We start from the raw sequence: 72,089 nt of genomic DNA on the forward strand, positions 1-72,089 counted from the left end.
TTATAAATACACATTTTTGTTTTGATATCTCAAACCTGTAAACTGGTGCAGCAACTGTTCGTACAAATTAGCAGTTTAAGAGCGTGTTCATACTTCACATGTTTGGTTCGATTAAAATGAACTCTGGTGCGATTGCTCGGTTGGGGCGGTTCATTTAAGTAATTGTGAATGCTGGCACCCGAACTCTGCTGCGCACTAAACAAACGAACCGAGACTGGTGGATCTCGGTTTGTTTCCAAACAAACTGTGGTGCGGTTCGACTGATATGTGAATGCACTCGGACCAGAGACGAGGTAACAGACCAAAACCAGGATGTGATATCACTAGACGGGACTGATTTTACGGCGTAATGAGCAGTGTATGCAAAAACAAAATGAGCAGAGGGCAAACATGGAGCAATAGAGAGGTAAAGAGCCTCATTAACATGGTCCATCGAGCATACACTCAAAAAAAGGCCTCATCAGTTCAACGTATTAATTGCATGGCCAATTTTTACGTAACACGTTTTTACGTTACATTGATCCAATGTGATTTTCTAAATATGACTTTATTACATTGACCGATTGTCATTTTTATTAAAATGACAAGTATGAACACACCCTACCATGGTGTTTAAATTATTACAATTTTTAAATAAGATACACTGGCTTTATTTTATGTTCGAAACCTTTCCTATAAACAATTTTCATAAATATTAGTTGTTGTTGGGATGTAAGGACAATTGAAAAAGTGTCCAACAATTTGGATGTTCTCAAAGAGGTAGTACAACCGCAATCATGGGCCCAGGGGCGCTGCTAAGGATTTTGGGCCCCATGAAAAGAATCTTGACAGGGCCCCCAACACAGCTGAGACTTTTTCCTATAAATTTACATAAAATCATGCGCTCTTATGTTATTTTGACTATCATTCTCATATATTTAGGTCAATCAGACAATTGAACTCCATCCCATGTCCACACCCGTAATTAAAATTTTAAATATTTATTGTGTGAATTAAAACAGAAATATAATAATTTCTATCTATAACGTCCACAGGCACTCATTTTGTGCTGTTTAAATTGAGTTTGCTGAGTCGGTCTGGATCAAATAATGTGAAAGTATTATGTGAAGATGTTTGGCAGAGATGAATCATGCTGTATTTGACAATATAGGGGACATTGTAGTAATACAACTCCACATCATCTTCAAGAGATGCACTGAAATTTTACAAACAGCTGATAGTAGTTTGTACAGTAGCTGGCAAAGCTGGTATTTTCTTGTCCGTCAAGTTGATATTCTGCTGGCGCTATAAGTGAAGTCAAGCTGTTTGTGTTACCTGGATACAATTTGGGCGGACTGAACCATTTTATGATAATCTAGAGGGGGAGGGGGCCCACGGACGTTTGCGTTTCCTAAACAAATATTTTTTTTGACACAAGGAAACAGCAAATAGAATAATTTTTACTATCAAATATTTCTTTTAGCACCACAATTTTAGTCATGGGCCCCGAGAATCGTCATCGTTTACCCCCCCCTTTACAGCGCCCCTGCATGGGCCTTTTATTAAGAAGTATAAACAGTAAACACACTCTAAAAAATGTTGGTTTGTTTTTAACCCAGGGCTAGGTCACTACTGGACAGAACACATTTCTGGGTTAAAATGTCCCAAACAATGGGTTGTTTTTACCCAACTGCTAGGTTTTTTTAATCAGTCATGTTGGAACAACCCAGCAGTTGGGTTAAAACAACCCATTATTTGGGTTATTTTAACCCAGATATGTGGTCTGTCCAATAGTGACCAAGCCCTGGCTTAAAAACAACCCAACATTTTTTAGAGTGATATCACATCATCCAGTGAACCCTATTGGTCTTTATGGCTGAATAAAAGTTTGTAGATTTCTCTAAAAAAACTAAAAAGGAGCTACTTTAATGTAATGTCTGGTTCACTTTTTTCTGTCAGGTGTGGTACAACCATTATAAAACTAGTAAAAAATACTGTTACCGGTATATCAAACACATTTTAATTGTATTTAAAAAGTATATTTATGAATTTAATTTTACAGGCAAAAGCTACAAACATCCAAGTTAAAGTTTGTTAAATGTTTATTCATTGCAGAGATCATGTGGTGCAACCTAAAAGTCAAAGGGTGCAGATTTTTACCTACTACTCTTGAATTTGTATAAACAAACACAAATTGCATGGGAGGTAGCACAATTACAATGCTGTGCAAGACTTTCAGGAAGATTTAAAAGGGAACTGAAATGTGAAACTGGTTAATTTTCCAGTTGGTGATGTGTTTAGCGTTGGGATTCTTTTTCCAGGCTGATGAAGTTAAATGGTCAATGTAAATCATGTGTATTGAGTTGGCTCCATCTAAACAGTGCATTACAAATACTTCCTTAAAGAAATCTTTGTGCATGTTATGCAGATGTTACGGGGCAAACAGTTTTATGCTGGCATGATGTTTTTGGAGGGTTAAAAGTTTAAGGTAGTGTGTAATTTACACTGTACAGTATAGTGTGTGTGCGTGTGTGCGTGCGTGCGTGTGTGTGAAATTTTTATTAAGATTATGAATGCACTGATATTTCATCCAATAATTGGTATCTGCAGATAAAAACATTTACTTTTATCAGACATCGGCTGATTGTTCACAAACTGCCAATGAACAGGGCAGATTATACACATATATACACTTCAAAACTCAAGATGTGTTATTATTTTAAACGCACAGTTCAATGCATTTAAAGGGGACATTTCACAAGACTTTTTTTAAGATGTCAAATAAATCTTTGGTGTCCCCAAAGTACATATGTGAAGTTCTAGCTCAAAATACCATATGGATAATTTATTATAGCATGTTAAATATTGCCACTTTGTAGTGTTGAGCATAAATGTGCCCTGGGTGTGTCCTTTAAAATGCAAATCATCTGATCTCTGCACTAAATTGCAGTGCTGTAGTTGGATTTGTCAGATTAAGGGGCGGTATTATCCCCTTCTGACATCACAAGGGGAGCCAAATTTCAATGACCTATTTTTTCACATGCTTGCAAAGACACTGGGTTGACTTTTTCACATTTTCTAGGTTGATAGAAGCACTGGGGTCCCAATTATAGCACTTGAAATGTCAGATTTTCATGATATGTCCCCTTTAACAGACAGTTATTTCAGTTTGCCAGTCAGTATGTTAACCTGTCAACACATATTCTGTACATTTTATATTTGGTTGTCTACATAACATACATGCTATGGTTCAGATGTTTTTCTGGGTCAGTTCTGGTCCCACTGGTAAGACCCCCCCCCCCTCATTTCTCCATGAGATCCACTCCCTGTCTGCCCCAGGTGCCCCTGGCATGGTCTTTACTCTGTTTTGTCCGTTAAGTACAACTTAAAATATTGATGAGTCTGTGTAGGTCAGGAGGTGGTGCATGCATGAGTTACTGTTGACCAGTGAGGTTTAACCACACCTCTGAAACTGCTCATCTACTGTACAGCGTGTCCGGCTTTAAAAACCTCAGAGGACGCTAAGGCTACTTTAAAGATAATGTATGTAAAAAAATGCTTTAACAGTAACCATAAGCTGGGCTCGCCTAATAGGAGAGTTGCTGCACTACACTTTCTCTGTAGTTCACTCAAAAATGAAAATTATGTTATCATTTACTCATCCTCGTGTTGTTTAAAACCTGTATGACTTTCTTTGAACAGAAGAAAAACTAATACTGTTGAAGTCAATGGGTACCATCAACTGTGTGCTTACCATTTTCATTTTTGGGTGAACTATACCTTTAATTCCTTTTAATACTTTAAAACTTAAAGTAGATATGCTACAGTCAAATAATGTGTTTTAAACGTCACAATCTTTTGGCATTCACCCCAGTGACATTGGGATATAGGTGGGGTATTAGTACTGCTTTTTTGGGTAATTGTATGTTTTTTATAAAATTCACATAATTCATATGAAATTACCACTGCACAAAACTGGTAAGTTTCCACATAAGATCAGATTGATTTTTAAGGTATTACTATCATATGCTATAACTTATGAGTGTTTTGAAATAAATAATGGTTACTTGAACAGGTAAATTTACACCAAAAACTATTAAATATATAATTTATACACATAAAATTACGCTGTAAAAATTTCTTGTTGCACCTAAATTTTTAAGTTTAATCAATTTGAAGTGACAGTTTATTTCAACTTTCTTGACTAGTGAGGCATTGCTATAAATTATAAAAATGAAGTAGAAATAACTTAAGATGATTCAACTTTATTTGTTTATAATTTATAGCAACTCAAGTCAAGAAAGTAAATGATTAAGCTTAAAAAATGTAAGTGCAACAAGTCATTTTTAACAGTCTGTGTAGATGTCAAATGGTGAATTGAATCATTGTTTTCATTTATGCGAGCCATCATATATTTTGTTTTATTATGGATGTATGGCTATCACTTAAAATTTAGATTTTTGAGATTTTTAAGGTTAGAACAATTTCAATTTAGGTTTCAAAGACTTTATAGTTTTATTTATGTGTTACACTACCTAAAAATCAGCTAGTAATGTCACGACTAGTTCAATACCGATCGCAAATAAAAACATTAACAGAGCGGGAATCAGTTACATTTTTAATTCATATTAACATATTTTTATGATATATTTTTGCTATACACTGTAAAAAAATTCAGTAGAAATTACAATGTTATTGCAGCTGGGTTGCGGGTAATTTATCATAGATTTAAATTTATGTTATTTACTAGCAATAGTTTGTTCAAAGTTAAATACATTTTAAATATTAACAAGTCTTTATCTTTACAGAATAAAACTATACAATAACAACCTCATGCAAAGCATTCTGGAAACCAGAAATCATCATCAACCTTTTTCTGTTTTTTACTTCAGATTTTGTTTCCCAGAATGTTTTGCTTGATGCTGTTTTTATAGTTTTACTCTATAAAGACAAAGACTTGTAAATGTTTAATGTTCATTTAACGTTGAACAAAATGTTGCCGGTAAATAACACAAATTTTAATCTACGGTAAGTTACCGGCAACCCAGCTGCAATAACACTGTAATTTATACGGATTTTTTTTACAGTGTATGTTTAGTATTGGTTTTTAAAGTTTAAATAGCATCTTCAGTTTATTTCAAGCACTCTTTATGGTGGTAAACCTATGTTGAAATTATATTTTAAAGATAGTGTGTAAACAAAACCTTTCTTGTATCCAAGTTCAACTTTTTAAAATACTGAAGTTTGTCAATTTAAAGGGATAGTTCACCCAAAAATTTTAATTCTGTCATTATGTACTCAGCCTCATGTTGTTACAAACCTGTATAAGTTTCTTTGTTCTGATGAACACAAATGAAGATATTTGTAATAAAGCAGAAAACAGAAGCACCATTGACTTCCATACTGTTTATAAAATTTTTGTCAAAATGTATTATGTTTATGTTTATGTATTATGTTTATTATGTTATCATGTTATTATTTTGTTTTATGGTGCTACTTAGTTGTATTTTTTAAGTTATGAAGGTTTAAATCAAAATAAACCAACTGCAAATGAATTTATATTAATTGGAATGAAAAAAAAAACGAGTTATCTTGTTTTGCAACAAGTTTGTGTTCAGCAGAACCAGGAAATATATAGAGGTTTGTAACAACATGAGTAAACAATGACAGTATTTTTCCCTTTCCAGAAGCTAAACGTTTAGCATATTTTTTTTTATCTTTCAACAGATCTACAACAGATGATTTATCTATTAGCTGTTGTAGGGTTTGGAGATAAAGATCTGTTTCTGTCACTAAAAAGGGAGCGGTTACTGTGGTTAAGTGTTATGCCTGAGGTTAACACATTTACACAGTTAGCAAAACAACATAACTTTAACTGTTTTCCTGCACCGATCCCAGTGTGGCAAAAGTGAGAGGCTGTGGGGGAAGAAACTGCACATATCTGATCTTGCACGCGTGTTTGTGTTTAAAATTCAGAACCGTGCTGATTGACAGCCTATTAAAGAGGGTTCGAGCGGACACCCGATGGAGTGTGAAATTACACCTGTTCGCGTGCTCTTTCCTATCTGCATGAGCCTGAAATCACCATCAAAATTATATTCAGATTTCTCAGTGAGAACCAGTGACATGTGAAGGTCATGATGGCGAGATGTTTGTTTGGAGGATCGGTTGTCACTTAAGTAGAGTTTCTCTTTTTGTTTATATTGTATGTTAATATTGTTTTGTTTATATTGTGTTAGTATACATCAGTGTGAGGTAATATAAACAAAATAATCGTTGTAATTGTAATTGGTCACGAAATGAACAAAACAAACCAAACCAAGTGAGCAAATCAAATGTAATTACAATATTTGTACAGCTAAACAAATGTTCGACCTCTATGTAATAACTTCAAAAAGCTGTTATCAAAAAGCTTTGATTTGATTTATGAAAATAAAAAATTAATTTAACCTTTCTTACATTTATAGTACATTTACATTTATGCATTTAGCAGATGCTTTTATCTAAAGCAACTTACTGTGCATTACAAGGTATATATTTTTTTATCAGCAATGCACTGAGCTATACAGCATGAATGCATATTTTCGAATCCATATTTGATCATTTATAAGTGCTCACGCATTTCTTGTCACCAATTTCATTACATGTCACTATGTTATCCAGACCATCTGTGTGGTGCTCTGTTTTCTCCTCGCAGCTGAGGAGCTGTGGACGTGTCCGGGTGCTCGACTCTCGCATGTTTTTACTTTAATTTGTCTGTGCTGTTTGTTGAGCGGTCCAGTGGTGCGCATGGTGACAGATGATGTAAATTATTAATTTGCAGTCTTCCTGTAGCGGAGTGTAGCGGACCTTGTTGTTCTTCTCTTTCCACCCATCAGCATCTCTCCTCCAGCATCGCTCCGCTCCACCTGCCCTCTGTTCACTCATCACCTCCAGGCTGAGCACTCGGAGGTTCAGAGAGAGATAAAGATAGATGTTCAGTCCTTTTCACCAAATAAAGTCCTTTTACATTCAACTCGCTTCTCTGCAGCCACTACCACAGAGTTGTATATATGTAACTAGTTGGACTAGTAGATACACCTGAAACTTTTAAAGGGCACCTATGGTCCAATTCACGATTTTACATTTCCTTTGGTGTGTAAGTGTGTGTAAGTTGTGTCAAAGGCCTCACAAAAAAGTTTTAAGATATGATTCGAATCAAGACTTTGCAATTAAAGTATATTCAGATTCTGATGCTAATAAGGCATCTACTGCGGAGGGTAAAGGTACACTGTTAGATGTCGCTGTAGATTTAGCAGTACATTACTGTAAAAATCCACAGTACTATACTGTATGTGTACATTACAGTACAGTACAGTACTGCAGTTCATAATGCATTCTGGGTAAATTTGTTTGAGCGGGAACATTTTACAGTATCTTTTGGTCTTGATGTAACCTTGCTGTAGCCATTGCTGTAATGTGCCAGGTGTACTTGCAATAATCAGAGAAAGTGTGCCAACGTCAAATCACACAGAGGGAGAGAGAGCACAACTCCTGGCTGCAGCTGAAGGAGGACGATTGATTTCTGGCAGTTCGGTAAGTTAAAAATATTTCTGTTTCATGAAAACTTAATTTTTAGTTTAAGAATGTTGTCAATAGTTTGTCACAATATTGTTTTAAACGTGCAATGAGAGAGAAAAACGGTCGCCAACAAAGTTTCAATCTCCCTCAGAAAGTAAGCTAACGTTACACACAGATGTCTACCGCTGCTTTTACTCGCTTTACACCTTTATTAATGAATATATGGTTGTTTTAACTAAATTATGAGGGTTTTGGTGAGTTTATATTGTGTTGAAAGTGTGGTGACATTGACCACGTTTACATGCACACCAAAAATGCGATTATTTCCAATAATGCGAGTAAGGTCTTAATCGCAGTAAGATGTTTACATGACTGGAGCTAACCAGTGGCGGCGTTTCACGAAAACCTAGGGTATGGCAAAAATTCTTCGTACAAGGCGGCCATTCAAATAACGAATCTATGAAACCACATTATACCCATATGTTTACATACTCCACCAACCTGTATAAAATCATACTATGATTGCACGGATGTACACTTACTGACAACAATACGGAAGCAATACAAATGAAAAACAAAAACAGAAATCATGGTTGTTTAAAATGCTTTTCAAATGTTGTCATTCTTAACTAAGTGGAACTCCAGCAACAGATAAAACTAAATCAAGATAATATCAAAACATACTGTAACATCCCTTCACAAATCTTGTCATGACAGCCGGCAATAAACACTTATAAAACACAATAAAGACTTTTAATATGTGAGATAGAGCACACGTAGTTAACCCAGCCAGCTAACCAACTAAGACTAAAACACTAAATAAAACTCTTAGTAAAACAGGGCTAAATGCAAAAACAAGTCTTACCTTTTGTCGTCGTGCAGTTTTTATTCCACAAGTCGCCATATTCAAAAACGCGCGCAAATAATTAATACAATTCACTTCGACTGCGCTACAATTTCCCAGTGTAAGAGAACATGTTTATTTATCCACAGAGAACAAATCGAATTGAAATTGCATTGAAATTGAATTGAACAAATAATTTTACTTCTGGAATAATGTATGCAATATGCATTGCGCGAGTGTGGGGGAGAGTCTGTTTGAATGTTAAAACAAAAAAGGAGTTTACTTGCGAAAATAAAGATTATAACAACAGCGGTCATCATGAAACCACCTGCACAATTCAATCTGCGCTGCAAGAACGACAGGGTGATGACATCAAAGTACCGCGAGGGTGAGGCGAGAAATAATAGGAAGAGTTTGCTTTCAAACCGCTCTCGCGGCACGTTGATGTCATCCACATGTCGGTTCCTGTATTATAGCATGAAGTCGAGCACACGCCTAAATTATCCATATTAGTGATGTACCAATGTTCAGATATGTTCTACTTAAATATTTAACATTATTTTTAATTAGCTTCATTATAGCCTGTTGATTTCTGGTGTTTGGTCTGAATGCTAGGGTATGGCAACTGCCATACCCTGCCATACGCAAACGCCGCCCCTGGAGCTAACCTCTTCACTCCGGTTTACATGCAGTTTTTATTTTCGGATTATTCACACAAAGTTCAATGCAGAGCACAAATGATGAACTCACATATATGGTCCACTGTTTTAATTTACTTACGTTAAATGACAAACACGTTGTTATAGATGTATTTCATTATCCGGTGCCGTGATGAAGATATAAATATGACAGTGCCTGTAAAGGGCGTTCACATGATATAAAAATATAGTTTTAAAAATCGTTTTATATTAAAGATAATAGCAGAGCTCACACAACAACTATAACGATAGCGATTTTGGCACATGATGAACGATAAACCATTGACAGCCAATCAAATCTATTTGAACTTGAAGTGCACGCGCACTTAAAATGCAGCAGAAAGCTCATTCATTGCTGAGGTTTATAACATAAAATTACCTCAGGTATCCAGCGCTGATGCTGTGACATTTTTCTACCACACTGACTACGCCAAAAGGTATGATATTATTACACAAACTACTACATTCATTCAGTTGAGGACATCTGCTGGTTTCCCGCTGTGTAAATGCAACAAGAACAGCATATGTACATATTCAGTGACATGTAAACAATTGCAAAAAAAGTTTTTATTACAAGAAATATCCAATATTAGGTAATGCCGCGCTCGTTTTATCGAATTAGCATGAAGTTATCATTACCCAGCGGGCATATGACCGACCTTCAACGTTGAAATGTGGTTGAAATTAGGTCAGTTGTTTGTTCAACGTTGAAACAACGTTGAAACAACGGTGAATGGTAAACGGTTGAAAAAGGTTAATAAAATGCTTAAAAATCAACGTTGAAATTTGGTTGAAATAACATCAGTTGTTTGTTCAACGTTGATTCAACGTTGAAACAACGTTGAAACAACAGTGAAGTAAATGGTTGCAGAGAGACAATAAAATAATGTTTTATAATATGTGAATCATTCAGAAAAAAAATGTAAAAACTCATTTTATAAAATTGATGACATTATTAAAAAAAAATGTAACAAATAATTCAATATACAGGTAGCGACGTAATCTCGCGAGATTACACGAGATTGGACTGTTTTAACGGCTGTCTTCGAGATCTTGCGTATCACACGAGAAAATGCTTCAGAGAAAGAAGAGGTAAGGAAATATAAGTCAATGTAAACGCATAAAGTTATTTTATTCATATATACAAAGTGGTATGACAAAAAAGCACGATGCCAAATCGTTTTTTTTTCTGTTAGTTGCGAATGTATTCGTTATAGTAGTTAATTTGCTAGTCCACGGGATGTTCCCGCCGAAATTGGACTTCGTTATTATGAATATTAATAAATTAATATGAGGTGTGTTTTTATCAACTTAACCACTTGCTTGTTTTTGTGTCAGAAAAGCAACTAGTTATAAATGTAAGGGTTTTTTTGGACAACTTCGGTGAAAAAGTGTTGATTTCGTAGTTCAGTCAGCGTAACTTATATCCGAGAGGTCTTACAGGCGCCACAGACACCTATCAGCCTTTTGAAAGGAGGAGCAGCTCGAGTGCGGTGCAGTGTTGCCAAGTCCGCTTATTATAAGCGACTTTGGGCTTGCTTTTCTGTAAAGTCGCTTACAAATATTGGTAGTCGCGGGTCGCGTTATTTTGGGCTTGTTTCTAAAGTGTAGTTGCTTTTTTGGGCTTGATCCCAGCTCCATAATAACTTGTCAATCAGATATTTTCTATATGTTATTTAAACGTAGGAGTTTGTCTAGCCTGTTCTCTCCGTCTCTCCCCTTTCCTTGGATACACACAGGAGACAGCAGTTTTTTCCCACCCACACCTGTTTCTAATTGGCTCTGACCCAGATGGCAACGAGTACCAGCCAATCAGAGGCAGAGCAGGGCAATCTGTTTTTTTTTCTGGCTAGGAAAACGTAGTCAGTGAGTGATGTAAACTTTAAATTAATGCGCGCGAGAGTTGCGACTGATGTTGACTGACTGGACTGTAGGAGAGTTTTTTGGAGGAACAAATGCCTGGGACAAAGTGGGAAAAGACTGGGAGAAAGAGAAAGGAGTAAAAGAATGGATTCAACCTGTCGTGTGGGACGACTCAAAGCACTGTGCAGAGTATCAGTTAAGTGTGAAATACGTGCACACCATGCGGACCTCGTACAACATGATAGCAGATAGAAACATAAAAAATGCAGCCCCGTTCTCCTCAATGGTCTCGTACACACTGCAAACTTTCGGGAATGACAACCGTATGTAAATGCTGGAGTGAATCCCCTAAATGTTCGTTTCATGTCTGTACGAAACAAGACTCACTCCCGAAAATGTGATTATGATTGACACTGAAATAACCATAGCAACCTTCTGCCATCTCGCGTGCTTATCACTCACAGCTTTGACCAAAAAAATTTGAGGCTTGGAGGGGGGTTTAGGGGCGCGTTGAAAAGTCGCTTGTTTTGGGCTTGTTTTCACAGGCCTGGTTGCTTATTTGTCTCGCGAGATCTGGCAACACTGGTGCGGTGCGGTCAGTGTAAGCTGCTTAGTTTCAGTGTTGCCAACTTGGCGACTTTGTCGCTAGATTTAGCGACTTTTCAGACCCCTTTAGCGACTAAATTTCAAAAAAGCGACTAGCGACAAATCTAGCGACTTCTTCTGGCGTTGTTGGAGACTTTTGGAGACTTTTTACGTGACACTCAATCTTCTCAATGAGCAGCTACCGCTGCTTCCGTGGGCTCCACCCCCATCCCAAAGCATTCACAGGCAGTCTAGTCCTCGCGCAGCAGAGCAGAGTCTCTCCCAGCTGCAGTCAGGGCAGGAGAAGTGGTTATCTATCCGCGTCCAGACGGCATAATCATGCACGCGGGAAGCCGGAGCAGGCGGATCCCGCGATGGCTTACATTAATGGCGAGATGTAAATGTAAAATGGTCTTTGAATAAAATGAATCACTGTACATAAAATAAATGTACTTGAGGGAGCTGAGCAGCAGCACATTTAGAACAGACAAAACTGTACGGAGCTGACGCGTTAATGGGCTATTTACCTACAAAACAACGTTTCCCATCATTTATCAGTGTATGTTTTGAAACTGGACTGTTTGGCCATAAAAATGAACATACACACATTTCGTTTTATGAGAACATAAGCAGATAAACAAACAAGAAAACATTTTCAGGCATTCATGTGTATTAAAATAACATTTTTGACAGTTCAGAGAGAAAGAGAAACCTGAAAACAGCCAATGTAGTAAGAATGCAAATGCGATGTGATGACGTCACTGTTATGCAAATGACGCAATGACGTAATCTAGCGACATTTAGCGACTTTCCAAGCAAGCTTTAGCTACTTTCCATTGAAAATAGTTGGCAACACTGCTTAGTTTCTCAAATTCATATTACTGATAAAGTAATGAGATGTTGGTGTTTTATGGCTCACGAATTCGCAATAACAGATACGTATAGCAGTTCGTGTTAATGACATTAATCCAAACTTATTGATGACGTGATAACATGGGCGTCGAATCCAATATTAATCATGCTGAGGTTTTCTCGACGGGGTAATGTGTATAAATGCAGTTATAAAATTAAAAGGAACAAGATAGTCGACGTGACCCTCATGTTTCCATGGCAATCAGTCAATCACATGCTACGCTTATGATCGCACCTGCGGTCATTCGCGCAGTATCCATGATTTTAAGCGGCATGAAACACTTAAGTTAACTCCTTTGTACGAAAATATCATGTCGTGTAAGTTGGCATGTTCTATTCGAATTGAAATACATTGTAACGGTGTAATTTTGCTTACTTGTTGAATAGTTAGCAAGTTTTAATGGAAATAGAAAATATTGGTTATCTAGACAAATATGGTCTTGTTTTTAGTATATTTTTATAACTCTTTTGTAATGTCTTCGTTATCAGAGCCCTTCAAATTAGAATAGTGATGATGATCTTGTCAATGCTGAGATTTTCATGCATCAGCAGCCACTACATCTGGATCAGGTAATGTTGTGTTAACCCTGCTATTCTACAGTATTTACTTAAATGCAGTATGCAAGTGTATGTATTCATGTTCTGATAAAGTCATTATAGAATTCTCTTCCAATATTGCACTAATTTTACTTTTTTATATTTTGTCAAGATTGAACAAGAAACAGACAGCAAGGGTTGTCAGATCAGAAACAGAATGACACACAAACACAAGAAACTTCACAGGTGAGAATTGAGACTGGCTTTTTAAAAACACCTGCTACTTGTTTCTCAAGACTGGTTTATCATTGTCATTAGGAAAATATAAGAAACTAATTTAGGATACAATGGTTACTTTTCAGCACAGCAATTAATTTCTTTTCTATGCCACTATTCCTTCTACAGTATGTAGGCCTACATATTTCAAACACTTTGTTTTCAGTAGACAGAGACAAAAGTTAATCCAGTTTTCAGAGTGGATGGTGATGCAAGTTTATAGAGGATTCATATAGACAGAAAAATGGGTCTTTGTGGTGGTGAATTTGACATCATTTATTTGTTCTTATCTTTATGTATTTTGGGTTTAATCATAATTTTTTTAATTGTCAATGAGCTGCCACCTACCCTGGTAATGCACCACCAAGATACCATGTTGTAATAGAAATCCGTAATTTACCATTTCTTTTTTGTGAAGCGTCTCCCCTAAAACCCTACAATGCATTTAATATTTGTTTTGTAACCAAATCAAATTCTACTAATCCTAATAATTAAGATGCAGTGTTTTGTATTTCACAATTTATGTTTTCTTTTTAAAAGGGGCTATGACTTGTTTTTATTTTATTATGTGTTTTAAATTGTAGGCAGATCAACATGCAATTTGAAGACGTGTGATAAAATACAGAGAGGTGAAGTAGTGTGTCTTTCCAGATCCCCAAATCATTCCCCCTTAAAAGGTAATGAATAGTGTTATGACAAAAAATTTAAACATTCTTAATTTCTTTAAAAGTTGTACTTGGGCCACAGTTTTCTGTATTTCTTACTACAAGATTACATTTATATTTCTATACTAATGAAATATGTTTTTCTTTTTCCAAACTTTATCAAATGCAATGATCGCTAAGATGAGCCTGAAGAGGAGATTTGGGAAGATGTTGTTTCATAAGTCGCTTTGCCAGATCACCTGTGGTAAGTTTGTAAAACATATATTAAAAATAGGATTAGAACATCTCCTAATCAAAAGTTTTTGATCAGGTCGGGATGTCTGCTAACAAGATGCCTTGCTGGTCTGAGCGAGTTTAAAGTCTTACACAGACAGTCCAGAAGTTCTGAAGTCCATCTTCGATTTCATTGGTAAGGGACTACACAAAAGGCTGTTTGACCCACACGTAAAGCAACCTGTCAGTGTTTGCTTTGTTAAGCATCTCATTTAGGCGTGTTGAAAATATAAAGTTAATATCACTTAAGCATTCAGTATTGGATTCATTTGTAACCAAATCGATCAGAAGCACCATTCACTACCATAGTATTCTTTTATCCTACTATGTAAGTCAATGGTGCTTCTGGTCAGTTTGGTTGCAGACATTCCTTAAAAAATCTTTGTGTTCATCAGGACGCTTTAAGGTGTAGAAACATCTCAGCAACCTCAAGAGAAATTGGAGGCAACTGAGCTAAATTGCAGATGTTGTTGCAAAGGGTCTGAATATGTATAATGTAAATATGATATGTTTTCTTTTTTCATACATTTGCAAAAGTTTCTAAAATTCTGTTTTTACTTTGTAAAAATATCTAAACAATTACAGTATCATGCAACAACATAAAATTGAAAGTGAAAGGTGTATGATTTCTGAATGCACTGTAGATGATCTTAATTGAACCTCATTGTCATCTTCGTAAACACAACAGCTTTGTTCTTTCATCAGATGGCTATGCAATGTTTCAAGTCAGACTATCAAAGAAAACGCATCTTTCCCAGATGTGCAATAACAAGATTTTTTTGTACATGGGCTAAAATGCAGCATTTTTTGAAAATTAAATATCTTGTTTTTTTCCCCCTCTTTAGATGCTGTCATCGTATTAAGTACAGCATGAGCCAGAATAGATGGGTGGTGGTGGCCATAAGAAGACTGTCAACTAAACCAACAACAAAATTCATATCTGCAGTTTTTCTTGAATAAAGTTTTTCTATTCAGATTAATAAAATGACTTTTAAACATGATTTTGTTTCATATTTTATGATTTTATTCTATATTTAGAAAATTCCACTTCTGCACTACTAAATGGAAACCTAACTGTTTGAAAGAATGTGTTTTTATCCATAAAAAATATTTTTAACAGCTGCTTTCATGTTTATTTGGAAAGGGTAGGCACCTGCTATCTTATTTGTCCACATTTAAACTTTACCTTCCTTAAGTGTTTAGTTTTATGAATGGGGTTGTACTGTAAGTTATGCGTAGCAAGTTGCATTCATATGATAATTGCATTAAAAATGACGCGTTTACAGTAAATCATTTCGTGAGTATTGCAGTGTAAAGTAAAAATCTATATTTAGTGTTAAAAACAACAAGGAAATAGAAGGTTGAAATTGCGTCATGATATCAACCATAATTCACCTATGTTGAAAGTGTGATGTTGAAACAACGTCGTGATTTCAACGTTGAAATTTTTTGTAAATCCGAAAGGTAATCCAACGTTGATTCAACGTTGGTACCTGACGTTGATTCAACGTTGAATCAACGTTGAAATGCCGACTGGGTATGATGTGGTCACTAATATATTTATCGTTATAATTATCGTTATAATGTCATTTAAAGGTTTTATACACTGCTGTCGTGTTATTTGAGCTGTTTCTGAATGAAGGCAGACTGCTGACAGCGAGTCGTGTTGGCAGAGTTCATGTAAAACTTCCTAATGTCAAGATTAAAACGAATTTGTGCTTAAGGTGCGTGACTAAAACACACGTGCACTTAATTAGTGCGGTATAAATGCGATTAAAGCGTTTACATGGACGCATACTGCGATTATAAACGGCGTACGCCACCTCTTTTAATGCGACTTTACTTATTGCGATTATGAGCTTAATCGCATTATTTTTATCGAATTATTGCGTTTACATGAGGTAAAGTATAATCGCAGTATTGACAAAATCCCATTATAATCGCATTATTAGGGTGCATGTAAACGCGGTCAATGAAACTATTTTTAACGAAATGGACAAAGACAACCCGCCAGCGCGGTCTTGCGGTCCCAGCATAACGGTCGTTTATCTCGGCGTTTCATCCGTTCAGTTAGCGTCAGAGAAAAGTATTAAGTTCGACTGTTTGGCAAGGCTGACTCGTGGTTGTAAACAGATAGGACTTGACACCCCGTACACAGCATAGTACCGAACTACTCCACCGAAGTGAAAACAAGAAACCTCATATTTAACTGGATATATGCATCGAACTCATTGCAGCTTTAACTTCGACCAAATATCATTCAGACCTGGGCTCATCTTAATATCAGATGAACGAAAGGGATTGCCACGCTTATTGTTGTTGTTATTATATTACGGTATATCCGCAAAAGCAGAGAATATCTTCTCTTAAGCGTTTTACACGCCCAGTAAGTTGTCCAATACATTTTTATGGCATATTGTTTCCACCACTTCAGATGCATTACATGCAGTATATATAAGTTTCCAAAACGCATCAAATCAATGCACGAAAAGAGAATGGGCTCCGCATTTACGTACCTTTGTCTTCTCGTCTCTGTCATCTGATCCTTCATCTCTGGATGTAAAATAGTCCAATATAACATCGTGTAGGAAACTGGCATCACCAGGATTGCTCAGATTTAGGCGATCATGTTTATCTTTAAAGTGAGCAGCCAGCTAGCTACTAACTTAGTTAAAAAACTTTGCGTGAAATAGCGTGTTACACCGCAGCCGGTCCGGGTTAAACATTAGGGGCAGTCTTTTTACCTTGTCACTATAAATCGCTATTTTCTGCACTAAACGAGACATTTTCAGAGATTTTCTGTAGACAAGATGTTATAGAATAATAATAAAAAAAGACTTATTTAGATATTTATATGTAATATATAATATAACAACTAATATATATATATATATATATATATATATATATATATATATATATATATATATATATATATATATATATATATATATATATATATATATATATATTTGTTTTACAACTGACTAAACACTTACAGAAAGGTTTTATTTGTTAGCATAGCATGATATTAGATTTAAACACTTAATACATTTTTAAATCAATCACTTTGTCTCTGCACAATGAACATTATCAAATATTATTAATGTTGTAAAATATATTGTTCATTGTTAGTTCATATTAGCTATGGCATTACCAAATGTTAAGGAATAAACTATTGTAGTAAAGTGTTACTAAATTTTTTTTTACCATTTCCTTCACAATGTCTACTTATTTCTATGGCTAACAGATTTTGTATTTTTTACAGTCTTACCATTGCTTGTAAGTCGGATTGGGTAAGATGGATCATCTTTAAAGGAACCAGGCAAGTACATGATGTACAGTTACAAGTCATGTATTTTTTTGACTGCAATATTAAATGCTTTCACGTCACATGTAAAAGTACAAAGGGAATGTGGCTAATCACTTTTTATTTGTAGTTTACATGAGTGTCATTGCACTTTTCAGGAGTTAAGGCAGATGTGGAGGCACAACGGGTGACACCAGACACACACCAAGCACATTGTTCGGTAAGTTTGCACTTTACCACTACAGCTTCTTTAAATACCCATGTATACACTCATTCACAATTCCCACACACAACACTGTAACACGACCATACACAACATGTACAGAATTGTCTTAGTTTGCCATGTAGAAATATACAAACAGAAATATTCAGACTTTGGTTTTTAAGACATTTAATTTAATAATTGTATTTATTTAGCAGAGGTGTCCCTGGACTTTATTGACAAAAGATTTTGTTTTCAGAATAAAAAGTTGTGTCCAAATCAGTAACAATTGCACTTTCTGTTCAGGACATTCAATCATGACAGGATCCAGGTGGATGCTGTCCATTGATGAAAGAGTTTGTTCAGCGGTAAGTGAATCTTCTGTATTTTAATGTAATTAGGTGTGGAACAGTAGAATAAGAGCAAAAGGTTTCAGAATAGGAGTAAATTCAAGGCTGAGTTTAGTTTTTTAAGAATCTTTTTCTATCTTATATTTGTTGACTTAATGTTTATGATATTTCTAACAGGTTTCTGGATAGAATTAATTCCAAAGATGGGAAAAAGTGCACATCCAGACAAGGAGCAAGCAAATAGACAAGGAACTTGGTGCAGAGAAAAGCTGTGGCCATTAACCCCCATGTGAACAGCTTCATGCAGTCCCTGATTGAGTTCGAATGGACGACTTCAAAGTAAAGGCCACTGTGGTCTGTCTGCCACAGTTTAATTTATTTTTAGTGTTCAATGAAATTCAAGTAGAATATTTAAAACTATGGGCCAGTGTTCTTTTTACCACAGTGAAATGTTACCTTTTAGTCGATGATGGACTTTAAACTGAAAACTTCAAACTATTGACCAGTGTTCTATTTGCCAGAGTTAAATATGTTACAGCAGGGGTCTCCAAACTTGTTTATACTTGTTGATTTTATTTTATTTAACTTGTTTATATGTTTATTATTGTTTAAAATCTTGTTTTAAATATGTTTTGTTTCAATTAAATGTTTTTTTTAAATAAAATTTTGATACATACATTGCTTGGATTGCCTTTTAATTCATTATGTTTTAATGTAGCATTTTTACCATATTAATAACTATAGATTTAAACCTAAATATCTAGCTATTATATATAATATTATTGTATTAACTGTAATAAGTAATAAATAGTATTTATGGGTCAATATAGACATTACAGTAAATTACTGTAAAAATAGACTACTGTAATAAAATATTGTAAAATTACAGTACAGTACTGCTTTGTAACTATACAGTACTAGTTTGTGTACTGTAAAATGGTATTACAGTACAGTACTGTAAAACCAAAATACAGTAACTTACTGGCAACCGTGCTGCCAGTACCGTACTGTAAAAATACAGGGAAATCGTTAACAGTGTACTGTTATTTCACCCTTTATTTCGTTGAGCTTGTGTTCCCACATCGTTACCAAGTTTGGATTGCTATATCTGTAGTGACTGTCAACTAATGAATCAATGAGTGTCACATCCCACTATGCGTCTCGCTTGTTTACTTCGAACTGGAAGACACGCCCGGGTCATTCTACAAAAAAGGTAGAAATGCTTGTCCCTTACTTTTGCAGACCCGTTAATCATTTAATTTGACCCAATAATCCCATAATGATATATATTTAATAAATATAGACTGTCCTTAAAATGATGAGAGCGTTTGTTTATTTAATTTTCTCTTTTTTCCTTTTCACTTTTTTTTAAAATGTCTTGCCCTGAAAATTGCACTGTCCCTTTGATCATACATGGAAGTTGAACTGTGTACTTGTTATTTAAAACCATGTTTTTTATAAAACAAATCTAATTTACATTTACCTTTAACCCTGTATGAATTTACTACAACACTGAAATGGTAAAAATACACTATTAATATGAATAATATCAAATAAATATTGTCCCCCAAATTTATGTCATTGGTGTTACCCTACCCAAAGCACTTTTATTTTGAAACAATGCATCAGCTCTTTGAAGTTTTTCATAGGGCAAGTGGAAGAAGTGCAGTGGAGAAAGGCAAAAGGTTTGTGAGATGTCTTACATTATTTGTCTAAAATATCATGATATATCTAAGAATTTTGAGATAAGATTTTTTGGATGTCATTAGTGTTACTCTTTTTTATAGCTGGGAGTGTTAAGATCTTTACATAAAAATACATTATACTGAATAAGTATGTGATTGTTACATCTCTGATGAAATAACACATAGCTTATGGCAGCCATTTTGTTAAAATATTTTTTTTTTCTGTAAATTGTCATTGGTGTTATTGTCATTGGTGTTACTTCTCTAATGAGTACTTCCTAAGCACTATTCCTTTAACTGACCAACATAAAAGCATAAGAAACAAAACAAGATGGAAAATTTTATGAAAGTTTATAAGTTTTATCATATTCATTATCTATTGTTATATTCTAATTTTGTCATTGGTGTTACATTGTGTCATTGGTGTTTTCTTGTACTTTCTAGTAATATTTTGTTGTTGATATGGGATGTAAGACATTGTTGATATTTCAGTCTTTGCATCAAAGCCTTTTTGGTTAAATATTTTTGTTTTTGTTGGTTTTAAAGAAAAAAGTCAAACTGAGAATCAAATAATTTCATACAATGCTGGGTAAAGATGAAGAATTTAATTAAACAAATATTAATAATAAATAATTTTTCTTGCTGTTATCATTCCTCTACTCAACCTTTAACTAATAACACAAGCTGTAATAAGAAACAATATTTAGTATCAACATTAATGTTGTTTAAATCACAAGTTACACCAATGACAAATAAATGACTCATGGATTCTTTATTAAAAAGTTAAAAATAGATTAAGCTCCCCGTTTTGTGGATTCATAGATTTGACAAGTTAATAAATGCTATTAAAGAAGTTTTGGGTATTTTGAAAGAAGTTTATTTAGGCAAATTTCCATCACCTGAATTCCACCTTTTCTGTAGAATGACCCGCCCACTTTTGACGCAAGGCCTCATGGGACGCAGGAAACTTGTGGATAGAATCCACAGACGCTCAACATGGCATCGCGGCACGCCGGCACTGGTTATGACAAAAACTCTGATAAACATGGAAAAGGTACCTTTTACTTTGTATTGCGGCATTGCATGTAGAACACAGTGTTACGCAAGGCCTTGATGACATATCCAGGAGATAACTCATTCAATTTGAGTAAAATTCCAGGCTTCATTAATCCCGTGCGAATGCGGCACACAAAATTCAGATGTATAGTAGAGTGGTCATTTCTAAAAAACACAAGGGCCCCAGATAATACTAATCCTGTGCGAATAGGGCTTTAGTCAAGGTGCTGGAAACTTTCCAGATTCTTTTCCATGTTGACATGAATGTAGCATTTAAAGAGCTGATAAAGATTTGCTACTATAGCCGCACATTTATGCAAATGCCAAATCCCAAAAGTGATCTGGTTATCTTAGATCTGATGATTCTGAAGGCAATTGATGTGCACTGTACACTGAACATACTTGAGCTTTGAGTGTATGTTTTCAGGACATTTTAGTGTGTTGTGATGTCTGTTTTCTCTTTGTTGGAATACAAAATCTGTGTATTTAAAATAGAAATCCAAATTGCGACTTTCCTAATTTTCCTAATTCTCTTGTATTCAGGCCATTCGCATGGCCTGTTGAGTGTCCTTTTATAGCTGCTGTCTGTGTCAGGGGCCACTTTTTGCCTGATGGATCGGTACAATGGAGACCCCATGAGTCGAGGTGATGGCATCCGTAGTAGCATATGGGAAAAAAGAAACAATTACCTCGCTGCAAAAACGTTAAACTTCATCAATATTTCAGCTCGCTTCTGGTCGTACAAGGCAGTTGTTCCTCTTCGCTGCCTGAAAATGCTTTCTTCCCAGCCTGCTTTTTACCCAAAGAGCCTCCAGCTCCCGTGCCACAGACAAGAGGGCAGTGAAGTGCAAAAGTGGCCGTACTCATTGGACAATCTCTCCTTATAACGCCGCAAACATCATCACATCCACAGCCCAGGTCCCCCATCACATCACAGGAAAGCTCCTCATTTTGGTGATGATTAGCTTATTATTAATTCATGAGGCCATTCAGCTGTATGCTTAACCCTTTCCAAAGACCCAGTCTATCCAGCTCTCCCCACCTCAGTCAAATCATCTGGTCACCCACCCTGTTGTCCCGCACGCACACGCTTACGTATTTTGGGCTCTGAGGCGCATTGATTTCTCCATTAAGCAGCACTCTGAAGCCACTGCCTCCCCTCATGGATTCTGGCCTCTCCTCCTCTTCTTTGACTCACACTCGCCAGTCTTTAGGGACCAGCTAAGAGACAAAATTGCTGTCAACACTCTGATTCACGTCACATCTCCAAGTGCCCCATAACTGATCCATGCTGAACATTACAGAGGACAGATCATCCACAGCATCTCCTACTGGATGGGTGGGAAACAGATGCCTCAGCAGCATTGGGCAGGAAAATTTCAATGGTTTATGTGAGACAATATCATTACACTCAATAAATGCTCTATTGTTGGGGAAAATATGGACAAACCCAATAAATAACATTAAACATTACATTGTTTCAACTAATGTTTGGGTCAAATATAAACAAACCCAACCACTGCTCTAGTTTACCCAACTTTGTAGAGTTGTGAAAAATAGATCAGTGTTGGTTGAACAGGTGGGTGACTGAGTGTAATCTAAGTAGATTAATCTCATCAGATCCAATAACAATAAATTAAAAGTCTTTATTTTTAATTTTTTTAATTATAAAAATATACAGTTATTAAAAATTATTATTAAAACTGGAATTGTATATTTATTAATTAAATGCAAAATTAGCTATTTAACCCAACTGCATACCTTTAAGTGTGATGGGTATATTTTTTGTCCAAAAACATTTCAATACCTTCATATGGGCTTTTCGCATTGAGCATGATAAAGTAATGCGAATGTAGATCTCTATAAAGTTTTTTGCACTGCGGGAGATAATTCGTTTTTTTGTGTTGATTTTTTTTTCTGTCACCCTGCGAAGAAACGTGCCATCCAATTAAAATCTGATAATAAACAATAATAATCACTCAGCCAAATTTGAATAATTAAAAAAATAGTAAATAAAATAAGAATAGTAAATAGAATAAATGTTCAAAATCGTGAAAAAACAGGCAGGATTGCAATCTACCTCAACTTGCTTGTGATTGTGTTAGGGGCGGGGCCATGCTTGTGGCTTCAGTGCATCATCGAGCCACGGTGTAAGCCCCACCCAAAATATAGTGAACACAGGAATGTGGAAAAACTGTTCAACGATGTAACTCCACAATTCAGTAGTTCAGTCTTTGTAACGTGTTTTAGCAATACATTTCTAACATTTTATAATGTGTTTCAAAACAATTCCCTGAAATGACTTACATGGACTTTAAAGTGCACCTATTTAATTGCTAAAAAAACGTTATTTTGTGTATTTGGTATAATACAATGTGTTTGCATGGTTTATGGTTAAAAAAAAACACATTATTTTCCACATACTATACATTTTGTAGCTCCAGATATCCCTGTATTGCTGAAATGCACTGATTTTCTTCAAATCTGAAAAGCTCTGTGTCACTGATTGGCCAGCTTATCTGCACGTTGTGATTGGCCTGTCAGCTGGAAATGTGATGCTCCTTACCTTTTAAGAAAGATACGCTCACAGTTCAATGCTGACAGGAGTTAACTTACAGGCTGTGAGTCTGAAGCGGGAGGAATTATGATAATGTCGGTCTTTACTACATCACCAATCCCAGGAAGTAAATTGTTGCCTACAATCCATGTGTTTGTTGTAGTCCAAGAGATTTACGTTCTTGCGTCATTGTTTACTTTGGGGTTTGTACCTTTTGCATATTATTAACATGTACTTATACACACCTACACACCAAAGGAAATGTAAAATCATGAATCAGACGAATGGTGCTCTTTTTACAGTCACTAGTTGTCTCTCAATGTCAAGGAAGGATCCTCAGAAGCCAGAATTTCGAGGATGCTACATCATCGAGATCCATCGAAGGACTGTTCCAATGTCGAGGATCCTCGGAATTTCAACGAAGGAGTCCCAGAAATATCCCATATACAGGAAAGGATGCATATGTGTAGCCTTTGCGCTCTGAAATCACCCACAATCCTATGCGCGCAGCGCCTAAAGCACACCTTTTCACTGACGTAATGATGCAATAACGTGCCTTGCCAGCCTGTTTCATTTATGTGTTTTCCGAATGCTTAAGATGAGCCTCGCCTAGCCTCTGAAGGAAGTGACTTGTAAGGACCAGTCCTGCTAAGGAAGTATCCTTGACATTGAGAAACACCTTGGCCGTCAATGAAATATGTGCTTTCGGCGCTGCGCGCATAGGATTGGGGGTGATTTCAGTGCGCGAAGAGCGCGAAGGATACAAATATGTCCATTTTGTAGATTTTGAGATTTTTCTTTTTCTTTTCTCATTGAATGTCCAGGTTCATTTCCGTATACAGTATGCTTCGCGTATCTAAATGGCCAATGAAAAGTTGTGAAATCATGTCATCTGATTTTCACGTATATTCATTTGGTTTCAAAGCTGTCAATGACGCCGCGTATCTCCCGCCCTGTGGAAGCATCTCACCAGTCTCGTGAAATTTCATCGAAGCTCAGCACTGGATAGCCGAATAAACATAGCCTGGTGAGACAATGACTTTCCTTCATCGAGGTAAACGTTTCCCCCCTGACGCCAGACGTACGTCTAGGAGTAACAAAATTATGGTAGGACTGTGCAAACAAAGTATCTGTCTAGCATTATCATGTCAGTGTATTGATTCATTATCCCTTCATAGTTTGCAAGAGACATTTAATAAGTGTATAATTAATATTAAATAAACTAAGCGTATTTAATAAACTAAGACATAGGCTATTTAATAAACTGAGCGTATTCATCTGTCAATATGAAACCCGACTTGGCCATTCTAATTAATGATCGGAAGAACGCCACCATTACTGTAAAATATGCACGTATGTCCATTTAAACTCAATTTTGGTCAAATGTGGATTATATCATTACACTGGCAAGAATATGATTACATGTAAAGACGCCGTACCAAGTATGACAACGCTACATTCAACTACTTTTGAAATACGGTGTTTTTTCACTTGCTAAAAAATAACCGTTTTGGACATACCTGAGTTTCATCGGGCAGCGACGATATGCATCCTTTCCTGTATATGGGATATTTCTCAAATGAAGGACTCAGTCCTTGGCTGAAATTCCTCGAAATTGGAAAAGTCCTTTGACGGACGTCGATGACGTAGCATCCTCGAAATTCTGGCTAGGATCCTTCCTTGACATTGACGCTGCGTCCGAAAACTCAAGGCAGTGACTCGTTGCCTCGCTGCCTCATGAGGAAATGACTTCGGAGGCATGAAGGCAGCTCAGAGAAAGACTTTCGGACACACTTCAAAGGCAGCGTGTTTGAAATTCAAACAGAGAGCGTCTTTGTGATAACTAATCACATATTTGAAAACTACAACACTAATTTCTCGATAGAAATGCAATTAAAAGGTGTAAAAAGTGAAAATTTACCTTTATTTACACTAAATTGGTGGTCCAGTCGCGTCCTTGGCCGCCATTTTATTTTTTCGAACTCGACCGGGCTCGACCAATCACATTCTTAATGTACGTCCACGCATAGGTATCTCAGGAGACAGGAAGTAAACCAAACATTGAATTCGGACATGCCTTGATGCCTTCCTGCCTTGGAAAGCTGCCTCAGAAGGCAGCAATTTAGAGTTTTCGGACGCAGCCTGAGAGACGGCTCCAAACATTTAAGGGATTCTTCTTCTCTGTGAATAAAGCCATAGGTCACCCAGCTGATTGGTGAGTGGCGCAACCTAGTGGGCAGGAGCAAAATACATTGTTGGTCAGCAACACCTATCTGAGAAGCGTGAATTAGCACAACTAGATCAGTCGTTTTGTGCTCTGTGTAAAAACTTGCACATTGACGTTTGTAGAGCATTGTGTTAGCAACACAAAAGCCATGGGTTCGATGCCAGGATCACACATACAGTACTAAAAAAAGTGTTGCTTTTTTACAATTGCATTAAATGCGAATGTAATATAGAAGCCCTATTCGGACGGGATTAGTTTACAGGGGGACCTCTGAGAAAACTGTGCTCCTCAGAGGTCCTCTGTGTTTTTAATCTCGTCCGAATCGGCCATGTCTGTGTTTTTCTCTGACGACCTCCGTAAGAATTCCAGAGCAATTTACCTACTGTTTTTCGCCGAACTCAGAGGTCCTCTGAGAAATTGTATCCCGTCCGGATGCAAATGTCTGTGTTTGCTCGCAATATCTTTTGAAAACGCGGTTCATTTCGTGTTTTGGCCAACGTGATCTGCCGTAAGGTCTTACTAATGTGCGTATATTGTATTTCCTGAGTCCTCTTCATTCAGATATGGATGTTTTAACGCATTCGGCAAAATAAAATAATTAAATCAAGACGAGCTGAATGTCAAACACTGTTAAGACTGGCCACTGTAATATCATTAACGTTATAAGAAACTCCGTTCAAAGTTGTTCAACTCCGGAATGGTAATGTTAATTAATAAAGATAATAAATTGTTCTTAATCATTATTTCTTCATTTCTTTGGGTTTATTATAAGCAGACAGTTATATAAAACACGTAGGCTAACGTAACTTTAGTAGGATTTGTATATTTTATTTTGATTTGTCAAAATTAAATTAATAAATTACATTCTCTCATAATTTTACATTTAAAGCAAAATATTAAACATTACAAACACGCGTATCCAGAGCACGTGCTCTTCTGCAACGCCCAAATGCATGAAACAGACACTCCCATCTCTGGAATAGCCTGCATCATTTTAATCCCGTCCGAATCGGTACATAAAAACACAGACGTCCTGGGGGACACGTTGAAACTCAAGCGTTGTTTGGAAAACTAATCCCGTCCGAATAGTACCTCATTTGTACCTAACTGCTTAAAGATTAATGCAGTACATTTTGGTTTTCCTGCAGATAAACAAAACATTAATCTCAAACACATCTAACTATTCCAACCGTTAACTTCAAACATGAGTAGTAACATCAATAGTAGCATCAATTTTTATTTTATTTATTTTGAGGCATATACTGGATGGTGGGAGGGTATGAATGAATTGGCTAATTTGGCAACTTTAACATTGGTCCCACAGGCCTGATAGATTTTTGCTGAGGCATGTTTTCCACGTGCGGAGCCCCTGGGCCGTCTCGGTGTATCAGTGCATGACTGTAATGGCGGCAACAGAAATGTGCAACAGCGCATCCAGGCTGAGAGAAAATCAATGCGGACCTGCCGCATGGGTTAAGAGAAATTCTCAGATATGTATCCCGGTGAAATATTATTTCTCCTCCTTCCTCTTTCTTTCCTGTTAGAGTGATCATAAAACTGCGTGCCCTCTTTACAGTATTGATCAGTCAATAAAGAGCTTCTCCGACCAAATGCTGAGTACATCATCAGGTCATAAGTACATTTTAGCGGAAATAAAAGCTTTCCACACCGAGGCTGGATGCACGTGGCATTTTTTGCATTTACTGCAATCTGTACTTAAGTTTCAGGTCATGGCATAGCGTACGAAACCTCAAAAACGGTTTGGCGCTGGAAATGGAAAAATGTTTAATTATTCTACGCTGTCTTAGGATTTGCATTAATAAACAGTTAATGAGTTTTGTTTTCCAGACTGTAATGGATTCATATTAATATTAATGAATGAAAAGCTGACCAACCGCTTGGCTTTTAGACGTATTCATCATTTGAATTTGCTTGTTTTCAGACTTTACATCACGAAAGCCATATTTAATTTGAGTAAATGAGGCGATCTCTGTTTGGTCATGAAAAGCATCAAAGTAAATGTGAAACTGATGTGATGTATTGTGCTTTGATAGAGATGTTCAGGCTTGCCAAAGGGCCCTCAACTCCTACTGAGACCCTGAATGACTTTCTTCCAGCGTTTGGATATTAGTTAGGGGGGAGACAGTGTTCCACTTTAAGGAGGTGCTTATTTACATGGCCGACACACTGGGATCACTTTCAAAGCCACTGATAATGAGACGGCTTCACTGAGGAGGGAGGCCGGCCGCTGCATGCGTTGCAGGGGACGACCAGGGGATGCGCTGAATTATGAATGAGGTTTCTGCACCAGAAATGTGACAGTTAGCTTTAATTCCCCGTTTAGCTGGAATGGGCTTAGATAAGACTGTGCTAACTAATCAATACATTTCTGCCGCAAATGATCCAAGCTCCTGTGCGCCTCAGACGGACACAAAACACCCGCTCAGATTTTTGCTGTATATGCATTTTTGGTTTAGAAGTTTGGGGGCCATTCACATCATGAATATAGATTTTCTTGAACTTTAGCTGATCCCAAACGGTATAAAAATAAAGGAAACACAAAAAAGTGACTATTAGCGTAGGTTAAATAAAAATTGGACACCTGTTTGTTATAAATAGCAATGCGATCAACATATGGTAATGCCAGATATGAATGTGATCTTATGTCCATGTGCATTTGTCTTTGAAGTGTGTATTAATTTTTTACAATGTGGACAGACACTACAAAGTGCTGCAAACAGGCGTGTGCCGTGTTTACATAATAGTATTACATCAAAGGGTTTGCTGTTATTACGTTGTATTTGCTTGCACAAACAGTCGTGTCGAATTATTTGTAAGGATCGGTACAAATTATGCGTTTGTAGAATAAGGAGTTGCACTTAATTCTTACCCGAGCCCCAAATCTAATTTACCATCTTTTAAAGTGACAATGAAAATGCATTAGATATATTGCTTATTTGCTGACAATTTAATGAATACCCAGTAGAGTCCTGATTTAGCTGGCGTTATAAATATTAAAATGTGTATAAATATTGCACAAACTGTTTGGTTGCCAGAGCGCTAACAGCGAATGCTTAGCATCACACTGTCTGTCAGCACAACAGGTACAGTTAATGTGACGATCCACGGACTTTTATGATGATATCAAGTTAGGGAGTCTCAGGCAGGTCAATGTTCCTGTTGCTATAAGTTGGTTTAAATAAATTTGTGCTAAATGCGTAAATGTGACCCTGAACCACCAAACAACTCATAAGTGTCAATGTTTATAAATATCATCTGAAAACTAAACACATAAGCTTTCCTTTGATATATGGTTTATTAGGATGGGACAATAATTGGCAAACTATTTGAAAAATCTAAATATTTAGAAAATGGGCTTTAAAGTAGCAAATCAAGTCCTTAGCACTGCATCCACTCACAAAAGCAAATGTTTTGATATATTTAGAGTATCTTTACTTAATATACTAATGATTTTCGACATAAAAGAAAAATACATTTTTGACCCAATGTATTGTTGGCTATTGCTACAAATATACCTGTGTCAAATATACCGATATTAAAATCTTCTGAAAGCTCATATCTGAATGTTTGGAAGAAAAATGCAATTGCTCCAACATATTAATTTCCTTCTTTACAAAATGTATTCAAAATGTTTTTGTAATGGTTGATTTGGACTGAATAAGGAAGAAAAATAAGAGGCAAAAATAGAAGGGAACTCCAATACTGTTTAAAAAATCATCAGACTTCAAGAGCTACTTTTTTACGTATTCAAATCTAATCTGACTCATTTAAAGATGCTAAAATATTTATTGTGATTTTGTGAACTTTGCTTGTTTTCTCTATCATTTTTGGGTTACTTTAGGTACTCTGGTTTCCTCCCATAGCCCAAGGCCATGCAGGTTATGCCGAGTTCAGACTGCACGATTTTAGCCCTGATTTTGACTCGCCGACAGGTTTTGAGAAATCGCAGACAAATGCCTGAAATCACAGGCTAATCGGTGCCCGTGCATGCGAGTGACAATCACACAGTGAATTATCAAACACGCGATCTCAGAGACTCATCGACGAGTAGTGGCATGCTAGATATCTGGACCTGTCCGCGATTCAAAATTATGCCGTGTGAAATGTGTTTTGACTGAAAATAACATCGGCTATGACCTACAGCCAATAAGAGGGCAACTGGAAGTTCGGGGATGAGTCTCCCCAACCATTTTCTCCTTCTTAACCTTCTATTTTTACTTTTTGCAGCAAATGAGCGCACATGCAAATTGTATGGCAAGCTTCTTGCGAGCTACCATTTTTAATAATAACCCCAGTCTCACATGAGAACTCCGGTATTGCATGCATGACCTCGCCTATGGTAAGGTCATGCAGTGTGGAGCCCCCCTGTCACCTATCCGTCGTGCAGTGTCAACACAGCAGCGATTGAACGCTACCCCAGATAGTCACGAAATGAAAAGATCTATGACTCGACTACTATTCGTGCAGTCTGAACTCGACGTGAACTTGATGCCAAATTGTAGAGAGCTTTAGCTACAAAAAGCAGACTTCTGCTAAGACTGAATAGATTCTAGATTGTTCTAGATTAATAGAGTATATTATTTTTGATAACATGCAAAATAAATAACAAGTAGATTATCTTAATTCAAATCATAGCTCTATCATAGAGTTCAGTTTAGCCACTAGCCAAACTAATAAACAAACGAGAACGGAAGTGAGCTTCGGGCCCGCCATGTAACCGCATGTTTGTCCAGTGATGTCTATTCGGTTGTTAAGTCTGAAGTCATGCGCTACGTCCAGGTCCAACCACTCACAGATGTCATAGAGAAATAACAAAAAAATCACGGCTATAATACACTTGTATCATAATGAGAAACTACCCAAAACACCCGATCCTAATTTTTATTTTCATAACAAAATTTGAGATGACCAGACATGGATTTATGGACGTGGATTTTTTATGAATTATTACAGTGCATTGAAAATGCGCTGTACTGTTCTTACTGGGCTTTTTATTATTATTATTATTATTCTTCCAACCAAATTTCCGCAATTAATACGGCTCGAACCGCTTAACTTAGAAACTTCATTCAAACTCTCAAACGTGCGGACTATTCGGGAATAGTGTGCTATGACTTTTATAAGCGATCGGGGGTACGGTCTTCGCCCCAGGGGCGAAAAAGCAGCCGAAAAATCCCATTGACTTAACATGGAGACAAACTTTGACGAGTCGTAGCTCAGACCTAGAATTTCACAGAAACTTGTGACTTGCCACATTTGAAGAGGCTGGCAGGCTCTGTAAGAACATACCTCACAATGGGGTGTAAGTTGTACCCCTGGGGTGTAAGAGGCCCCCAAATTTCCCCATAGACTTATAATGGGGCAGGAATCATGCCCATATAAGGAAATAAAAACGTCCCAGATGGGATATCTTTGCAGCGCAGTGTCGTAGAGACATGGGGGTGGGCTCATTTTACTCAGGCATCCAATCAGTCCCTTAGGATCCTTATTGAGCTATTAAGCCACGCCCCTAGCAACCATTTTGGGCACCCTAGCAACATTTCCCATAGACTGCCATTATAAAATGCCCAGATGGATATCTTTGCAGCACAGTGTCACAGAGACATGGGGGTGGGCTCATTTTACTCAGGCATCCAATCTGTCTCTCACCATCCTTATTGAGGTATTAAGCCACGCCCCTAGCAACCAAATATGAGCAGCCTAGCAATATAATAAACAAAGCCTTATATCTCTGGATCCGAACATCATAGAGACATGGGGGTTGGGTCTTTGGGTAATATTAGCTTCATGCTAGCTTCATGCTAAGTCATACTAGCTTCATGCTAGTTTCATGCTAGCTTTATGCTAATTTCATAATAAATCTTGCTAACTTGATGCTAAATCATGCTAACTTCATGTTAAATCTTGTTAGCTTCACGCTAAATCATGCTAGCTTCATGCTAATCATGCTAACATCATCTTAATCATGCTAGCATCATGTTAATTTCATGCTAAATTCATGCTAACTTCATGGTAATCATGCTAACATCATGCTAGCTTTATGCAAATTATGCTAGCTTCATGCTAATCATACTAACATCATGCTAGCTTCATGCTAACATCATGCTAGCTTCATGCTAATCATGCTAACTTCATGCTAATCATGCTAACAGTATGTTAATCATACTAGCTTCATGCTAATCATGCTAGCATCATGCTAGCTTCGTGCTAATTATGCTATCATCATGCTAGCTTCGTGCTAATCATGCTAGCATCATGCTAGCTTCGTGCTAATCATGCTAGCATCATGCTAGCTTCGTGCTAATCATGCTAACATCATGCTAGCTTCGTGCTAATCATGCTAGCATCATGCTAGCTTCGTGCTAATCATGCTAGCTTCGTGCTAATCATGCTAGCTTCATGCTACCTTCGTGTTAATCATGCTAGTTTCGTGCTAATCATGCTAGCATCATGCTAGCTTCGTGCTAATTATGCTAGCATCATGCTAGCTTTAATACTAATCATGCTAGCATCATGTTAGCTTCATGCTAATCATGGTAGCTTCATGCTAACTTCGTGCTAATTATGCTAGCATCATGCTAGCTTTAATGCTAGCTTCGTGCTAATCATGCTAGCATTATGTTAGCTTCGTGCTAATCATGCTAACATCATGCTAGCTTCATGCTACCTTCGTGTTAATCATGCTAGCTTCGTGCTAATCATGCTAGCATCATGCTAGCTTCGTGCTAATTATGCTAGCATCATGCTAGCTTTAATACTAATCATGCTAGCATCATGTTAGCTTCATGCTAATCATGGTAGCTTCATGCTAACTTCGTGCTAATTATGCTAGCATCATGCTAGCTTTAATACTAATCATGCTAGCATCATGTTAGCTTCATGCTAATCATGGTAGCTTCATGCTAGCTTCGTGCTAATCATGCTAGCATTATGTTAGCTTCGTGCTAATCATGCTAACATCATGCTAGCTTCATGCTAATCATGCTAACATCATGCTAGCTTCATGCTAATCATGCTAACATCATGCTAGCTTCATGCTAATCATGCTAGCTTCATGCTAATCATGCTAGCTTCATGCTAGCTTCATGCTAATCATGCTAGCATCATGCTAGCTTCATGCTAATCATGCTAGCATCATGTTAGCTTCATGCTAATCATGCTAGCTTCATGCTAATCATGCTAGCATCATGCTAGCTTCGTGCTAATCATGCTAGCATCATGCTAGCTTCGTGCTAATCATGCTAGCTTCACGCTAGCTTCATGCTAATCATGCTAGCATCATGCTAGCTTCATGTTAAGCATGCTAGCTTCACGCTAGCTTCATGCTAATCATGCTAGCATCATGCTAGCTTCATGCTAATCATGCTAGCATCATGCTAGCATCATGCTAATCATGCTAACATCATGCTAGCTTTGTGCTAATCATGTTAACATCATGCTAGCTTCGTGCTAATCATGCTAGCTTCATGCTAGCTTCGTGCTAATCATGCTAGCATCATGGTAGCTTCATGTTAATCATGCTAGCATCATGCTAGCTTCATGCTAATCATTCTAGCATCATGCTAGCTTAATGCTAATCATGCTAACATCATGCTAGCTTCATGTTAATCATGCTAGCATCATGCTAACTTCATGCTAATCATGCTAGCATCATGCTAGCTTCATGCTAATCATGCTAGCTTCATGCTAATCATGCTAGCTTCATGCTAGCTTCATGCTAGCTTCATGCTTATCATGCTAGCTTCATGCTAGCTTCATGCTAATCATGTTAGCATCATGCTAGCTTCATGCTAATCATGCTAGCATCATGTTAACTTCATGCTAAATCTTACTAGCTTCATGTTAGCTTAATGCTAAATCGTGCTAACATCATGTTAAATCATGCTAGCTTCATGCTAGCTTCATGCTAAATCATGCTAAATCATGTTAACGTCATGTTAGCTTCATGTTAAATCATGTTAGCTTCATGATAAATCATGCTAGCTTCATGATAAATCATGTTAACTTCATGGTAAATCATGTTACCTCATGCTAGCTTCATATTTCATCATGATAACTTTTTTAAATCATGCTAGCTTCACACTAAAACATGTCAACAGCCAGGTAAACTACTAGACTAAGTTTCTTTTACATTTCTGTCAATCAACTTTTTTGCATTTTCATGCACTGGTAATTCCTTGGGAATTGCATTTCTAGTTATTATATTGCTGTCTTTGATTCTAGGAGCCTGAGACTGCAGTTAACACGTGAGTTTATAAAATTTTTGCTCATAAACGGCTGTCAAATAATATCCTCTGTTGAAATATGTTGAGGTTTGGACCCGGAAACAGTATTTCTTACGTCAACACTTAACAACTGGATAAACGGTTTCATCGGACGCACATGCGGTGACGTCATTTTGGGTCTGGTCTGAACTTTACTTCCTGTTTGTTTTTTATGGTCTAACTAGCTGCTAAACTGAACTCTTGAACAAAAACCTAAACGAAAACAACAAATGTTTTGGTTTTATCTACGTGTTGTTTATTTTGCTTGTTATATAAATAAACTAGTTTAAAAGGACGTTGTTGTTATTTCTTCTTAGCGGACTTTACCGGAAGTTACGTGTTGACCACGAAAGCTGCTTGTTTATGATGTTACTGCTGAAACCATCTATAGATTTATAACTTGTGTGTAGATTTACCAGTTCTTCTCATAAATAAAAAATAGTTTCGTTGCAAAATGAGATAACTCACAGGTTTTTTGTCTCAGAAATCTCTTTTTTTGGTTGTGCATTCCAATTAATATCAATTCAACTGCAGTTGGTTTGTTTTTAACCCTCCTTAACTTAAAAAATACAGCTAAGTAGCACAATAAAACACAATAATAACATGATAACATAATAATAATAAACATGTTTTTAACAAAAATATTAAATACGGATTTATCTCGTTTTGCAACTAAACTCTTCATATATAGCCATAAATGCTAGAATGGCATTAAGAAATGAATAAACACACAAACTAGTATTCCAAAACGTGGTAAAAATCGTAAGAATATGTACGTGACCCTAAACTTTATTGTATAAGCTTTTTCACCACATTAGAGAAGTGTCATTTTGTTATTCGTGTTTAAGTTAACCAAAAATGTACATGAACTGCATACTGTATGTGTCTGTACATGTGTCTACTCTACGTAATTTATCTTCTTTTTAGAAAATCTTGAAGTCTGGTTTATTTTAGTATGGTGTAAAAAGGCTAAAAAGCATTCTTCATAGTTAAACATGCAAAGGCTTTTCTCTGACCTTGGCTCCATCGGCCGAGCTTTTGCGTTATGTTGTGTTGGGTGAAAGAAGAACTTCATCAAATCTCCACTGACTTGTGTGAAATTTAAATGCGCTCCTGCAGGAGAGATGAAGCGTACTGCCTTTCACAGAGATGAGTGATGCGGTACCCTGCGCTCTAACGGGACGCCGATCGATCCCTGCAAACCTTGTCTTTATGAAAGGCATATGAGAAGAAAAAATCACCCTAATAAACATCTCTTTAACTTAGCTTGCTTACAACAAAGCTTCCCTTTCTGTCAGTCCGAGCTGCCTTAGAAAAAAGATGCTCATGTGATCAATTATGGATGGACTGTCTCTTACCCCTGGAGCTGGCAACACATTAGGTAATGCAGGAGCTCAATTTAACTAGATGGGCTTGTTAATGTGTCCCGCTGGGAAAGGCCGGCAGTTCCTTTGAGTTTCCTCTGGAAAGTAATGTTTGGAGATTGTAGATAAAAGAGCGCTTAGAGTTGGCACAGGGGTCCGTAGAGAGGGTCACCTTTTCTTGAATACAAGTGGACATTGAGCATAAACACAATAAAGGACATTGGTTGTACTTTAAATAGGTTTTAAATTGCTCGTGGTCATCGTGTTTCAATTAAAGATGTCCATGTTTGGTTTTTCCAAGTATGTGGTTCAATTTATTCATTGTTACTCTTCAACTTGAAACAGAAAGTAGCTACCGCAGGGTCTATTAATAATGCAAAATGTGTGTTGCTTACTTTTGCGATATATTAAATCAAACACGCCTGAAAGGTAATTGTTGTATGTGGCACTGAAGACTGCCCACATTCAACTAGAAATCGAAATCAGAACCTTTTATTATCTTCTTGATCTTGCAAGATAAGTAGTGACCTGTGCATATTTAGTCTTCAGCATTAAGAAATGCATCCCCCCGCCATGGCCTTTTTAAGAAACTAAAAGCTCTCAAGAAGTGGTCTGAGAAACATCTGATGGAATGAAAGTGTTCTTTGCAAGCTCACTTTAATGCAGGCTACGGTTTGTGCCCTTGGCTCTAATGTGGCCCACGCCACTCTTTACATTACATGTCGTATGCAAAAACTAAAAGAAAGAGATTGAAAGAGTGGAAGCTGGTCTAAGCTTTTTAATCTGACCTATTCCTCAAGAGCCGGACCTGAGCAGTAATTGCAGACAATGGAAGAGAGGTGGCAGGTGTGACTGTCAGCTTCAATCAAACCCTCATGCCCAAAACCCATGATCTTTCGGCAGCTGAAAAGTGAGAAAATAGAGCGGTCCCTCTCTCGCCCGGTCCATTTCCTCTCACTCCTCCTTTGCTTTTCCCTTGACTCTGTCCTCACTTTTCTCTTTGCTACCTAGCCTGAGCTCTTTCACCCCTTCCACACCTGTCGACTCGATTATGGAAATGAGCATTTGTGACAGAGCCCTAAAAAGCAGATTAGTAGGAGGAAAGCCTTTTTATTTTGACATGGCTATTCCTCTGGGGGACCAAAGGGGGAAATTTGCACATCATGTGGTGTTGGTACCTTATGTTTGCTTAGTCTGGTAAGGAGGAAAGGCTGGTTGTGAATGTTTTAGTGGTTTAATTTTCTAAGGAGTGAGGGGGAAGAGTGTGGGACTCTGCGCTACAGGACGTCCCAGCAATAGCCTACTGTGTATACAATTATTAGTTTAAAAGTGTTACTATATCTTTACTAATATTCTTATATTTTAGAATAATGGTTAACCTATCATGTCATTATGGGAATAATCCTGTCACAAAAAAAAAATAAACAAAAATGATCTTACATTTTTATGGTCTTGAATGTTTGGCAAAAATTTCAAAAATGTACTCTTGGCATTTTGTCACTCAGCTTCTTGACATCTCATCTTGTGATGCCTTTTAAAAAAAAACTGAAGAATTTTACATCTATTCTGAGCTTAATTCTGATCTATTCTGTCTTAGCATAAGTTACTTATTCACAGAGCTAATTTCAAACTTTTCAAATTATAAAACATTTCAGTCAAGTCACCCCAAAACTCTTGAACAGTAGTCTGTATAGCAGTGGTTTTCAACATGGTGCCCACAGGTTGCCAGGCAAAGCACATTATATTAAACGCCTCAACTTTAATATTTACTCATTACATATTTTTTATTTTAGCTTGGCTTCTTTTATGTATGGTAACATTTTAAACAACGATAAAACATATCAACAAGTAAAATAAAATAGAGGTTTAGGTAGAAAAAGGTTTAAGTAGACAATATAAAAAAGTAGCTTACCAGAATTGTTTTATCCATTGTGGTAGCCCTTGCTCGCAAAAATGGTTGGAGACCCATGGTGTATAAGCAATGCATTGCTTTTGAAACAAATCTCTTTAAATGATACAACAAGTGTCAAATACACTTTTAATGAGAAACAATAGTGTTAACAAAATGTTTCCTTTGCGTTTATAAAATATTTCACATTTTCAAAAGACAACACTGTCAAAAAGAGGCGCATTTACACGGATCCGATAAGACGACTAAATTTGCTTTAATAACTATGCCAGACCAGTAGATGGCGATGTTACTTTGTAAACCATACATGCCTGCTGACATATGCATTCTTCTACAATGTGATTTAATACAAACAATCAATATGGCGAAAGAATTAAGCAGTTTTGTTTAGGCGGACAATGAGGTAGGTTTATTACTACAATGACCCTGGACTATAAAGCATCAACATTTAGTAAACGTTTTGCTGTTTTTTCTGCTGCTTTGATTTTACAAACGTACAGACCGAATTAATACATGCACAAAACAAAACTATTATGAGATATTCGCCTTTACATAGTTAACACGAATGACAAGGGCTACGTCCGAAACCCAAGGCAGCTGACCTGATTACTCAATGTCGCAATGACTTTAGGTGTTTTCGAGATCATCCGGCGCTGCGCAGACCGATCGGCGAGGTTTGCCGCTTCGCTTGCAGTCGAGGGAGGAACTGAAGACGGAGCCGTCAAGCCGGACACCTTGCCGTAGTGACGTGTGCGCCGTGTTTCCTTGTTTTTAATCGCAAATGAAGATGCTGAATTTGATAAAACAAACCTTTTAATAAAAAGTTGCAACCAGAAACATTTTATATCGAATATTTTAATTGCTGCTTATACTGTATAGCCTACCCGAAAATAACGGGAAACAAGCCTATATAATTAAAATACCAATAGAGTTTGTTATTGTCATTTTTATTTTATTACACGACACAATATAACATATTTTAGCATATTAAAGTGTTTTTTCTTGTTTTAAAACATTAATTTATAATGTTTATTAGTGGAACTAAAGGTTGGATTAAACGCACGTGATCGTTGTCATCAGGGAGGCGACCAATCACGTAACGTTAAAACGTAATTCTGGGGCACGTTCAATCTCACACCGGTGCACAACGTTTTGCTACGGTTTCCGGGTTGAACGACATGTTTCCTGGAAACGGTGTGCAACGGAATGCAACAGGTTTTAGAAGCGTTTTCTCTTGTTTGGTGGGTGTGTCAGAAATGTCAGCCCAATCAGCGGCAAGATGTATAAAACCACGCGATAGTAAAGAGACAGCTCTCTCAATGGGTTCAAGTTGGAATGTTGTCTTTCATTCTGGACGGCAAGGTCAGTGACTGTAACATCGAGGGTATTTTACAGTATTAAACACACATTTATAACGATTTCATCAGGCTTCAGAAACATTTAAAAAAGAACACAAAGCATGGCCTCTCAGCTACCGTAGTTGCAACTCTTGCGTCATCACAACAGGGTGTTCAATGCATCACCGTTTCAGTTTAATAAACGTTGTGCAACGTTTTGTCGGGGCTGAACGCAGCCCTGTTTGAAATATAAACAGAGAGCGCCTTTGTGATAACTAATCCCATATTTGAAAACTACAATACTATTTTTTATTATGCTAGAAATGCAATCAAAACGTGTGAAATGTGAAAATTTAACCTTATTTACACTAAATTTGTGATCCAGTCACTTTCTTTGCCGCCATTTTTTCCCCAAACTCGATCATGCTCGATCTAATCACATTCCCCGTGCAGACTCACCCATAGAATTGTGGGACAAGACGATGAAGGTATCTCAGGAGTCAGGAAGTAAAGAAAACATTGAATTTGGATGTGCCTTAATGCCTTCCTGTCTCAATGCGACCTATAGAGCGGGAACGTAAACTGCACGTCCTGCTTTGCGGGGTTCTGCATTAACGCTAATAATGTTGTAAGAAAGAATATTTGAATCTCAAAATTAAAAATCGAATGTCAACCCATCAAACAAATATTTGAATAATCAAATATTCTGGTATTCTAGCCCTAAAATTACCCCCATAGTTCCTCTTAATTCATGAGATGGGGATTAAGCTGAAGCTAAACTTACAGTATAAAGGCAAAAGAATGACAAGATTTGTCATTGAGTTAAAGTCTTTAGGTCTATATTATATAAAGCTATTATTTTTCTGAAAGATTTGGAGGCTGTTTAACCCTGGGATACTGAGGGACCATCTGAACATCTGTGGCCTGAGTTCTGGCCCTCTTCAGCATCATCTGGTGACTTTGTGAAGCAGCCTCATGGCAGGAGGGCTCTGATCCACTGGTGACTGCATACTGTGCATCAAACACACAGTTTAGCTCTGACCTCATCATGCTGGTAAGGAAATGCCACCATGCAAAATGATTTGCACCCAAATAATGAATGTGTGTTAATCAGTGAGATATTGACCTTGATGGAGATGGATTAAAACAAATATAAAGCAAATACATTACACATCTAAAACAGAATCAGATTTTTTTTTTATTGCTTTCTGTCCTGTTGAATCTCTTTTCTTCACAGGTGTCACAGGATCAGTCCGGAGGGGTTTAGATGTTGGATTAGCCAGGCTGATCATGTCTGGTGCTTTGCTGAGCTACATGTGGAGGAAAGAGAGCATTGTGTAGAATATTTTATTTTTCTGCCGAGAAAGCCAGAAGGTCAATATCTCATGTCTTTGAAGATATGGAGATGGAGTTGGTGTTTTTCTGGATTTGGCAAAGTTGCTGGTAAGTTACCTGAAAATACAGTAAAAGCAAAACTTTAATTACAAACAAATAAAAAGAAAAATGTATTTGTTAATGTAGTAAATATTTATTTGCTATAAAAAGTACTGGAAATAATAGATGCCAGGACTTCACAGGTGATGCAACATACTGTATGTTGTTGTAAAAGGAACTACTTTGAATTTGACTCAATGTTTCTGATCTTGGACTGTGCTTGCTGTATTTTTCTATCTGTAACAAAATTTTAAAAGGCAACACAATCTCTTGTCACTACTAAAGCCAAAATTTGTTTAGAAAAACTAAAGTCTTTTACAATTTGCTCCATTTATCAGCAGATTTATTCGAAAGATTGCTCTTTTTTGCAATAAAACTGTATATTTTACCTGCCGCTGAGTGACTGATTGACTCATGGGTTCATGCAGTTTTTTGGTGACAAATCTTATATTGACACCTATTTTGAGAAAATGCTTTGAAATTTTTCAAAAACTTAACCCTATATATTGTGGGCAAATTTACTACCCTTTTGGGTTGTTCGTGTACAAAAAAAAAACCCCACTAAATTAAACGGCTGTAAAAAAGTAAATTTTTCCCAAATAATTATTTTCATAAATCTGTTAATTAATCTCAGTACTACTACTTTACATTTATATAGCGCTTTTCTTAGTACTTTACATATGAACGGGGAATCTCCTCAACCACCACCAATGTGCAGCATCCACCTGGATGATGCGACAGCAGCCATATTGCGCCAGAACGCCCACCACACACCCACTTATTAGTGGAGAGGAGACCGAGTGATATAGCCAATTAGTATGAGGGATGATTAGTAGGCCAATGGGCAAGTTTGGCCAGGATACACCCCAACTCTTTTTCGAAATACATCCTGGGATTTTTAATGACCACAGAGAGTCAGGACCTCGGTTTAACGTCTCATTTGAAGGACTGTGCTTTTTTTGACAGTGTAGTGTCCCCGTCACTATACTGGGGTGTTAGGACCCACACAGACCACAGGGTGAGCACCTGCTGCTGATCTCACTAACACCTCTACCAGCAGAAACCTGGCTTTCCCAGGTGGTCTCCCATCCAAGTACTGACCAGGCTCAGCCCTGCTTAGCTTCAGTGGGCAAGCTGTCTTGGGCTACAGGGTGATATGGCTGCAGTACTGATCAAAACTAGCAAATGTTTACAAATTTTCCATGATTTTAACTCTTTATTTGCCAAGTTCATCAGTGGTGTCCCTGATTTGATGACAAAAACACACAAAATTACCGATTTTCAATATAAAAAGTGATTGTGGACTGGATTTTTTTTTACCTTTTTCAGTCTTGGGCTTGTCAAACATTGGTAAAAACATTGGTAAAACACATTGGTAAAAAACATGCATTTTTAGTTTTTGTGCAGGATCAGCTTTTATTTTTTCTCCCTAATTAGTTGTTCTCTGCTTTTTTGACCCATTGACTTCCATTATAACAACATTTTTTGATTGCAAAGCCATGACACCGTATTATCATGCATTGTTGATTGATGGTGTTTTTTCCTTTTGCTAAGAGGTAAAATTTGGCACCATTAACCCTTTAGTAGGCCTGTGCAAAAAACAGCTTGATTTCTGGCTTATACATTGAGTTATATGGAGTATAACAGCATATTAGTTGGTGGCTGGGGTTTGGGTTATGGGAAGGGAATAGAATATACAGTTTGTACAGCATAAAAACCATTACGTCTATGGAATGTGATCAACAGTAAAAATGACAAATTTTACTTCTTAGCAAAAGAAAGAACAGCCAACAATTAAGAATGCATGATAATAAGGTGTCATGGCTTTGCAATCAAAAAATGTCACTCAAAAAAACGAGCTTTCACTTTTGTAAAATTTTTATGTTGTGATAACTTAAAAAAAAATCAATTTAACAATGTGAACTTAATTTAATCTAGTTCATTCAACAAAAAGTGTGTCTTGTTAGCTTTACTTAACACATATTTGTTCAGCCAACATAAAATTGTTGCATAAAAGTAACAGATTAATAAAACCAACACAGTCTTGCATCTCATTGGCTGAGGATTTTGCAGTGTATTATGGTTAATTGTTTTTCTGGCAGAATTGTTGTACCGTCTTGCAGAAGTGTAGCACCATTAGAATGCAACATTGTGTTTCAAATATGTTTGTGATAAGTTTGATTTACTGTATTAAAAAAGGTTTATTTGATAAGTTGTACTTAGCAGCTGCACTTGGATTGATTCTGTGTTATGGACTTATCAAATCCTAATTAAAGGGGGTGAAGTTTATAAAATGGCATTTTTCAAAATTTTTGTCATTAATAATTAAATCTTATGTACAATTAACTCAATTTCTATTTGTTGACTCTACTAAGTTTTGTTGAGTTTACTTCAACATCTTTTGTAAAATGAACTAAATTATTGTTTGTTGAGAATACTTAAACAAATTACGTGGATCCTGTTGACATAATATTTTTAATTAAACCCAACATTTCATTTTTTTGAGTGTAATGAAAGTCAACAGGGCAAAAGCAGAAAATGAGGGAGAAAAAAACCTGATCCTGCACAAAAACTAAAATTGCATCAAAGCCAATGTTTTTACTAATCTTTGCCCAAGACTGTGAAAAAGGGAAAAAAAATCCAGTCCACAATCACTTTTTATATTGAAAATCTGTCAATGTGTGTGTTTTTCCAACCCAGTCTCACCCCATGGCGTCAATATTTGACGACACTTGACCATGCGTCAATATGTTGACGCGGAGGGTATACCTTTCGCGTCACTTTTTGACGAACTGGGGACTTCAATACTATCAGGTACGCGAAATTCTCTTTCCTATTTTCTTACCATTTTCTACCATTTTCGCGTCGGTTTAGGGTTAGATTTACATAATGACATCCCTACCCAAACCTATCCCTAACCCCAATGTCAGTTGACAACTGTTTAATTTCGCGTACCTAATAGTATTGAAGTCCCCAGTTCGTCAAAAAGTGACGCGAAAGGTATACCCTCCGCGTCAACATATTGACGCATGGTCAAGTGTCGTCAAATATTGACGCCATGGGTGTGAGACTGTGTTGGTTTTTCCACAAATCAATGACACCGCCTATGAACTTGGCAATTAAAGAGTTAAAATCATTTAAATGTTTTAAACATTTGGTAGTTTTGATCAGTACTGAGATTGATTAACTCTTTCCCTGCCAGCATTTAAAAAAAAAGTTGTCAGCCAGCGCCAGCATTTTTCATGATTTTCACAAAAGTTTAATGCCTTCCAGAAAATGTTCTTCTTTAAATATATAAAAAACAATATATCAGATGAAAGAACAGACCCTCTGCTTTCAAACAAAAAAACCCATTTCATTCTACCTTCATTAGTTCTCTTGTAATCACCTCTCAAACATGGGTAGGTTTCTTCAAAAACACCCAATTTTGAGCAAAAAGCTGAGATAATTAAATTTTTGCGAAGGACTTTTGATAGAGATCAGATGCAGAGCGATCTTTAAAACATACACTGAGTTCTTTCTTCTTCACGTGAGGCGCTACTTACAGGTTGTATAAGTTGCGGAAGTGCGCCACCTGGTGGATAAAAGGTTTTGCGGAAAGACGGAAAATCTCGTCATTGGCGGGGAAGCGTTTTCTCTTAATTGACGCAATATCTCGTCAATGGCGGTGAAAGAGTTAACAGATTTATGAAAAAAATTAAGAAAAAAATAATCTGATAATTTTTTACATCCGTTTAATTTAGTGTCCTTTTTGTACACGAACAACCCAAAAGGGTAGTCAATTTGAACAACCCACAAGGGTTAATCATGCATTAAAATGAATCGGTTCAAATGAGTCAAGTTCACGTATCAGACATTAGTAGAAATTGTGTGCTAATCCCAAAAACAACACAGAAAACATTCCTTGTTGGATAGGATTTATTTTCTGACCTTTCTTTTTATCAATTTTGTTTTGATGTATACACCATAGACTGTAAAAAAAGATATATACACGCAAGGCAGAGAGGCAGAGAGAGGAGAGATTGCGTTTACTTTGGAAACAAAGATTGTGTGCACGTGTGTGGCTCTCTCATCGTTCTCTCACCTGCAATAATTAACATCATCACTCATCACATTAAATTATCAAAAGAAGACTTTGACGGGACAAAAATTTTTTTGGCAGCTGACAAAAATTTTAAATGCAGGACAAACCCTGCAAAAAATTACATTTATAATAGCAATGAAATAAAACCTCGCAAGTCACATAATAAAATAAAATTGTATGAACTTTCAGCCACATAAAATGAGGGAGCGTGCCGGATTTGGGATTTAATTTGACACTCTTGGCCTAACATATCTAATGGTGTAAAACGTGTTCCCCTTACTGTATATTAAAATAAAGTAACGGAATACCAAAGTATAAATGTGGAAAGTGTAAAGTTTTAGCAGTGAAATTCGAACAGAAAAGTTAACACATCATTTTGCATGAAGCTGAAGTTTAACATGAATCATGAATCCTATAAAAGTGCATTAGGAGAAAGGTGGGGTGGGAGGGGAAGAGGTGCGACATGGCAGCTAATTTGCTGACATGGGGGCGATGGGGAGGTTGGCCTCTGATAATATTGTTTCTTGAAGTGGCGGCACAAGCTGTGAGAGGAACAAAAGTAACTGTGCCCCACAAATCCTGTAGCCAATTAGTCTGTATCAATAATTAATAAGCATTGTCTGTATGGGCCGCAGCAGATTGAGTTTCTCTGTGCCTGCCTAGATTGTTATGACAAGTAGTGACTACATAATGATATTAGCGATTAATAATTCAGCGCAAGCAGTGTTGCTTCAGGTGACAGGGCTGCTCGTGTCTTCTGTTCAGACCCCACATTGTGGGGTGGTCAAAAATTGTATGTGTGTTTATGGGATGTGAATGGATGAAGCAAACCAGTAAGCGGGCACAGAGTAGAAAGTCTGAAAGCAGTGCCAGTGGTCATTGTGACCAAGAAACTGTAGTTATTGGCATATTTTAAAAAAGTGATAATATTACTGCTCCTGCCCATGCTAATGGCTTTAGTACATCAAAGCTGTCTGTTCAGCCCACAGGGGGCAAATTTGGGACCTGCTTTGCTGAACCCACTTATGTGCTCCACTGTCAATGTGACAGATCGGTCTGTGGTTGGCGTCCCAATGGTGCATCTCCACATCTGGACAGTTTTTTGGCCGTTTCATAGTAGAAAATATGCTTTAAGTGCTCGAAAAGGTTCCCAAAGTGACAGCTCTTAGATCAGTTTTGCTTTGTGTGATGCAGTTAGGTTGGATCTGAAGGTCAGCGGTTGTAAATGTCAGATGGAGCATTTGATGGAGAGCATCTCTCTGGAAGTCTGCCGTCCTGTCAATCAAGTGGTGTTCTGTGTCTCTCTCTTTATACATGCTCTTCTCTAGCACTTGCTTGTTATATTCATACTGTATGTGGACATCACTGTTGGAGGAGGACAGAATGAGCTGATTATCTTAACATCACTGTAGGGGAGAAGTTGATGGGGGGCCCTAAGAGAGGGTCTGGTTTATTCCAAATTCTTTTTGCGGTTGTAGCAAGTATGAAAACCCAAAGTTTCTGCTTGACTAATTAGTTCATGGTGGAATCGCTCTTTGTTCGTTAGAATAAGCCCTTGGTTGTTTATCCCATTTAATCATTACAGTAAATCACAAAAAATGACATGTACATTTAACTTGGAGTTTCCAGGCAGATATGGTTTATTTGCCTATACAATCTATTTCTTTATAAATGAATTACTTCGTCTGATGTTTGTGTCAGGGGCTCTGATATTGTCTGATTGACGTTTAACCCACTCCATTATTACACAGGGGGTGATCAATAAATAAATGAGTCATCAATGTGAATTAATTGCTTGGTGATACATTATTAATCTTCAGAGTTCATCTACTGTATGTAGAGAGGAGATCCCCAGTGCTGTTTACGAAGTTCAGAGAAGAGCTTGGGAAATTGAAATATTTCCTTAAAACAAGTTGTTAGAAGACTTTTATGCTTTCAGGTAGCTTGCAGATGATCTAATCAGACAAAGGGGTAGGACAGACAGAAATTAAAATTATTTTTTTGAGAGAGAAGACCGACATTATCATATTTCCTCCCGCTTCAGACTCATAACCTGTAAGTTAACTCTTGTTAGCATTGCATTGTGACAAAATCTTTGAAACATGGTAAGGAGCGTCACATTTCTGGCTGACGTCAGAGATATTTAGACCAATCACAACGTACAAATTAGCTGGCCAATCAGGGACACAGAGCTTTTCAAATCTGTGCGCTTCAGGAAGAGAGTGAAATCTGGAGCTACAAAATGTACCATAAACCACGCAAACACATTGTATTATACCAAATACAAAATAATGTTGTTTTTTAAAAATGAAATAGGTGCACTTTAAATGTGTTTTGAGTTTGTCACACCACAGAAAAGTGTGTTATTATCCACCCAACCAAATTTAAATAATGGAAAAACACCAAGTAAAGTAAGTTATCAAAATCTTGGGAAAATTGGCAGCATTCTTTGAGCTCATGCGATGGGGGCGTGTCCACTGTCAGCAGCTGAAACCACACCCACTTGCAAGAAAGCTGATGTCTCTAGGTGTGTTCGACTTCATGCGGCGCTGCGCAGACCGATCGGCGGCTGACTTGAAGCAGTGCATTCCGGTTAGTATTTCTGTCCGACTTAAGCTGGCGCTGCAGGCACGTGACTGTGTCATATGGTTTTTAAGTACCGCGAGAGCGGTTCGAGATCCGCCGCCTGAGTTAGCCAGCGCAGTTCCCGAAGAGGAGCTGCACGGGCTGTAATGACGACACAGCTGTTTCAAGATTGGTCGGATTCACCACATGACAACAATCACGTGTGTTTCGTGTGTATTTTCACGCCCTCAGTTCCACAAATGCTCACAAATCTGTATTTTTATAACAGTTAAAGCTCTTTTCATGTAGTCGCGATGTTATATTGTGTCATCTTCATCAAAATAAAATGGATACAAAAACGTAGACCCCACTACATTGGTATTTAAATAATTTATGCTTCTGTTAAACTTTATTCTTGTAAAAACAGATGCTGTAGGCCTCTTCAGTTCCACTCATGCTCATACACGGACATTCAAAACAGTATAATTCACTTTTTATGTAGTTTACATCTTACAAATCATGTTTAATGCGATTAAGCAAGCAAACGGCACGTGATCAGCCATGCCTGACGTAAATGCAGCAAACTACGGGAACCACAGCGCGTCCGACTTCACGTCTCCGTTTTCAGCTCCTCCCCGCCTGCACGCAGCTAATCTCGCCGATCGGTTACATCCAGCCACAGCCGATGTCGAACACACCTTCTAACTTTCAAATACAGCTACAACCTGAATGGATGCTCACAATTGTGTTCGAGCAGGGCCTCATATGCATCATCGAGCCAAGTTTTAGGCCCACCTAAGTAATCCACAAATAAGCTGGCCCTAGCAATGTTTTCTATCATTACCAACCATGAATTTGTATCATAACTTGTGTTAGATGTTTGTATAATACTTGAAAGTTGAAGTCGAAAAACTCAACATAAGAGTAACTTTTGCATTGTTATAATAACATGTTTCAAGCATTTGTGCTTTCAGAATACGCTTTTAGCAAACAACATTGTGTTGCATTCTGTCTTGTTAACGAAACAGAACCTACCTAAATAATGTTGTCTTTGTTTCCAAACAGCAAAGTTTAGGCCTACCGTTCATCATTTGCTAAATGTATTATAATATCTGTTTAGACACAGCATGTTTACTTAGGCCTTACACTACTTTTGTGTTTAGAGTGGCTATTGCGTAATGTGAAGAAGGTGTATTGTCAACGCGTACAGCAGCAACAGCAGTCTGCCCCGCTTTCACTGCTGTTGTTGATTTCGTTTGATTCATTCAGTGAGCGTATTTACTCCCTTCGAAGCCAACCGGGGAGAGAAATAATCCAGACGTGCTGAGCTCCAGCCTCCTCTAATTGCCTTGGACCTCTCCCTCCACTGGCTTTCTTCTGTCCTGAGCAGAGAAAAAAAACTTACGTTTGTAGCTCACTGTTCAGCTTTTATCTATATTTTAAGCCACACACAAGGTGTAGAGTTGAGCTCGAGCTTGTTACAAGGGCCTGTGGCTGCATAATTTATGAGCGGGAGCTGGTTGCAGCAGCGGCTACATAAAAGATCTTTCTTTCAGCTGCAGGACAGCAGCAACTACCTGTCCGTGCTGCCAGCTGGTGTCGTGGAACATGCATGAAGATCAATACGCATTTGTGTGACACAAATCGCTCAGTCGACCGCGTACCTTGAAAGTGATCAGTCCCCCAATGCTTGTCCCTATAATGCTGATCCTGTTCGGTACGCCAAAAATGCTTGGGTCTCATTTGCAGCAGACTTATGTCTTTTCAAGTACTGGGGACGAAAACCAACATGTTCTTCTTGTACCTCATCTATAAAGCCAATTATTGGTTAACTTGACCACATAAACATCTAATAACGGTAAAAGAGCCAATGTATGTTTTGCCATTTGTAGCTCAGATCTCAGGTTGGAAGTAACTTCATTTTAAGTTGGTATTGAGCCACTGTTTCACTTTTTTTTAGCCGTTGGCACCGAGCCTGTTACAGAACCCTCCAGTCTGTGAGACTCAAACTCCCTCTGCTTAGATTGCACTGGATGGTGGAAAAGGCAAGATTAAAAAATCATGTCAGGAGAAAAGACTTGATGTGCAGGCTGAGGCATAAAACCGCATACGGAAGGCGGCAGCTTCAAATTGGACAGCAGTCTCTGCTGTATCTTTACAAAATGTATGAATCCACTGAAGACCCAAGTTCAACCCCCCGTCTGCCTATCTTGGTTTCTCTTTTTGGGCAAAGCTGCTGAACATCAGCAATGGTTCTGATGAAGGGCTTTGGAGGAGCATCTTGGGGAGCAGCGGAACGACTGATCACGTTCTGAATGGGAGCTCGAGATGAGGGCACGAGTATAGTAGTTGGTCAGAACCGGGGGTATGAGTTCAGATCTAAGGCGCGTGCGAGTCAGACTGAAATGAACAGACTCTGGCTATGATAAGATGGGAGGGGGGTTTCTTTTAAAAGCCTTGATTCTCCACCAGTGAAATTATTACCAGTATGTGAAAACAAGGCTGGCTTCAGGCTAGCCACCCAGGAGAGTGCTCAGCCTCAGGGCGATTTCAGAAGAAAGTAACTCAGGAGAAATAATGGGACTGGGAGTACAAGAGAAGGTAAAGGGAATTTTTATTGGGTTCACTCATAGTCTTGCTCTACGTTCTCACAATTTCTGTGGCTTGCAGTCCTTTGGACGGCCTCTCTTTATTTTTCACTCCTGTAAACTCTGTCTTCACAGATGTATCTTGACCATTGCTGTGAAGTAACATGGCTTGAAAGGCTTCATGGCCTAGAGACGATCCCTCTTACCTTGACTTGCCCGTTCACCCAATCTCGAACTGTAGGGTTTCTTTTTCAGTTTGTCCAGAGGACCAGTGTTTATTCAACAAGCATACAAATGAGATATGTAAAGTATACTGTTCACTCCAGTCTTCTTCACCACAGCACGTTCAGACATCAGGTGTTGATTTACTGTATTACCTCGAAAGTCTTGCCAGAAACCATACATGTAGTGAGAATTTCTCTTGGTTTTATTGAATCTGAATAAGCATTTTGTCAGAAGGATCACTTCAGCAAAGAGACCTTAAATATTTACTGGAAACGTAGCTGACTCTCTGCAAAAATAAATCTTGCATAACATCACGAAGCAGAAAGAAATCTATCCCTCCTTCTGCTCATTTTCTGAATAAGCACAGTTTGTTTTTGACACAATTCAGATTTTTCAACAAAATAAGCACAAATATAACCACACATTCAGGTTAAACCATGTGTTGAATGTCTAAAATGTGTTAAATTTGTGACAACCACAGATTTTATTTGTATGTTTGAAGGTGCTGCTTCCCGTGGGTGCTTTGTGCCCACACACGCATGCACAAACTATAGTTGGATCGGCTCTGACTGATATCAGTTTTGACATGTCAAAGGGAAGCCAGGGCGTTAGCCTGTGGCATCTGGGAGAACATGCTAATAGTGAGGTGCATTAGAGCACTCAGGGGTATGTGATAATCAAAAAGGATGTGTGCTTTTTTTGCAGCCCCTTCTCATTGCGTAGGGAAGGGTACAACTCATATAGACTATAAACTCCTAACTCCCAATCCAAATTCTCTACAAATTCAAGAACACTTTAACACAATCTCATTTCAGTTTGTATGTATTTTATGAGGTAATTGCATGACTACATTTTTGTCTAAGTTTTTTGTAATAGCCTAATCCTACATTTTTGTATGATTTATTTCATAAAAACTCATACCAATTAGCCACCTCATAAAATACGTACAAATTCCTGTGAGATCATGTTGGAAGAACACTTCCCGATTCTTAAAGTCCCCTAAGGTTGCTATTAAAAAAGTCAAAATAGAGGATATAAACTTAAATGTATACTTAAAGTGTAATTGCAAGTAATCTTTGATAAATAAGAAATATGCAGTGTTCACGTAGCTCAATTGGTAGAGCATTGCGTTAGCAACGCAAGTCATGACCCAGGAAACACACATAACAATGTGCACTAAATAGGGAATAGCTAGTCTGTCTATGCAACATGATCTCACAAAGTTCCGTGGGATAGTCACAGAATTTTTTGCTCATTTTTCCGGGGCATTCTCACGAATCTCCGCATATTTCTGTGGCCCTGCCACGGACTTTCTTTTCCGTGGCATTCTCACGGATTGGTTACTCAACTGCTTTTTCCTGTTTTCAAACCATTGTCGCTTCGGTTAAGGGTTAGATTTGGTGTTTGCATTAGTATGTCACTTTAAGTATTGGTTTATACTATTTTATCTGATGTATTCTTTAATATTTTCTAAACTTTAAACAATTGTCGCCTGGCGTTGGGGTTAGAGTTGGGTTTGGGTAGGGATGTCATTTTATGTAAGTCTAACCCTAAACCGAAGCTACAATGGTAAGAAAATAGGACAAAACAGTTGAGTAACCAATCCGTGAGAATGCCACGGAAATATGCGGAGATCCGTGAGAATGCCACAGAAAAATTAGCAAAAAATTCCGTGACTATGCCACGGAAATTCGTGAGATCAGGTGCAGTGAATACACAATAAATTGTGTTTAAATGTAACTGTTGTAACTAGGGATGCAATCGGCATTGGACGATAAAAGCAATCTTTCACCCTATCTGCTGATAGTTTAAAAACAGCCTATAGTCATGGCCCAACCCTCTATCACGAAATTATGTACCTATAGTCACGTGGCCGATATATACTGTCAATCAAAAGAGAACAGGAAAATGCAATGAATTTGAGTTCTGTGTATAGAAAATGTAAACATCACTAGTTTAATGATCAATATTAATAGTCGTTATTTGAATGAATACCATTCAGAAAATGTAATCCTCAGAATTTAGTTGATGCAAGTTAAGATAATTAGGCCTACCAAACTATCGGTATTGGCCAATATAAGTCTGAATTATCGGCTATCAGTATCAGTTGAAAAATGTAAAATTTGTGCATCTCTATTTGTAGCATATATGTAAAAATAGTGTACTCTATTTGTAGCTGTCATATTCTTTATTCACATCGATAGATTGCTCCACATACAGCATGCTCTTATTTTGTTCTTCACACTTATTTTAACAGCGTTGACCCAACATTTGCCAACCATGACGAGTCTATCAAAACCAATACTGCCACAGAGCATTAGATCTCGTTCGTTTGATTCCATTAGAAGACTCATGAATATGCTAGTGTCAAGCTAATAAAATCCATTAATATTAAATCCACTATAATACGTACCCTCTGCTCTGGTAATGGTCCAGATTTCGCCGGTGTTAATGTAGGTATTCCTAATATATAGGTTTTATTCCTTTAGGTTTAATTATAGGGTGCTTCATTTAAAGGCCAGGGGTAAAAGTCTATGCACAAGCCATTGCATTTCTAGTGGGATAAATGTGATCATTGCTTTTACTTGAATGTCCCCCTGTGCCAAGAATTACACAGATATATGCTTGGTCATCAAAATCTCATATTTGTTCATTTGTTTATGTGCAGTAACACAACGTGAATACTGTAGAAGCCTTTTTAAATAAAATGCGTTTTATGAAAGACTTGCCGTTCTCCTCCTCATACCAACACATGCTGCGATTGGCTTAACATTTATAACATGACTGTAAGTTATTTTGGCGCAGAATTAAACTCGCCATCGGGCGCTGTTGTGCGTGCTAAAAGGAATATGTAAAGATTATTGAATTATATTTATTATTAGATTTTATTTATTAGATTTTTCAAGTAACGTGGAGTCATTGAAATTCTAGTTAAAATTAACTCGTTTCAACTTAATTATATGAGAGTTTGGGGGGATTTGGGATATCGTGCATTTGAGAATTCCGTATATGCCTAAGCATTTTCAAAGGTGTGAATTTTATTACTGCACACAAATCCGAGAAAGGGGTACCGAGGGCTGCTTAAATTTTAATGGCAAGCCAAACAGACTTTCGCACTCTCCGTGGCCTCAACAGGTCGTTGAGTAATCTCTCGTGGCTGTCCAAGCAAATACACTTACTGAAACGAACTGAATTCTGCCAAAAGACTGCGCATGCTTTAAAGTGTGCGCAATTCAGATTTCATATTCTCATTTTTTTTAACTCTTGAGCAAATTCTAAAGTAAGCTACTACACAGAACAACGTTCAATATAGGGCTTATACAATTTTATGCCCCTTTATCTTGTGTGCATAAATTGTATTAACCATAAATTAGAAGTCGACACTGCTACTTAGTTCCTCTCCAAACACGCCCAGAGCTCGAGTAATTACAGGGAACGTGAAATCCTTTAGTCATAGCTGATATTCATTAATAGATAGCGTGCTCATTAATATATCCGACTGTTGATGCACTTATTAGCTCTCATCAATTTATTATTCATGACCTGAGAGAATACAAAGAGAGCGAGTTTCTGCATGGGACAACGCGGCCAACATTTAAGGCGCGCTCCCTATTTCTTCTGCAAATACGTTTCCGGCAATACCACCAAACCCAGACGGAACCCCCTTGACTTGGTTCGTTATTATTGCGATCTGTGTTCACGCCGACAGGTTTAGCCGCATACGGGCACCGCAATGCCGCGGGTGAAATCTGAATTCATTGTGGAACGCTTGTTGGTAATTCTGTTAACAAAAGGTATCCTTAGAAGGTATTAAATATTTATTGGTTCTATGAATAACAATTGGTTAGGGACGACTGACTGTGTTTACACTGTATGGCACATTTGGACTGCGCCTATCTGTTTGAAGAAGTGAATGGGTGATATGGTGATATGCTACCTGCTAAAGCGAGAGCAAAGTTTGAATTGATCGTACCTCCAGCAAAACTTGCGTGGCTGCACTGCATAATTAGGAGACCGAGTTTAAACTCTGTTTTATACAGAGCTTTTTTATCTGTTTTGGTATATCCCATATTCAATGACCTAAGTGCATTTCGATGATTGCATGAGAATGATTCGGTGGTCTATGGTCAAGTGCACACAAAATGTTGTCTATAACACTCGTATCTAAGTAAGATGCCTTAAGAAATGTATTTTTTTACTAAATATTTATAATAATACTTTTACTAAAGCTATCTTAGATGTAATAGAAAATAAAATTAAGGTGCTGTGAAGGGATCTTCGAAGTGATCCCATAGAAGAACCATTTTTTTGGTTCCACAAAGAAACTTTTGGTCTAAAGTTCTTCAAAGAACCTTTTCTTTCTTACCTTCTTATAATATGATGAGCTTTTAGCACTATTTCCGCAACATAAATCTTCTATGGATGTTAAAAGTTCTCTAATTTATATGATAATTTTGATGATTTTCTATCTGTTAAGGTGTTCACTGGCTGTTAATTACAAGCACAAACTACCCGTGTAAGGCTAGTGGAGGATAAAAACACTGGTTAAGCAAATCGGTATTTAAATGTATACTCGCTGGCCTTCATGCCTTGCATTATTCATTGCCGATACAAAAAATTGTTGCACTTCAAGCCGGGGTTTCTGCATCATGCGGACACGAGGCCTGCTGTCTACAGGGAAGGGCTGAAATGTAGGGCATGAGTATTTCACCATCACTCCTCCACTGTGTGTGAAGACTGATCAGGGATGTTTAAAGAAAGCTTTTGACTGTTGTTTTACCAGATGAAGTTACAGTTCGATTAAATCAGATATAGAGAAACAATAAATAGCCTACTTTAAATTCTCTTAGCTGACTCTTGACGTGTTGGTTTTAGATTTATATTTTATTTTATTATTGTTCCTGTCTCTGATGCAAATGTGTACTTGAACTTAATGTCCACCGTCAGTGTATTTAATTTCATTAATTTTGTACCTCAACTAAACGAATATGTTTAACTGGTGTCCGGCTACAAACGGGATTTTATTTTGTAGTACCGGACCAAGCTAGGATATCTTGTCAGTTTAGAATAAATTATGTATGGGACATGATTAGAAGCTTATACGCATTACTTTGAACATATTTCTTTGAATTTAATGCAAGAAACCCATTTTATCTACTTTGATTTACATATGAAGTGGAATTATTTCATTGGCATGGGCCTATAGATCAAATCACTCATCTCTTTTTGATTTATTGACGTTCTGGAATAAAACAGCAATATTGAAGATAATACATAGCCTATAGCGGTAGCCCCTCTAAAATATTTTTTTATTATGACCCTTATTTGGGTAGACGTATGCTCAAGCGAAAAAGTATAATGTCTTCTAAAGCTAAAATTAGTAGTTAATTATAGTCTAATAACTAAAAATTATATAGACTAGTATATAATTAATCGATAATGCATGTTTGCTCAGTTATTGCTGTTTTTATTTGGGCTTGTAATATTTTTCTGGTATTTCCTAACCTAAACATGTACAAGCGGTACAAAATGTGTAATGCTGAAATAAAATAACAACATAAAAATGTATAGAGACACGTGTTAGCCCAAGATGTTTTTGACATTAGTAAGGGGACACAAATGCGACTTTTCAGAACTGGGCGGGAGTTGTCCATGGTCCTGAAACAATTGTAAGAGTAACGCCAGTCAAGATCCTTTACCAACTTAACTATATTAATAATACAAATAAAATATCAGTCTGTGGTTTTTACCTGGGATAGTATGTATTTAAAAAATTGCATATATTTAATTCTTAATTAATGGCGATTTACCACAACTGATATGGCACAGACGCATCAATCTCTTGGCCAATGTATGACCCACACTACTAAACGCTGCTGAAAAACTAAACATTATTTTGGCAATTTAAATGTGCTTGATTATAATAACTTTTTTATCCACATCCTACTGATCGTGGCTTCCACTCCACAGCGTATCGGAATGCGCGAGTGTGAGGAAACATCCTGCCGCATATATCGTCATTAAAAAATTATGCTTCCCACGCGCCTTAACTCTTCAGCACTCGTAATGCAGGCGGTCGAAATGTTGTGTTCTAATAAATCATGGGACATCATGGATTTCTGTGGATGTTAACATATGTATTAATGTATTAGGTCTTTTATCAGTACAATTTTATACTTATTGGAAGACTTAGGACGAATAGGCATGATCTTTGTCATAATTAATTGTTTTTAGTTGTGTAGATTAAAGCATTTAAACAGATTTAGGAAACCTGTAAGGATGCCATGACTTTAGTAAGTATTCCATAAAGTATTTCCATAAATACATGAAATTCTAGCTTATTTTATCATTCTTGCCCTGATATATTAAAACCCACTGAACTCTTTACAAGAGTGTCATATTCCACCCTTTACCCCAAGGGATGAATTTAGTATCCTAATATTAAGTGTGTTTAGGCTATAATTGTATTTGACATTTGAGAAGCTGCTGCTGATATCTGTATAATCGAATAAAGCAAAATAACATCTTACAATAGTGTCCATTATGTGTTAATTTTATAGTATTGTTTCTAATAACTTACAACCTGTTTTACCAGATATTAATTGGTATTTTGTTTATTTTTTATTTTTTTTGTTTATTTTTCAAAGCACTTAATTAATTACACTGAAACAACACGTGATTTTTAAATATTTTAATTGTGATTTATATTTTATTTTAGACAAATTGGACAAATTTGAGTGATTTTATCATTCATATTGGTTACGCAGCAATCTAGGGAAAATTGTACAAGGATCAAATTACCTGTATCATTAAATATTGTTTGTTACATTCGTTTGATCTATCAGTTCATTTGTCTCGGTGCCAAATATTAAAACATTTCTCATTTGATCATCCGCCCCGCTGGTTCACTCATTCATTAGATTTGATTAACAATACAAGATCTTAATTATAGCACGCATGTTTTAATTCTTGTCAACTATGCATAATTTCAATCAGTCCTGTGGCATGCTCAATTTTGAAAGATCAAATTATGCAGTTATGTATTTATTCATGAGCTAATCTTCTGTTAGTCAACCCAGTAGCACCTTGTCCACAATAATGCCAGTACTAATTAAATTTTCTCCCTCTGCCACATTCATTCAGGTGTTTTGTTTTACACGTTGAAATGTAGATTTTTTATTTTGTAAATGCTTTTATCCATGCTAAACTGTATAGACTAAATGCACTTTAAATTAGATAAAAATGCATAAATGTAACCTTTTTCCTGGGTTTCGAACCCACAACCTTTGCACTGCTACCGCAAAAGTCTACCAACTTTGCTGCAGGAACACTTGCTTATGTTCATTACCAAAGTAGCTACAGATCCACAGGAACCGGCGAAAAAAAACAGTCCAGCAACTGTTTAGAGCTGCTAAGAGCTTTAGTAAGCTTTTGCTTCTCTCAACGCAAGCACTCTGATATCTTGAGCGCTGTATTGGCCTCATATATTAACTCGGTTAATAAATATTGCATTGTACTGATTTAGAGTTTCCAGTGCCGGAGGTGTGATATGACCGTCAAGCGCGCGCAAGCAAATAGAAACATGGAGAGAGCGCACGAGCGCTGGTGCGGAGGGAAGCATGTTTACTCGCTGGTCGCCCTCACAATCGGGCTAAAAGACAGAGAGCGTAAGTCTGTGAAATAAATGAAACATTACTGCAATGATTCTCGATTTTTCTTTTAAAGCTCATGATCTCCTCCAAAACAATGGAGTGAGCCCGTGGATCGGGCCTTGTTGCTGCAATGTTTGTGAGGAAAGAGGGAGCCATAGTCTTGTACCAGAGAGCTGATTCTCCAAGGCCCTCTGTCGAGCTGCACTCAAGACTCTGGCTTCATTAAAATTTTATACGCAGCGCTTGGCCAAGGTCTATTTATGAAAATGCGCTTTCCGCTCCATGGAAAACACAAGACTATAAGGAACCATTGGGAAGAATGTAAATCTAAGAGTGGAATTATATACACTTACACAGTTTTCTCCCAAATGCTTTTAACAAAATAAAGCAGCAAGTGCCACATTGGAAGTATTGCCTCTCATTTGACATCTATATGTTTCGTGGATTGCACAGCTGATGAATTATGTAGATGGTTTGGTGAGAGCTATGCAAATCCTCAATTGTGGGCATGCTTCGCAGACATTTCAGTTTATTGTTTCGCACGTTTCAAGGAAAATATTAACCTACTACTGCACGAAATAGCTAGTGTTATTTTCGTGTCTTTCTCTGTGATATTTGTGAATTCATATTCTTTACACTTTACATGCTGCATTAGATGTTCAACTCAAATCTAGATCAATTAGATCTTTTCGATGTGCCAATGCGAAAACCAATTAAATATTTGGTGTCACAATATTATCAGCGTTGTGTATTATGCGGAACAAATCTGATTTTTACTTTTCACATTACATTTTCGATATATTGCATTTGTTTATTTTTAAAATAATTTATAACTCACATTAATAAATGTAAATAATATTATATATAATGTGTATACAGGCAATAAATAAACGCAAACAATGACAACACACTAAATGTATTGAGTTGTTTAAACCAGCAAAAATAAGCATCATGTTGAAACAACCCAGCATTGTTTAATTTTGAACCCATCTTTGAGTTCTTTTGTCCAATTTACCCATGGCATGGGCTAAAAACAACCCAGGATTATTTTTTATAGTTTTATTATGTTAGGCATTTCTTCGCTACATCGTTTGTTTAACTCATAAGAGCTAACTTGGAGGGGTAACTATTTCTAATGATATTCCAATTTATTAAGTTAACCTCCACGGAGGAAATGACGAAGGCTCTTGTTGTACAACATGAATAATCCGTTCAGCAATAGGATATCTTCCTTTTAACAAACACTTGCAAAAATCAATAGTATCATAACACTTTATATTTATTATTCATAAATAACGAGTTTTACAAGCTCAAAACCACCTGCTGAACACAAGAAAGAGCGCGGAAACACTTATCATCACATGAAGAACTGTGTTCCACCTCTTACAGTGATGACATCCGAAAACAGAATATTATATCAGTAAAAATAATTATAATTTAAGGAGTCCCCCATACAAAGAATTGTAACTTTATGTAAATATTAACAATGGGAGTTGTCGTCTTAATTCTTGTAATAAACTACATTTGCAGTTGGTAAATAGTTAGATTTCTCTAGTTCTATTTAATTGTTAACACACCCTGGTAATAAAATAAAAATAATATTCTTCCAGATTATCAGGTATATAAACTATTAAATAGTAATAATAATAATAATAATAAATGACAAACATAATGAAATTGAACGCATTTATTGAAGGTTTTGTTGAAAAGCAGGGAAACCCCCTGAAATTATTTGAAAACGTGTGATCTTATTGCGTGTGTTTTCTTTCACATCATATGAGAAATGTACATTTTATAAAAAAAACATTAAAAGTCGGAATAATAAAGCACATTAGACACACACCACTCAATGCAGTAACTGAGGTAAGACGTGCATGGTTTATTGAAATTTCTGTCGCGTACACAGACACAGTTAAGCACACTTTCACAAATGAAACATGTGGTATTTAAAATAAATTAGGTTCAAATAAATAAATAAAGGACAAAATCAACAAAGTCATTAAAAATATAAATAGGCCAAACAAATACCAAATCGGAATCGTATCTACAAAGTGCAATGAATCTCTGAGTATGCAATGAAATGTTCCCATCTACAAACTTGGTGAACAACAACAATAATAATAATGAATACTTAATAACAATAATATAAAAGTGTGGACATACCGTTTAAGGGGCTAGTCACAACATAATTATTTTAAATAATTTGATTGTCAAAGCATCATTGAAGTGAAATTACAGAAACACACAGTTTCATGTTTTCTATCTAATTTTACCAAAAAAACGTGTCAAAATGAAAACTATAAAACCTGTTTGTATATGCCCTATTTCCAAAATGAATGTGTCAAGACGTCAGTAATCATGAGGTAGACACAGAAAAGTATACTAAGTATGTCCGTGTGTACGTGCGTTCGCCTGTGCGTGTTCTTACTTATTGCAATACATCAAAATGAATGGAAAAATTTAAACTGTAAATGAACACTTAACGCCTTGTAAACCATGCAATGGATCACAGCAGAACCTTCATGATTTTCTTCTGAAGCATACAGAATAACACCAAGGTTTCTAGAATGGGAATGTTTGCACAACAGCGTTTTTTATCTTTTCATCCTTAAAAAAGAGAATTTCGATGCGTTCTTCAAACAAAGAGGTGCGGTGTATTCACATATATGTACATGGATGAATATAAAAGAGTTATTTTCAGTTAAGAGAATAATCATTATTCAATTCTCGTTTTGTACAATAATTAGTAAATCTTTTCCCTTTCGTCCTCGGTTTTCCAAAACGTTTGTTGTCACGCATTCACATTTCACTCTTGTTCTAGATATGTTCTCATGACAAACTTTTAGGACACTTTCGGGCTCCTTGATTTTCACGCCCAGTTCCTGTGGAGCTTTGTCTCGGCCTCGAAGAGTTTCACGGATGTGTCTGTCTGTTCATATTTTATGTCTAATGGTTGAGTTTGTTTAGATACAGTGGCCTAGTGCGTCGCAGAAAACTTCATCCTTTTCTGCTTTTGCCTTTGATTGCAAAACCACACCCGGACCACGTTTTTTTTCAGGTCCAGTTTCTCTGCTATAGCAGCTATTTTCTCCGAAGACGGCCTGGGCTGGACGGCAAAGTAAGCCTCGAGCGAGCGCTTCTCCGGTGCGGCGATTGAAGTGCGTTTTCTTTTCTTGTCCCCACCGTTGAAAATCTCCGGCTTGGTCATCTTCTCCCTTTGCGCCCTCTCCGCCTCCTCTAACCACGCTTCCAGGATGGGTTTAAGGGCAACCATGTTATTGTGAGACAACGTGAGGGACTCAAATCGACATATAGTACTCTGACTCAGGCATCCCACCCCGGGGATTTTAAGATTGGCTAAAGCCGAGCCAACGTCCGCCTGTGTGACCCCGAGTTTGATCCGCCTCTGCTTGAAGCGCTCGGCGAAGGACTCCAGCTCCCTCGGATCGGGCTCGGAATCTCCACCGCAGAGTGAGGTGTGAGAGGCCAGACTGTGCGGGTGCATGTTCATACTTTGTGGGTGGTGATGCTGCATGTGGTTAATTGCGGACATATGCGCGTGCGGGTGGGATGCGGTGGAGCAAACGTCGGAGCCCGGCATGCCTCCGAGTGAGATACCGGGGGTAAGGTGGTCGAGCAGGTCGCCCTCCAGGCCTTGTGTCGGCTGGTGGTGGGAATGATGATGGTGGTGAGAGGTCAACACGGACGGGTGATGAAGGTGCCCGGAGGAGGACGTGGGGGTGCAGGTCATGCTCGTCATAGTGGTCATGGTGTGGTAAGTGGCATCTGGTTTGAAAGGATGGCTCTTTTGGGCGACGATGTCCACGGCCGCTAGCGCTTCAGCTCTCTGGAGCAGTGTCTCATCAAAGCCGGCAAATATATTGCCCTGGAGCTAAATAAAAGAGAGCAGGCATAAGTATCCATGCTAGATTTCGTTTTGTACAAAATGATTTAACAATTATCTGAGTCTATTACCGGAATGCAATGCTTGTTTTTTTTTGTAGTTTTTAAAAGTTTTATGGTATGAAGTTAATATTAAACTTCATTCAAATGTCAGACCTTTCAACAAATCATGTAACGACCAAACACCTAATTTTTTTATAAATTATTAAAAGATCAACCCCTGTATAAAACCATAACAAGCTATTTTTAGATAAAAACGTTTACAATTTTTTTACAAACTCTAAACATTTTCGAAACAAAATACTTTTTTAATAAATTATCTAAAGGAGCATTACGTATACAAACAATGCTGAAATTTCCAGTTGGTCCTAATTTGTGTTTTTGTGTCTCTTTTAATGAAAGAAATTTGAATAATAATTGTAATCCTTTAAAACTTTGAAAATTGTAAACATGCAAAATTGTAAAACTGCGTAACAATGCATTAAATAAATTGCGAGGTATTTATACAATCAAACTTTAATCGAAATGATAACAACAAATCAAATCTGATGCAGCCACGCTTAGAAAAGTTTTGTCAATGCAAGTGACTGCGATGTACATAAATTCCCCAGCCAAATAAAATAGCAATTAAAAAAATATAACTTACCGAGGGTGTTGGCAGACATGCTCGCCGGATGGCCTCCGAACTGGAATGTAAAGGTGTGTATTTAGGCTCGTGTAAAATCGGATGCATACTAAAAGGTTGTTTGCTATTCATGGACATCATTATGGCAGAGGTGAGAGAGGGTTGTTTCTCGTCTTCCTCGTTTATCTCCGTTTTGTCTCGTTGTCAAACTCGGATCGAAGTGGAGGAACAGAATGATAAAAAGAGAAATGGTAGCCTATGCCCGGGATATCTTCTCTTCTGGCTCAGCTGCAGCCAGTTGCGAGCTGTCAATGTCTGTGATAGAGTAGGAATTTACGCAGGCACCTAAAATATAACGCCGTCTTCTTAAGCCCCGCCCAGACAGGTGCAGGCCCCGCCCAACTACTATTACAGTACCCTCAAAGGTTATTGGTAAGTGTGGGTCTGAACACGCCTTCGGAGTTTCGTGTCTTCTTACACATCACGTGCTTTGGGATAGAGAGGGCGTGGCTCTGGAAGTGACGCTTGTATGATGTGTTTCCATTGGTGCTTTGATTTTGACAGGTTGCACTTGATTGGTTGTATTGAAATCACTTGTGCACATGCTTTTTTTAATATTTCTCACCTTAACTATGAATTATTATGAATCCTCATAAATAATTAGTTGTGTAAACATTCAAATATTAAATAATGATTATCAGTTTAAGGGTGATAATTTATAACTCTGTACTTTTTGTTATTTAAATAAGGTATGTCAGTAGTTTATTTTAAAAGTAAATGTCGGTAAATATTTAAGTGATATTATAAATTCGTCGTAAATAAGATCCCTTAGCTGTGTTAATAAAATTATTTTATTTTCCCATAAGGCAAGCCTTAACAATTTTGTACATGAATTAATTATTGTTCATTTACTTTGTGGTATGCACCACAATATGGATTCCCAAATAGACCATGAACAGTGATAACAGCACATGTACAATTAAATATTGATCAAATAAACACAGGTCAAACACACAAAAGCACTCAATCAAATACCTCCATTTGTAAAATTAAACGCTGCCACTAGTTGACCATCCATTTGCATCAATGAATGAATGAATGAATTCAAGACAGACTGTGGTTTAAAAAAAGATGCATTGCATGCAGTAGCCTAGATAAACTCTTCCTTCAGTGAATAGATCACATTATCAACCTGCTAACTTGGAAACTTCGTCACTGGAACTTGTCTATTCGATCAGCACCCCTTCAAAGTGGTTTACATGTTGGTAGTGGATACAACCTGTTCTGCTTTGGCTTGTATGCAGTCCACATATCTATCACTCTAATTGATGCTGAAACCCCAGACATGGACAATAAAGGCTCACAATAAGAGAATGAGTCTTTGCGAGTGTGACTCGGAAACCCGAGATGCAGATGCAGATAGCAACATCGTCCCCTCGTGCCTTGCTCTCCAGCAAGGCCTTGGCACCCGCTCATCAAATATGCATCAATGCTGCCATCTCTCCCCCAGCAACCGCTGTCACTGGGGACTCCAAATGCTGAGGGACGGACAGAGAGGCACAACGAAAGAGACAGAACAGAGAAAGAAGAAGTCTCGAAAGCTCATGACAGAGAGATGGACATAAAGCCTATACTTGTTGAATCTATTGAGTTGTTCCAAGACCCATCTACGTCCCTTTATTTCTGTCATTCATTCTTTCTCTCTCAGGCTGTTTGCATTGAGCTGAAGTCATTTTCCTGATGAGTTTTCTGCAAACAAGCCTGGGGAAGTGCTTGATTATTGCTAATGGAACATTTTCCTCAATGAATATTAATGCCGGAATGGGGAATTGGTTGTATTGGCTGTAAGAATTCCAGCTACATTTCATAGGTTTTGTGTTTGTTTTTTTTCTGTCATATAAACATATAGTTCACAAAATTTGGTATTTTTATTACAGATCTGCGTGCCGCGTGGGATTTAAGTACCCTTGCTGCCTACACTGTCAGAAATGGTCGAAAAATTGTCCCTAGCTGTCATTGGGCCGGTACTTTTATAGAAAGTACACCTTTGCACCTAAAGAGTTTATAGTACCCTCAGAGGTATATATTGGTACCAAATCTACATATCTGTACCTAAATGGTACATATTAGGAGCTTGTTAAAGGGTACTCTCTCATTGATAGCTTGGGACCATTTTTGGACCATTTTTTTCTGACAGTGTATTTAATTTTGTTACCCAAAGCTTAAATATTTAGGAATTTTTAAATATTGGGAATGCAGCAAGTCTCTTTATGCCTCCTCAGAGCGTCAGTCCTCTACTTTTTATATACACATATAACTCATATAGTATTGCATAGTTTTAGCAGCACAAAGGTCTTGGGTTTGATTAGCATACTGATAAAATGTATATCCTGAATGCACTGTAATCCACTTTGGATAGAAGCGTCTGCCAAAAACGTAAACGTTTAAATGGTTATCCACAGTTAGCACCCATGCATTTAGTTTTAGCTGCCATTGACTAACTTTGACCGTTTATTGTACACTGACTATTTGAGTACAGTCAGCCTGCGCATTTGTGTGGATGTATGGGCACCATGGGAGTATGGGTGTGGTCCAGCAGCTCAGATAAGAGGGTCAAAGCACGCCATCATCACAAGTAAATATTTCTGGTACGTTAAGCAAATGGCACACGCACCTCACTTTCCTTTCCCCCCTTGCTTTTTTCCCATACTTACCCAAGGCTCCCTCCATTTTGTGATTGGTGAATTATTGATAGCGTGTAAAATCTAACATCGTAGATATGTGACCATTCACCAAATCAGCGGGTTCACACTGCGGGGCTGCCAAAGGGAAGGGGTGTCTAAGAACGCACTTTAATGTAATTGCCTGTAGGGTTCCTGGTAAATATTTTATTGTCTGCCAGCACAAATTAAAGGTACAAAGTTACAGAAAGGAGGGGATTCCTCCAGTGCTCGGCAAAAGATTGTCGTTTGGCTTTGTAAAAATTCATCTGGCACCCAAAAACCCACATTAGAGTCTACGTGTGCCTTTACGAAATCGAACTGGGATGCGCAATGCACACCTGGGATATAAGGAAACACAAACAGGCATGTTCCTCAGATAGCTGTGTGTCATGAGAGTTTGATGTTTTTGGTTCCGTTCACTGAGGCTGAAAGTGATTTCGGTGTTATGAAAAGGAAAAGAGGGGTGGGTGGTTGGGGAGATTCGTACATTGCCAGTCAGAAAGGAAAGTAAGCAGAAAGATGGGACAGAATGTGAACAGGAAAACTTCATTACCTGATGGGGCTGTGGCCAAAAAGACATTAAATATGAATGGCGGCCGACACAGATGGTAAGCTGACCTGGATGGGATGTGAAGCATTGGCGGAAAGATTTGTATTTTGTTTTGTTCCACACTTTGAGAACAAATTCGCAGGTTTGACTGTTATTTCTTCAGGGATTTGTGTCTGTTTTGGCTGTTTTAAATTAAATGTACTTATTAAACTTTATGTAGATCCTATGGGGCGGTTACCCGGACAGGGATTAGACTAGTCCCAAACTAAAATAAATGTAAGAGCGGTCCAAACTCAAAACTATTGCATTGGCATATCTTAAAATACATCCGTCCCCTTTGTTTTGCCTCACAATGCACACAAGTAATGTTTTTAGTAGGGCATGTTTGTTAAAATTTGTTATTTCCTAATAAAACTAAGGCCTAGTCCTGGCTTTTAAGATAATCCCTGTCTGGGGCACCGCCCCTATGTTGGGTTGTTTCAGCGCTTGGCTGTGCCGAATACAGACATTTTCTCAGTTAATTTAACCCAGCATTTGGTTTGCCCATATTTTACCCAAAAATGGGTTAAAACATGTGTACAAGTTGTATTTCACGTCTTGATTCTTTAGACCCAATCACTCAACCTCGCTTAACTTATATGCACTGTCAGAAAAAATGGTCAAAGCTGGTCCATAGCTGTCACTGGGGCGGTGCCCTTACAAAAAGTACACCTTTGCCCCTAAAGAGTTCACCTCAAAGGTACATATTGTTACCAAATCTACCTAAATGGCACATATTAACGTCTTTTGCTTTAGACGATCAATGTTGGCTACGTCAGAATTTATTCGGCAAATGCGTCCCATTCTCCCATTATTTGCATTTACTCTTTTTTGCATAAATCAAAAACCACCTCAAGCGAGCATAAATACATTTTTGCTAATTAAGGGATTTTTTTTACATTTTCCATCACTCATTTCTTATCTAAAATATATTTTACTTTCTTCAACCTGATTTCTCTAAATCTACACTCCAGTCATAACGTTCTGCTGTTACCTGCCGTACAAGCGAGATGGGCTGCACTACAGTAAGTCTGGAAAAGCATGGATCAATAGATTAACTGAGTGGTTATGAATTATGCAGAAGAGCCCTACAGCAGTTGGACGTAAAAAGCTTGTGCTCTTGAATTGGCGTGTAAAAGTACGTTTTACTTGTTCTCCAATGCTGGGTGCTATGATTCAAGACCCCAATCAACCCCCGCACCCACCCAGGACCTATGGGACTCAAGTCAGGTAAAAACAAGGTTGACAGCGATGATTTGAGCAAAACTCAAAAGTTGGAAAGTTGTTTGAGTTATTACGTGCACCTGGGAATTGTTAGTTTGTTTAGAATTGTATACACTAGTACGGGTTTGGACATATGTTGAGCGGTGATGAACAAAATGACAACAGTCTACTCTGTGTTTGTTCAGTGTCGTACATCTGAATCAAACCTCTGAGGAAGCAAATACAACAATAGCATAAGCTTGATATTCCACAGTGCTTGTCATTTTACATCTGCATTTGCATATAATCAGACTTGCTATCACTTTTGTGTGTGTGTTTTTTGTTAGACAAGAACTGACAGCAGAGAAAAAAACAAACATGCAGAATATTGTAATATGATAGTGAACTGATGAAGGCATATTCATGATATGTAAATCTGTGTCTGGTTTAAGCCCACAATGCTTTAGAAGAGTAAAAAAAGTATCCTGTATAGTGTAATTTCAATACCGCAGAGATTTGTTTCAACTTTATGTACACCGGCAGCTATTTTCCAGAGAGCAGTCGTGACATATTGATACAAAATAGTTGTGGCTTTTACATAACCATCAGCCGATCTTTCAGAAGCCAAATAAGAAGCTGTGAAAAAAGGAAGAGGGCCAAAAACTGAAACATTTGTCTTGGATCGCCTTTCTTCTTTATTTATTGAAATATTAATATCGTTGCTTGAGGCCAAGTGTGTTTATGCTGCTCGGAGCGTTGACCGAAATGCAAACTGATGCTCTCTCATTGATTTTTTTCATTGTGGGTTTATTTGTCTAAGTAGAGGCGGCCAGTCACCCTACCACCCTCCCGTTTTCTCGTTCCCACTGGTTCCTTTCAGTCCTGGCCCTCATCTGCCCTTCTTATGCTCTTCAAATGGAGGCGTTTTAACTCTGCAGGCTTGATGTGTCAGACACTTCAAAGAATGGCTGTGTTAATTGTTGTTTTGTTTGGTGTTGGATGTAGTGGAGCGAGTGTAGGGGATGTGTGAAGTGTTTTCATAATGCGAGTAATGAGGAAATAAAGAGAACAAGACAGAGGATGTGTGAAAGACTTTTTTGCATGCCAACTGGAGGATATGATTTGATTTGTTTACATGTATATTTTACATTTATGCATTTGGAATTTATGCCTGTGGTGACTTGGGCTACGTTTACACAAAACTGCGTTAAAAAAACCTGAAACGTTTTCCTTAGCGCTTTGGACATTTTTTATATACACACTACAACGTTGCAAAAGATCTGCGTTTACAAAGAACCATTTAAAAGCGTAAAATGTTGTATTTTGCATTCCTGTAGTTGGCGATGTTACTTTGTAAAGAAACACTACGCACCTGCACACATACACATTCTTCTACAGAGCGATAAATACAATCAATCAAGACAACAGAAGCTTTGAGCAGTTTTGTTTAGACGGATGATGAGTTAGGTTTATTTCACTACAAGTGACCCTCCAAATTTTTTATAAATTCTTGGAGAAGCGTTAACTCTTTCACCGCCAGCGTTTTTAAAAAAAGTTGCCAGCCAGCGCCAGCGTTTTTCATGATTTTTACCAAAGTTTAATGCCTTCCAGAAAATGTTCTTCTTTAAATATATAAACATACAATATGATCTTCTGCTTTCAAAAAAAAAAAAAAACGTTTCATCCTACCTTCAGTGGTTCTTTTGTAATCAGCTTTTGAATATGGGTAGGTTTCTGCAAAAACACCACATTTTGAGCAAAAAGCAGAGATAATTCCATTTTTGTGACGGACTTTTCATAGAGATCCCATTCAGAGCGATCTTTAAAACAGACACGGACATGCAGCAGCTTGCCATAGGGCAATACTTCCTGGTTTAAAAAGTTGCGGAAGGGCCCCACCTGGTGGATAATAGCGGTATTGTGGAAAGACGGAAAATCTCGTCATTTGCGGGGAAGCGTTTTCTCTTAATTGACGAGATATCTCGTCAATGGCGGTGAAAGAGTTAATAAACACAGTTCTGTAGGCCGCCATTGTTGTTATGGTTGTCGAGTACATTCCCTTGCTTGATAATTAAATGTCATTTGTATGCGCATGACAGCAGTGTTTTTACAGATTTGCTTTGTTTCGTTAAAGGGACACTCCACTTTTTTTGAAAATAGGCTAATTTTTCAGCTCCCCTAGAATTAAACAGCCAATATCCAAGTCTGGCGGTACCACTTTTAGCATAGCTTAGCATAATCCATTGAATCTGATTAGACCATTAGCATCGCACTCAAAAATGACCAAAGAGTTTTGATATTTTTATTATTTAAAACTTGACTCTTCTGTAGTTACATCGTGTACTAAGACCAATGGAAAATCAAAAGTTGCAATTTTCTAGGCTGATATGCTAGGAACTATACTCTCATTCTGGCGTTATAATCCAAGACTTTGCTGCCGTATGGCTGCAGCAGGCGTAGTAATATTACACAGTGCCCGAAAATAGTCCCCTGCTATTGAAAGTTACCAAGGGGACTATTTTTGGGTGCTGCATAATATTATTGCACCTGCTGAAACCCCGGAATCGAACAGCTAAAACACATTTTTTGGTTGAAAATGTTGTGTAATTGACCCCATACTGTGCATTCAAGCTGTACGTGTTATCAGTATGTGTGTTCTCTGGAAATCGAACCCATGACCTTTGTACTGCTAATGCAATGCTCCACCAGCTACAAAGTTTGTGCAAATGTCTAAATCCATGTGTCATCTTACTCTAGTGGTACTGGCGAGGGTATTTAAATTTGCCCACACCGAGCACCAAACAAAAAGCAGGTTTCTGAGGCCTCCAGAGACACCCGTGGGGGTTTGAATTGGGAAGGAGCATTCAGGACCACAGCTGGCGCGGGACGTTGTGCCATTGTGCACCCCAACCCTCCTTCTTATAGTGCTAACAGGATTAAGATGGAGAGCACCCAGTCCTTACAACCCCAGGCTGTACCTCATGTCCTGTCTGATCCGATGCTCTGGGGATCCACTTTTATAAACCAAAAACCCGTCCCAGAGGGAGACTTCGAGACTCCATCTTTGAAACTGGACTGAACAGCATTGCATTCAAAGTGGAAGTTAACACCATATAATACAGACTTATGGCTTCTTAGCATGGCCAACATTATTTAAAAATGAACTTTTCTAAGGCTCCTAGGGTTAGATGAACGGAGAAAATTGATGCATGCAAGTGTCCTGAGACTCACCAAGCATGGTCACTTTCCCACACCAGATCCTTTCAGCAATCACCCTTAACCCCAAATCTTACCATTGCGACAACATTGCCTTCTTATTTTAACCAATTCTTTATGTTGATATCAAGTGTGTTGATCCGGTGTAAATGCAGCTGTAGTCCTGCTGGAGTCTCAGCATTTGTACCTGACAGTGCAGCGGGACACCGCTCTCATTACCACAACAATGAAATAATTATGAATGCCGCTGCGAGACTTCATCAGAGGAATATCTATTGTATTATTTATTCAGTCCCCTGGTTCAGGGAGAAGACATATAAACTTCCAGCCATGCTCTTCCCCATGCACACACTCTCCTGTCTGCCTTTCAAAGCAGTTGATACTGCTGCCGTTTCTCTTTGTGTCTCCAGGCCCTGGGATGCTTTGCTTGGACGTTGAATCTGACGTGCAACTACGGCTGACCCTAACTCTCTCTCTGAGGATTACTGCAGTTTGCACAGTACCAGTTCGAAGACGTTCATTCATCAGTAAGCGGTCAATACTCTACTGGTTTCATGGCTGCGAGCTATTACTCAATGTACACTCGACTGACTTTGGATAGCAGGCCAAACCACAGGCCCAGTCCAGCTTGAAGACCGATGTCTGGAGAACAGACAACAACACAGCCATGCTTACGCACAACAGGTAAGTGTTGTTTTTCACGTTTGATTCAAGGGCGTCGTGAGATGGTGTGAATTTACGTCTCATCTTGCATCTGGTGTTGTTTTAAACGCGTGTGAGGTGCGTTTGTGCTTTTGCGCGTTTCGCAGCCGTGTCCGTCCTGAGCGATGAAGTTGCACGGGTGATGTTGTATACGCAGATCATCATAAATAATGCAGCGCGCTCTTGGTAACACCATGGCTGATGCTTGGCAACCTCTGAAGCAACGTGACAATGGGAGATGGGGTAGGCATAGGTGCAGAGGGCGGAGTCAGGCAGGTGCTCTGCTTCTCTTTCTCATCTTTCTCATCCGTTCATCTGATCCCGGATTGGGAGAAGGCTAGGTGCCGAGCAGATGCACCTCCGGATCACTCGGCTGCAACAGGGGAGGCCTTTGTTATTTAAACTGTAACAGCACATATGATAGGTTGGCCGACATGCTCCTCCCTGTCCAAACAATAAATCAGCATCCTTTATGGCTTTATTGGCACAACACTGAAAGCACAGATGATTCAAGCTCTCTTTAAAAACCTAGCATGTAATATATTGTGACATGCAGTGCGTGCGTTTTAAAGTCACAGAGGCCTGGTAAAATATTTAAATGTATTACATCATATAGTGAGAAAGTGAGAGAGGGTGAGTGTGTATAATGTCTGGGCTATTTGAGGACGTAGAGATGAACATTGCAAACAAATGTTATGCACTCTAAATCAAGGTTACAACAGCTTATTTTGGCTGTTGTAGATAACTGGCAGTAACTTTTACAGATATCATATTTGCACATGTGACATCTAGATTCGATTCTTGCCCTCATACTTTTAACAGCGCAGTTTTGCTGTTTTTTCAGTAAATGTGGTCTTCAAATTCATCAGAATGATTGAAACGTGGGATTTTCCACCTCACAAACCCTCCAGCTGTGGGCCAGGGCCCTTGCACGCCGGTTCATTTTCAGAAGCCGTAGGCCCGTCGGGCCAAGGTGTGCAGCTGAAACATTAATAACTTACCACCTTCTCTGATTTGTTCATGTAAATTATTAACCATCACTTCATTATCAATTATTTAAATATCAGACTTTGTTCTTGTTTTCCCATGATTTCATTCTCAGAAATAATCTGATTTCTGTAGCTCTTTTTTTTGCTTTTTGTTTCGGGACGTTTTTCTCCCTGGCTTTTGTGAAGTGGTGGTACGTTGTCTATAGTTCTGTTGTTTCCGTCTCCTAAAACATGATTAATACTTCATGGTGAGAGAGCAGATATGATATGGAGTAAGTAATGCTCCTGGGGCAGAAACGCAGCCCTGTTCAACAGCTTAATGAATTCAAGCAATACTCTCGGAATATGCCGATGTAAGCTATCTGTTATGGATGACATCACTTATAACTTTACAAATGTTGGAGTGATCAGTGAAATAAAATGATGATGCTGAACATATTATATTATATCATATATATGTAAATCATTTGTTGGCTTTTCTTAGTTGGTAAACAAATACATAACAATACAATGAATAACATATTCTGTAACACTATAATAAAGTTGTATTTTTTTACATTTGTAAATGCTTTAGCTAACATGAACTAACAATGAACAAAATAGTTTTTGAGTGTTTGTTCATCTTTATTAGTGTTAGTTTATGCCAATACAGGGGTCTCCAACCTTTTTTGTTAGCAAGGGCTAACATAATGGATAAAACTTTCTGGAGGGCTACTTTTTAGAAACTTTTTGGTTTTATTTGCTGATTTTATTTTATTTTACTTGTCAATGTTTTAACATTGTTTAAAATGTTAACATACATAAAAAGCGAAGTTAATATGTATAAATAATACAATTGAAGCTATTAATAGAATGTGCTTTTGCGGGAAACTTAAAGACTCTGTGGGGGCATCCTGGTGCCCACAGGCACCATGTTGGAGACCACTGTGTTAGTTCATTGTGGGGTTCATTAACTAATGTTAACAGTTACATCTTTTGATTTTTTTTTATATATTAGTAAACGCTTATATGAACATAAACTATGATTAATTAATGCTGTAGAAGTGTTGTTCATTGATAGTTTATGTTAGTTAATGCATGTAAACAAATAAAACCTTATTGTAACGTGTTAACACAT

The 72,089-nt window shown here is 37.6% G+C and overlaps 1 protein-coding gene and 2 long non-coding RNA genes across 5 annotated transcripts; 2 read left to right on the plus strand and 1 right to left on the minus strand.

The window, feature by feature from the left end:
- The first annotated feature begins 7,414 nt into the window (after positions 1 to 7,414).
- On the plus strand, positions 7,415 to 19,079 carry LOC135776917 (uncharacterized). Its single transcript, XR_010544230.2, has 4 exons — positions 7,415 to 7,554; positions 17,461 to 17,722; positions 18,011 to 18,072; positions 18,232 to 19,079. It is a non-coding gene; the product is annotated as an uncharacterized lncRNA (long non-coding RNA).
- Positions 10,159 to 15,157, plus strand: LOC135776916 (uncharacterized). Of its 3 annotated transcripts, none has more exons than XR_012335370.1 (7): positions 10,159 to 10,173; positions 12,931 to 13,011; positions 13,151 to 13,224; positions 13,839 to 13,931; positions 14,100 to 14,163; positions 14,230 to 14,328; positions 15,038 to 15,157. It is a non-coding gene; the product is annotated as an uncharacterized lncRNA (long non-coding RNA). The 3 variants fall into 3 exon arrangements; XR_010544229.2 differs by lacking the exon at positions 10,159 to 10,173 and adding an exon at positions 14,588 to 14,688 and having other exon boundaries at positions 12,661 to 13,011; positions 15,038 to 15,155; XR_010544228.2 differs by lacking the exon at positions 10,159 to 10,173 and having other exon boundaries at positions 12,692 to 13,011.
- A 39,767-nt stretch (positions 19,080 to 58,846) lies between the features above and the next one.
- On the minus strand, positions 58,847 to 61,849 carry pou4f4 (POU class 4 homeobox 4). The gene is made up of 2 exons (XM_065287834.1): positions 61,572 to 61,849; positions 58,847 to 60,914 (listed from the first exon to the last, which is right to left on the minus strand). Exons 1-2 carry the CDS (start codon positions 61,689 to 61,691, stop codon positions 60,000 to 60,002), a joined length of 1,035 nt encoding a protein of 344 aa, XP_065143906.1. The 5' UTR covers positions 61,692 to 61,849; the 3' UTR covers positions 58,847 to 59,999.
- Between the last annotated feature and the right edge of the window lie 10,240 nt (positions 61,850 to 72,089).

The sequence above is a fragment of the Paramisgurnus dabryanus genome, chromosome 18, assembly GCF_030506205.2.
Source record: "Paramisgurnus dabryanus chromosome 18, PD_genome_1.1, whole genome shotgun sequence".
NCBI lineage: Eukaryota > Metazoa > Chordata > Actinopteri > Cypriniformes > Cobitidae > Paramisgurnus > Paramisgurnus dabryanus.

Bases quoted from the DNA above. Each gene is read 5' to 3' on its own strand.
- pou4f4 (XM_065287834.1), bottom strand. From the start codon at position 61,691: ATGATGTCCATGAATAGCAAACAACCTTTTAGTATGCATCCGATTTTA. The intron at 60,915-61,571 runs GTAAGTTATATT...TCTTTTATTTAG, and splicing joins CATGTCTGCCAACACCCTCG to CTCCAGGGCAATATATTTGC.